Here is a 60,948-nt window from a genome sequence, read left to right as displayed (position 1 = left end):
GCCGCCTACTGGATCCATACAACGCCGCAGCCACACCGAACCAACCGTGAGCACGAACGCCGACCGCTAATAGTAGAACGCTAGTAGTAGACGCTAGTAGCAGTGTGCCCGGGTCGTGTGTATTTATAGTCTGTTTTGTGTTAGTTTTGTTAGTTCTAGGTTCTAGTGTGTGTGTCACGTAGGGTGTATTAAATGTGCATTTCTGTGGGTACACCTGTCGCCTAGTTCATTCTTTCGGTCCGAGTGTTCTCCGGGGAGATCCGTGACATTCTCCACCCAAGCCTGCAATCTGTCCTTTATAATCTGCATCACCACCCTGTACGCCACAGATGTCACTGTTATGGGACGGTAGTTACGTCAGCTTTGCCCCCTTTTCTTTATATATCATATTCATTCTACTTAATCGCCATTCATCGGGGACTTTCCCCTCCACTATCATTTTATTCACTACCTGTATTAATGTTTGCTCGGATTTGGGTCCTGGCTTCTTTAATAACATAATCGGAATAACGTCTGGTCCTGTTGACGTGCCACTAGAAACCTTCTTCTCTGCCCTTTCCCACTCTCTTTGCTCAAGTGAAGCTAATGCAGTAACCGGTCTATCCTCTTTCGATAAATTATGGGCAACATTTCTCTATTTAATTTTTTCTGTCATCCTTGTTCCTCTATGTGTTTTATCGCTTCATTCCCTTCTAGTTGAATACCCTAATCTGTAACAATAAACCTTTCTTCTAACCTAGTCTTATTACTCATTGCATTTAGATGCTTCTAGAATGTTTGAGCTGATTTTCTATCTTCTTTATTTACTTTTGACATCCATTGGGCACCCTTTCTTCCAATTTTCTCATTAATCAAATAGGATGCTTCCCTTCTACACTTTATGAAGGTATCCCATTTTCTGTCTACTTCAACTTCTGGTTCCCCCCTCTGCTTGGAATATCTGTGTTCCCTGGATGCTTCCTGACGTTTCTCTATCGCCCTCTCGACCTCCTCATCCGACCAAGTCTTGGGCTTGCGTCTTTTCTCGTTTAGCTTTACTCATAGCATAGCTAGCTCTTGCTCCAGTAATCAAGTTAATTTGGTATAAGTCTACTCTGTTTCACTATCCTCAAGAATTACTTTCTCAATTTGTTTGGCTGCTGCTTCCAGTTGGTTTTCTGAGTAAAAATTCTCCTCTGATTGTTAGTCTCGCTTCAGTCCTACTTTGGTTTCTCTTCTGAAACTCAACTTGATACGCTTGTGGTCACTACCTAGACTTCTGGAACCATGTTCATCTATGCTCATTACCCCTAAGCTATTATACATCCTCTGTGACATCAATGCATAATCTATCGTCGAGTGCAGACTCTCTGCCTCCCATGTTATGAGCCCTTCACACTTCTCGGTACTGTTGCATAAAACTAAATCATGCCTGTCACACATGTTCTGCAGCATGCTTCCTGTCGAATCTGTATACCCATCCAGGTCTTCTATATGGGCGTTCATGTCGCTTAATATATTTATCTCGCCCTGTCCTCCTAGCTCATCAATGTCACGTGCAATACATTTTAACATTTTCCTGTTTTCCTCTTTGGCGTTAGCTCCTGTCCACAGGTATACCAAGCCAAGGAGTGTTTGCTCCCCTGCCACTTTTCCTTTTAGCCATAAATGTTCCTTGCATCCCAGTTTAACCCTTTGAAAATTCTTACTTTTTTGAATGAATTCTCCAATTCCACCCCCCCCCTTTCTGCTGCCCTCTGTTCTATTGCAATATTCCCATGTGTAGTCTGGGTTACAGGGTGGTTGCTCCATGTCTCTAAGATGCGTTTCCACTAATCCATATACCTTTAATTCCTCCTGCCTTAACTGTTCTTGTATTTCCTCCCATTTCAGTCTATTCCTGCCACCTTGCAAGTTTATGAAACATATATCTGAATTCACTTGGCCCTGGCGCTTGTGTCTATTTTTTCTCCTATGGTTCCATCGTCTCTTTGATCTTGGTTCTTCCTTCTCTGCACTGATTCCTTCAGAGCTATGGGTCCCTCAAAAAAAGCTGTTGCCTGGCGACCTATCCTACTACCCACCCTCTTGCCAGCGGCACCACTTTAGTGAATGCCATCCAGTGCAAAAAAGTGGGGCCTGGCCTCGTACACATCCCTGTTAACTTCCATTACCCCGTAACTTAGTCGTCGACTCATTAAACTAATTACACGGTTAACCTCAACGTTCGTCCTTTCCGTTTCGCTAGCCTGCCTCTGAACCTCTGGGATTGTGCATATGGTCACATGCACAACCTCAGGGGCCTCTCTAAGCCTACACATCCCCACTTCTCACTGCTTCTCGAGATTCTAGCTCCTCCCGCTCAGCACATCGTTGAGACCAGCATGGATAACGACAAGGTGTTCGCCATCCATGCTGCCCCCCACCACCTCCTGGGCTTTGGCCATTGCATCTACCATGCACTTCCCTGACTGGGCCTCCACCTGCACCCGCCTGTCCGCCTTCACTGTCGTCACAACTCCTCCATCAACCCTCGCTACGTTCGAGTCACCGACTATCAGAACCCTCCTCCGCTCTAACCGTTCGCTTCCTGACTTCGAATGTTGCCCTCTGGATCGCACTACCTGTCTCCCCCGCCGCCGTACGCTACTGTCGCGAGTTTTTACGTCTCTCTCTTCATCACTCAAAGCCTGCTGCGCTACAGCACTGTAGGATCGACGAGCCTCGTCCCCCACCTGACACTGCTCCGAACCGGGGTGCCCTGCCAGCCGCGACCTGAGCGCTTCTACCTGCTCTTCTAGCTGGGCCCGCTTTTCCCGCTCCTCCTTCAGCTCGCCCACAACTCGCTCCAACAGGTCGGCATTATCCTCCTCCCTCTTAAGCGACTCGGCGACCTGGCATTCAAGCCACCACGCCATCTTTCTGTGTTTTGACCAATCCGGTCTGACCGAAAACAACTGTTTCTAACGAAGAAATTTCGAACACAAGCCCCGGTTTACCGGTCTGTGACTGAGGCGGCCTCCAGAGGGCTGCTGGACCAGGAGGTCCTACTACAAAACATATCATCATTGCTTTCTTCTTTCAATAAAAATTATTCTCTCTCTCTCTTCTCGCCTCTCTTTTAGTTGTGGTAGTTATTGACTGTAAAACGTTTTATTCGTCGAATAGAGCTTGGTGCTAAGAACGCGTTGAGGGGTCGAGAGTACATAGCCCTCGAAGATTTTCAGCCCCCCCCCCTCACCCAGAACATGGGTTCTGGGTCAGAACTAGCCAGCACGGTCTCCCACCGCTCGAGAGAAGGAGCGGTAACTAGGTAACCCGGGGGTGGCTCATACAGGGTGTGATCGTAGTTGGCTCGTTCGCCGCAGTGTTTACAGTTCAGGTTGTGTTGATCAGGATAAGTGTGCGCGAGGAGTGACGGGGTTGTACCGATACCGTCTCTAGACGATGCCGTAACCTCTTGTTCTTTAGTCAGATTTTTGGTTTGGTGATGGTACGTGGTCATGGAGTCCTTCGTAAAATTTAGGGAGCCAGACCTACCCACTGCCCAGTCGACGAAAATTCGGGATTTATTGTGGGCTGCATCGTTTCCCGGATTTTCCGAATGGGCTGGGACCCATAGCAGTTCAAAATAGCATGATGAGAGCTTGCTGACGTTAAGTATTTTGAGGAAGTGAAATTCGCCCTAATTTTTGATAGCCCTTTTAGAGTACGTAAGAGCGTTGCTCTCTTGGGTAAGCGCTACAGCTAGAGCTATAGCTGGCTCTTCTGCCGTTTCAGAGAATTTGGTTTTGTTGGTTGCTGAGACGAGTGGTCACCGTTCTCGTTTACAACCACACTTTCAAAGGCATTTATATGTTTGCATTCTGGCGCATCTAGATAAATTGCTCCGGTGCGCTGTGCGTATTTATTATGTAAGGCTTTGGCTCGTGCTTGTCTTCTACCCTCGTGATGCATCGGAAGAATGTTTTGTGGGAAGTGGTTTGATTAGTACAGCTGCCCTATGCCCACGGTGCAAGTCTACTTTAAAGTCTTTATTCATAGATTGAAAGTTAATTCCAAGATTGGTTGGAATACTCCTGCTTGTTGTGGGATTGGCTAATATCGCCTTTGGGCCATTAAACGGGCTTCTTTCAGTTCAATGTAGGAGCTGTGTACTCCTAAATTTGTAGTTGTGTTTAGGAGCGTTTTGTTGTTATCGAGCATTATTAGCTAGCTGTTTTTTAAATAACCCGTACATATAGCCCTGTTTTTTTCTGTACATATTTCTTATGGCTTTCAACAAATAATGTTACAAGCTCCGTGGCAACAGCATGCGAAAAAAAAACGATTGTCTATTAGTGTAGTTAAGCCAAATGCGAATTACGTGCTCTAGCAGTTTAGTTTTTTCTTTGGTTCCGGCGTTCAGATGGCTGTAGTTCGGATAGCGATAACGGGTTAATGTCTATATACGCGGAATTGCTCATTCTCTCAATTCATAGATCCCTGTGAGTCTTACCGCTCCTGGCGCAGTGGTGCAGCGGTCAGGCGATGCGCCGTTGCTCTTCTGTTGAAGGTGCTAGCATCAGTCGGACTTGAGTTGCGAACCAGGTTGCTCTTCCTGAGCAGCCTTTCATGATTAATTTAGCTGCTGCCTGACACAGTGGGCAGGTTGCCAGGTTTCGAGGGCAGGCTGCCAACCCCCTGTGGGCAGGTGAGCAGCCTGCCACAAAACAGGCTTCAGACAAACAGACAGGCAAACACACACCGGGTAAATGCGGGGAATTACCACTATAAGTGCTTGCGCACTAAAAATGACGGGCGATCATGCCAACTGCTGTGGCAAAGCTACCTTCTGCTTTATATTGCTCGCCTTCGCGATGTGTTTTTGGATTTTATTTCAAGGTAACTTTTTTGTTCTGCTGATGTGTGGGCTTTTGGTCGGCGGAGGCTTATAGAGAAAGGCGATAAATGGAATCTGTTTAGAGGGTAGTGGTCGGTATGTGGTGGGCTCCTAACAAGGGCTTCTGAAGAGTAGACGTTTCTGCAGGGTGGAGGAGGATGGACCTTGTGGAGAGTGGAGGGAGGTGAATTAATGCTCTTGCTCTAGTTGGTGTTACCTTAAGAGTGTACAAATAGGTGGAGAGTGGAGGTGGGTTGTTGGTGGGCTCCTCTCATGTTCTTCTGCCGGGTGGAGGCTTTTCGAGGATGTAGCTAGGTAGCGCGTGCCGCCCCTGGAGGTGCAGGTTGACAGCGTGAAAGCTTTTGCTCTCGCAGGTAGACGCTGCGGTTTTGCCGATGAGCCTGTTACTGCTCTTGCTTTACAGAGGTCCTGATGGCTTTAGCTGACAAAGCAACTCTATTATCCCAACTGTATTGTATCCCAACTATAGCGACTATGATTATGGGTATTATCCCTAGAGTAGGAATAATTTTTAAATAGCGAAAATCATGAAAAGGCAGCAGTAAAGCGCTTGCCTGTCAGCCTCGCGACTGCGCTCAGGCAGACCCTAATGAATATTTAGTCTCTTGACCGATACGGCCATCGCTATCACCTCGTTAGTCCAAGGAGGGGACGAGAAGCTCAAGAATGTTCCTGTTTCTGCCACACTGATGAAGGGAGCCACGTCCTTTTTTCCCTCTATCCTGGATTAATACAGGCGTTTACAACAGCAAGAACGGCACACGCTGCTGTTTTTCAACCCGCAACACTGATCCTATTTTTTCTACGACTTTTTTGCCGCTACATGTCCCTCAATTGGTTTTATCTGCTAATGTGATTAGAACTCTTGAAATAAACAAACTTTTCCCCGTGCTTCCGCCCCGGCGCTCCCTGGATGTCGAACCAAGAAAGAGGAAGCAGAGGAAGAGGGCCACTCATAAGGTAAGGTGAAGAATATTGTTGTGCTCGGCTCGGCCTGCTTTTTATTTACCTCAGGCCCCCGGATCTTATGTCTTTCACTTAAATGTGGTCGGTAAGCTGTATAGCTCGTGAGACGGACCAGAATAGAGCCTTGAACTGCACGTTGTGCTCATTGCCTCGTTGCCACCGAGCTTAAAGGGAGACTGAGGCGGTTTTCAAATCTGCTAACCTTCTAGGCTTTTGAAGTATACTCATTGTTGATCTTGCTTGTGAAGTTATTTTTTCAGTTGTTGCAAAAGCATCGCCACAATCACAGATTGAATGCGCGCCGTTCAAATCTCCCGCGTCCCGAGAGAGCGCAGGAGAGGAGAAAAGCAGAGAGGAAAACCTCCTCCTTGTCGGCCCGTGTGACGTCATTTTGAGGAGCCGGAAACCCTGCGAGTCACCCGAACGTGCTTTCAGCGCGCGTTGCTCCTCGTGTTGCCTGCGTTGTGGTCGTAATCCCAAAGTGTTTCAGCCAAGTTTTCAGCATCCGACCACGTGCAGCCGATCTAACATGAGGTACTGCTGTGCGTTCGGGTGTACGAGCACCTACGGCCGCGACGATGTCGTCTTCCACACTTTCCCGAAAGATCAAAAGCTCGCAGCGCAGTGGGTCGTTGCTGTGAAGAGGGAGAATTTCAAGCCGACCAAAGCAAGCGTACTCTGCTCGAAGCACTTTCGTGACAGCGACTACGTGCAGAGCTTGTCCCTAATGCGATCGCTAGGGGTTTCTGTCAAAGGGGCACGGCTGAACCATGACGCGGTTCCTTCACTATTTTTGCACAAAAGAAGCATGCCACCACCGCCAAGAAGTGCATTTGCTAAAAGAAGGAAACATGAGGTGAGTGCTTCTACTTCCGATTTTAAATTCATTACTCTGCGGCAATTCTGGTCTCATTTGCGTGTGGAGCTTTGCATGAAGCGTTGACCGCGAGGAGCGCACGCGGAGAGCGATCCCGCGATGGTACGGGCACAGCGCCGCGCGGCTGTACTCGGGTTTCCTTTTCTCGCGCAAGGGGATATGCTATAGAGACCCCTGCGCTAAACGTCACTTACTCGTCAATGAAACACTGCTGATGGTTCCTCGCATGCAGACGGGACGGGAAATTATAATGGTAATGGTCTTGCCCATGCGCACTGGCGCCTCGCTATTCCCCTATTTCCGTAACCGATAGCTTCACACTTTTCAAATCTGTCCAATTCCGATGTGGTTATGCAAATGCGATAAGTCGGCAGGCGTCATAGTATTCTTACAAGGTAAACATACATTTCGATGATCGCCAAACAGCCGAGAACGACTTCACATACGCGGTTTTCTTGCTTTGATAGAAACATTTTCAGTAAAGAGCAATTCAGTAATTCAGTACACTTTTTATCCTTCCAGGTCCTTCCAGAACTGCTTGGAGAAGGATCAAGCGTGGAAAAACTTGATCCAAAATTGGGCAGTCCCTCTGGTAGCCCAACAGGTAATGACGCTACATTCAGTCTGAACATTTAGTTGTGCATGCCTATACTGTGCATCAAATCATGTCTCAGTCTGTGTTGCAGATGTCACAACAGAAGCTGGAGCAGATCTTTGTGCAATGCGACATGAAAACTTCGGCGTGAAAAATTCACTAAGTATCCTCACTCTCACTGGTAATGGTCAATCTTCAGCAAGCAGAGTAATGCAAGGCATTGACGCCTTACACATTATGTGATAACCAGCTCATTATTGCAGATTCAGCACATGATGCAACGCTGGAGGTCAAACTCACAGAGTCTTGTGAGGGAAGACACAAGTCTGTCCAAGCAACGATGCGGCCAGCGACAAAAAGCACAGCTGTACAGGCATGTGTGAAAAGAAGCATGGCATCACACCACTCTCAGACAAAACCACACACTGTATCTATCGGTATGTGCCTCCACAATCAGCGTACATTTTTTATGCATGCATTTGTACAATAATGACGGGGAAGGGGGCAAAGCGCTATAGAGGTTTTCAGTTGTACTAAAATTTCCGCATATTGTATGTTGCGTGCAGTGGTAACAACTGCTAAATGCAGCTGCACATATCACATGATTTTTAGGCATTCAGGTTGGCAGCCCCATGATAAATGTAGCCACTCAAACGACCATGCCAATCCAAAGAGAGGCCATTGAAAATGATGACAGCACAAAAGACGAAGGTGGAGATGAGGACTACGATGATGAGGACTACACTCCATGCGAAGAATTTGAAGAGAAGTATGCGATTTATTAACAGTATGATAAAAACCTGTTTGCCCTACTTTTACTCTGGTGCCATAAACATTCACTCATGTTTTTCATGCAAGGTAGCGTGTTTAGGCTGTCCACTGCGATTGAAAATTTGCCCATTCTCTTCCAGGCACAGATGTGTCGGAAACTCCCCAGATGAACCCGGCAACAAATTTTTTTTGGTGCAGGAGAAGTACCTTTGGAAGCTTTTCCAGCTGTGCACAGAGTGCCTCGCAACTCGTACAGTCAGATTCGAGTGTGAAGGCACACTTCTAGAAGTTTATGGGGAGTGTGCATCTGGCCATTTTGTTTACTGGTGTAATCAGGACGTCGAAAAACAGCAGCCGATGCTCAACCTGCAGCTTTGCGCAGCAGTTCTCTTCTCTGGATGCAACCCAACAGCTGCACTGAGAATGCTGGCTTCAATTGGTGTACCGGTTGTGAGCAACAGGACATTTTTTGCAATCCAGCGTTCATATCTGTGGCCTGCAATTGACAGGGTAAGGAGTCATTGTGAAGAAGTTTCCAGCTTTCTTTGCATGGTCAAGGTCCAATGCGCACTGTTTTGTTTTCAGGTTTGGAAAGAGCAGAAAAGTCTGCTGCAAGAGCTGCAAGGCCAACAGGTGAACCTTGCTGGAGATGGACGGGCTGATTCACCAGGATTTAGTGCTAAATATGGCACGTATACTCTGATGGACGTTGAACGCCACAAAGTCTTGCATTTTGAAGTCGTGCAGGTGCGTTTCCACTTTGCTACAACAACGTTCTGTAAATTTCTATAGCTCACTAATGCCGCCAAATGAACTGTAATGCAACATTTAAATATCATGACTTCTTTCTACAGCACATGCATTATCATTGGCTTAGCCTTGAATCCCCGTGCTGGTAGACGAAGCATCAGCACAGCACTACCATTGTTAGAAATACAAAGATTTATTTTCTTAAAAATAGTTACAGCTGGGAGGAGAGACCTCAATGCATGCAGTCTTTTTTTAATTGGTAGACACGCTACACATCACTCAATATCCTTTGCCATTATCATACCACAGTCCAATGATGCTGGCGGCAGCTGTCGCATGGAGTTAGAAGGCCTGAAACAAGGCCTTGCTTTTCTGGAGAGTGAGAGCATCAAGGTAGCAGTGCTGGTGACCGACCGTCATACACAGATCAAGTGCTTTCTCCGCAACAACAAAGCTGCAATCGCCCATGAGTTCGACGTGTGGCACATGGCAAAAGGTATCTAGCAGCTGCGGCTTTATGGTGGCTGGTAAAGTGTTATTTTCAGCATATTATTGGAATATATTACATTAGTCCTATTTTTTTAATATGCACTTTAGGTATCACCAAGAAACTGCACACAGCTGCAAAACAAAATAACTGCAAGGAACTTGCACCCTGGATTAAGTCTGTGTGCAACCATCTGTATTGGGCGGCAGCATCTAGCGAAGGCAAAGCAGAACTCATTGTGCCCAAATGGCTGTCACTTCTTAACCACATAAGGGACATCCACACACACGACCAGGCATCGTTCCCCACGTGCTTGCACGGTGACATCGGACCCAAGCAGTGGCTCAGAGAAGGTATGTTACATTTTGTAATGAAAATATGTGAAAGGCCCTAGCGAAGCATAATTAGGCACATCTAGGTATGATATATTAAGTAACAAAATTCCAATAAGAGAGGGTTTCAGGTACGAAGACATAATCTCTAGAGTACTATTCACTGCGTGTTTACAGGAGGTATTCACAGACCTCAAATGAGAACTGGCGATAAGAGTTAATGAAATTTGGTGATCACGTTGCCTTGCTAAAGAACTCGGAACTCCAGAAGAGTGGAAAATGGGGCTAGTTGGTGCATGTTTGTCATTTTTCGAAAGCGCTGAAACAACACGGACAAAGAAGGGACAGACAGGGATGAGCACTTGTCCATGTCTGTTCCTTCTTTGTCCGTTTTGTTTTAGCGCTTTCGAAAAATGAACTCGGAACAAACTGCAAAGCATTATCGATGACCTCGACAGGCAAAGCAGAACAGTGGGTCTAAAAACTTTATGCATAGAACTTAAGCAACGTCCAACAGTCTCTGAAGCGAGCAGTGGTTTATGATAGGCAGCGAAGCATTAAAAGTGGGAAGGGAAGAAGTCTAATTAGTGTAGGTAATGACCGCAGATCCAGACCATGTGAGTGAAAGAAACAGGATAGTAAGAATAAGGACCAGTGCATTTAACAATTATGCTGAAAATTGAATGGTAATTTACCAGTATCGCTCAAGAGGAAATTATACAACAGCTGTATCTTACCAGTACTCACTTATGGTGCAGAAACAGAATTAGCAAAAAAGGTTGAACTTAGATTGAGTACAATGTTGCAAGCTGTGAAAGTGAAAAGTGTAACATTATGATATGAAGAGAGCAGAGTGGGTAAGTGAACAAACGAGTTAATGATATCTTAGTAGAAATCAAGAGGAAATGGCAGGCAATGCAATGGAGAGGCTGGACAACCTATGGTTGTTGAGGGTTCCAAGATTTTCCAAGAGGGTTTCTCTGGATTCCAAAATTTCAGCTACCTGTGCAGTGCAGCAGAATTTCAATGAAAAGCTTCATGAGCTAAGCAAATAATGGCTGTTTGTTTCTTCCATACCATTTATTACAGTGCACCTCAAATACCAATGTTTATTAAAACTATCGAAACTTATAAGATGTGCATTACTGAACGCAAGTTTATTTACAGGTGCACTGAAACACTTTTTAACTGGTTGATGCAGAGCATACAGCAAGCTGCACACTTAGAGCTTTACAAAGAGATGATAATGGCCGTTTCTTTTTAGAATCAAAGGCTTTCCAGAAGCTTCAAGACATTGCAAATTCTAAGGCCCTTCTGCAAGACATGCCGCGGCTATCTACTAGATATCAAACCTATGGATTAGAGGCTTTTCATAGCCTTCTAGTGCATTTTGCACCAAAGACCTACCATTATTCGTATTTGGGAATGAGGGCCAGGTAAGCTGTTGTCTTCTATTATCTACTTTTACAGTCAGAAGCCATCGATATCACAAAACAATTGTGTTAAACAAAACAAATGTTAGACATGCATCTGTAGAAAAAGTGAAAGGCATGTAGGCACGTGCCGCAACTATATGAACAGGTGCCCATCTTAAATTACACTTACTGAAATTGTCAATAGCTGCATCATTTCTTATGTCGTATAAACAGAAATTAAGAACACAGTCGACCGAATCAGAAGGGGTTTTACATGCCGACACTTTGTGGAAATTTAGAGTTTCGGCTGTGTTCACCATGCAAGCACTGCATTTTCATTTTCAATCCGCCCGGCAACTGAGGCGATGCTTTGTTCTCATAGCTCTTCAAAAGTAGTACTTTGCTCCTTCAGTATTTTCATCACGCGTGCACATGGTGCTTTCAAGCACTAATTGCTAACATGGTGTTGTGCTCAACTCCCATCAGTGACCTTCTTTTGTCACATGATCTTTACAGTTGGACTGTTTACATATGTTACAAGGTGACGCGTTTTCACACTGTCCTGTGCAACTTTTTCAGGACCCAACTTGCTGTACTTCACTACAACGAGAACAGTGGACGTGGTCAGGCACGCACAAAGGATGGCACACTTCGATGGTGTGTGCGTTACCCAAAGGCAGCAGGTGGTGACCCAACAGCTTGTCCAGTAAAGGAGTCACCCACTCATGGTAAGCTTGCACCACCTAGTTTATTTGGTCACGAAGAAAGTGAATATTGCACATGCTACAAGATGAAATGCTCACACAGGCTACGTCAAACGCCTCCTTGACAAGGTTGTGGCCATGGCTGAGACCATGCAGCCTCAGGAGAGGAAAACTGCTCCAGAATCTCGTCCACCACTCAGCAGCAGTTTTCCAAAGGCCCCAAAAGAGAAGCTGGTCGAGAAAAGAAAGTCAAGGTTCAACAGACAATGATCAGTTTCTTACCATCTGCAGAGAAAATACCGGTAAGTAGTATGGGGTTTACCGCATGTCCCAAATCTGAATGTGGCTTGATAGCCATTGTGACAGGTAAAAATGTACAGCGAAGGATGTGATGACATGCACCGTATACTTTAATTAGAGAAAACTAGTTACCAAAATGTTTGGTTCGTCAAAAAAAGAAAAACAGATATTACTAAACATAAGGCAGAGTAGGAAAAATCATGCAGCCACCAGAAAGTATGTAGACCACTGTGCACTATACGCTGGGGATTGCGTAGATTATGAAGGAAAAAAATGCAACCTTGATAGCTACTTTAACGCCTCTATCCTTTCCTTTATGGCATTTTTTTTCCTTTAGCTTTTTTTACCTATTGCTGTTTTATTGCCATCGTTCATTTTGATTCTGTTGCATATTTTTTGAAAAGGTGGGGGGGTCTGTTTTTGCATTCTTTTCATGTCAGTATGGCTATTAACCTGCTTCTCCCCTACCTGTAGGTGACAGCCTCCATGGCCAGGCAACAGCTGTTTGAAGACCAAGTGTGCCATCTTCCAACCCTCCTCACTCCACTCCCCACCATAACCCCAGTCCATCCTCCTTAGAGTGAAGGGCCTATATAACCCCCGCCAATGATGACCGCACTTGACCTGACAAAGACAAGTCCTCTTGTTGGAACGTTGGTCGCTGGACTGAGGCTCTCCCTTCATTTTATTTTTTTAAGATTGAAATCTCCCATACTTGTTATCTGCCATTACGAAAGAACCAATGCACTACTACCACTTATTTAGCAACCATTGCTGTCTTCTAGAAAATATTACTAGCGACAGACTGTGGTGAACACACCATACGCTATACGACAGTATCTGCGTGATCTTAAAAGCGTTATGCTTCAGCATTTCTCGACAATTTGCAGGCTAGCACGAAAGAAGACTTAATCATTTTGCTTAGTGTGCTTCATGGAATAGTCATTTGGTAAGCAGAAAAAAAAAACTTTTTTTTCTTGCCACCTTTCTGCTCTGCATTTTTACGGTAAACATGTTGCAATTTTTTGGGCCTTATTGATTGGAAGGGCAATGATGGTGAAGAAATGGACAGAAGGCACATTTGTAGCTAGGAGTTCAGTGTGTTGGCCCTCGACTACGGCACTTTCCACCAGACTATATACGTAGCTCAATTTTTCACAAAATTTAGTTGAACGATATTGCATCCATCATTGTATCCAGTGTTGGATGTCTATGTCTAACCATTTAACCATGCATGAACTGCAAACAGACCAACTACCTCAATCCAAAGCCACACTAGGGAGACAGCTAGATGCCAGGGCAGACTACAAAGGAAAGTTTCACCCCAATTACAGATCTTCAGAGGTGATTTTTTGTCCTTGACACAAGTAGGTTTTGCATTGCCAACAGGCTTCCAACATGGTTTTTATTTTTTCTGTGACAGTGTTTAATTTATTTTATAATTCGCAGTAGCAATTCTGACATGACTAGAGTTTTATTGCTTTAGCTTGCCCTTCTAAGCGTTCGATAAGCCAAACAGACCTTCTCTCTTATTTCAGTTCCCTGAACAAGTGTCTACTGTGCATGCATCCATATGCTGCTAGCGTATAATTACTGCACGGAGCCCTCATATTTGCATTTATGCCCAAGATTTTAAAAAATAATTTAACTGACGTAAAATCTTATTTGAAGTGGACTTGCAAACTCACTCAGCTGTAGAAGCTACGATTTGTTTAATCCCTGCAGCTGCATCTTTCAAGTTGGTGTTAGTTCAGCCTAACTGCCTTATTTTTTCTGTCATACTGAAGAGCCTCATATGATCGAGAATTTTAGGGCAGCGTCATCAACTCCCAATAAAGCAATGAAGTTTTGCTAACTCGGACATACTTGCTTAGCACCGGCGGCAATAAATGCCACAATACAGCTATTCAGTGTAGTAAAATGCAACTTGATATTGGTTCAACATGTGCCTAACTGTTTTGTTGCTGCTGGCGTAGTGGATCATCACAAGCAGTCACTGAAATGCTGGATGCCAGGAGGCTGTCGCCTCCTACCTATAGCAGAACAACGCTCGGCCAGCTTGTACATGACTGCTCAATGGCAATGGTCATTGACTGAAGTTACAACCCGTGTAATCCCTGCTGTCTTATCTTGCAGGTTGGTATTGGAACACAATTATCTTGTGTGACCTCGCTGAATGGTAAGAGATGTTCTGCCAATCTTCACAAATTAATGCACCTTATTAACATTTTTAGAGGACCACAAATACTTTTTCCTGGCTTCAAAGCGGAATAAAATTCTGGTTTTTTGCCATGTGGTTTCTTCATGTCAATCACACTAGTGCCAGGTTCCTGCACAGTGATTGCAAGAAAACCTGCCAGAACTCAGCAGACCCAGCTAATTTAAATTAGTCCTCGCTCCAAAAAGCACTTTTTCTTGCTCTCACTTTGCAATAACCTCAAGCACTGAAAACAACACACACCTCTGTAGAAACCTCTCTCTGCAGGAACACATAAAAAAGGTGGTTTTCTCAGACTGTATCCAGGAGACAACTTGGCAGAAAGCGTAGACTGTTTCTCATTTGTTTTCAGATGAGCCAAACAGCAATTACGCTGCATTTCGCTATAACCTGTGAATGAAAAGTGCTAAAATTTCCCCCAGGGTTGATTCAAATTTCTCACTCATTAGTGGAGCATTTGCTGTTTTTTTTTCGAGAATTGTAGTGTTAAACCACAGGCTATCATAAATTTCGCAGTAGCCGCACAGAGCAGGTCTCTCCTAGCGATTTCTGGCACTTGATAATAAATGCAGCAGAAGTACTCATCTTCCATTCTGTGCATGCATACAAACACCTGTTATGAACGAGTAATATTGCAGCCACAGCGAAAATACGGTTATGCACAACTGGGTGCCACCCTACATGCGAAAAAATCCCATACCGGCATCAGACACGTACCGGAAATTTTTTCGCGAATGGTGCCGGCCGGCGCATGCACAACTACGAGAGCACTGTGGACGGCTCCTTTCGAAAGGGAGGCCCCTACCGACGGCAGCGAGTCTTGGCACAGTTCATGTGAGCTAGCGAAGTCACCTTTCCGTTGCATCAAGCTTCGGGTATAACTGCCGCTCTCCAGCGTAACCAAAGCAATATTGCGAAACACATCGCAGCAGACGAACGCACTCAGATCACGCACAATCAATTAATTGTGCAGCAACATAATACTTTCTACTCCATGCAACGCTTTGTACGTTGTGCTATTGCCAGGCGAGAAAAATGTGGTCGCGGGTCTTTTCACACACCACGCCACGGCACGATCAAGAACACATCGTAGGGCAAGCGAAAGCAAACACATTCCGGTTTAGTCGTTTCTGTGGACTATAGGCGCACCGTCACGATCTTCCGAATCTTCCTCGAACTCCGAAAGGTATTGTGCGAAGTGGCTTATCGCGAGAAAGTTATCGGACAGTCGTCAAGCTTCTGCCAATAACGACATGCAACTTCGAAAAATGACGTACTACGTACCAGAGCAAGTTTCCAACGTCGGTAGACGATCCCTTCTGCTCTTCGCTCCCCGCAACAGAGATACTGCGTCGTTTGTGTGCGAAACTGGTACAGTGACAACCCGATGTTCACGTGAGTGTCAAAAGTGTCCTATAATCGCTTTTACAACACCGCGAAGAGCTGCAATCAGCACGCAACGCAGCCTACGCAGCACTGGAGCCGTATCGGCAGCTTCGCTGGTCCTCGAAATGTCGTCACGTCTTCTTGGCCAATCAGAGGCGGCGGCGCGACCCGCGATGTGCCCCGAGGCGCCGGCTGCGTATTTCTGCTAAAAACGACAATTGGGGCTTGTTTTTACCCAATTTTATTTCGATATTCGAGTTTGCAGCATCAAAAACTCTAAGGGGCCACCGCAAGCCCAATTTTTGCAAAAAGTGCTTCAGTCTCCCTTTAATGCTGAAGGCTTTGTATTTATCGCTGTAATGGAACTGTGCTCAAGACACTTTACACTAGAGCTTATGCAGGAAAGCAGTCTTCGTCATATTGATTTTTCACTTCATTATGACCACTGAACAGAATTCACGAGGCGGTGCACGGCGTGACGTTGGGCACGCTTTGCGCGCCGCATTGTGCTCTGATAGTTTTTCGTCGTGGAGGAACATCTGTGCGGCGGCCCTGAATGTGGGCGCAGCTTCACTGCAGAGTTCAGTGGTTTCCGGCAATAGCTGGCATTGAATGGAATTTCAGAGCGCTTATTGACATTATAAAGACACGTGAGGCATATACAGTGTTAAACGGCGGGCACGTACAATGCTATCGTCAATTAGCGGACAGACGAGAACCTGGAGTTGGACTCATGAATTGGAATATAGCTGGCAACATAGAGGAGTCCTATGTTATTAACTAGAGGGTGGCAGTTGTCGTAATTGAGCTCAATAAGAGGTACACGCTTAAGGTGGTAATAGCCAGTGCGCGTACATCCAGCCATGATTTCCACGTCGTCCAAAGCTTCTATGAGGTCGTGGAATAGGCATTGAGCAAAATCTAAAAACAGTACACTGTACCGCGTGGCGAACTTTCCAATACCGGCAAGAAGGAGGCTGCAGACTAGGCAATACGCGTCTATGATGCTCGCTCTAGGAATAGCAGGGAGAGATAATAGTAGATGTCGCAGAGAGAAACAATTTACGTATCATTAATACCATCTTCCCCAAACGGGGGGAGAGGAAGCGAACGTGGAAGAACTTTAATGGTGAAACGAAAAATGAAATATATTTCATACTCTGCACTCTTTTTGGTATCCTGCAGGATGTTGAGGGGCTAGTTAAAGTATAATGTAGTGAACATAGGGTGGTGAGGTCTCGAATGAGCCTCGATTTGAACACGGAACCATGGAAACTAGTAAAGAAGCCCATCAACGACTTAGATAAAAGTAAAATAGGTTAATTTAATATCTTGCTGCAGAACACATTTTCGCTCCAAGCGAAGAGAGCGACCTCAATCTTAAGACGATAAATTATAACCTCAAAAATATTATCGCGGAGTGCGCAACAGAAGGAGCGGGTAGGAAGCTAGGCAGGACAATGGCAAGCTCTGACAGGGTATGAAAGATCCAATTAGGAAACTCCACTGCATGAATGAGATAGTTTAAGCCAAAGACTTCTACACAGATCTACCGCCGATTTCTGCGAGATATTTGGAGTACCTTAGTTTATTAAAGAAGGCAGCGCTGCAAAGGACTCCTCCTGGGCGCAGCCTTGGTGGAATCATCCTTGTTTGAAAACTTCAAAATACTATCGCACCTATTTGTCGATGCTGGCGAACTCGTGTCAGTCAGTCTTTCGTCTGGACAATTTAAGAGGGCTAAACGAGGGACAAGGAGGGAATCTTGTGCGGCGTGTGAAAACGGCTGACGTGAATGCGGACTTGTGGATGGCGTACGCAAACTTTGGAGAGAACTGCAAATCAAAAATATATGGCGATTAGAAGCTTGAAGAATAGATCGATGACAGTACTACAAGCAAAATTTCAGCACAAATTGAGCACAAAAGCTAAGCAAGTTTACCTTAGCAAGTGACTGCAATGTGGCTTGCCCGCAAAGCAAGCTAAAAATGTTCTCACTGTCGCGCAGGTTCGCTGTTAGGCGGCCCTTGCTTTGCAAATTTTGGTGCTTGTAATTTTGTTGACCGTATGCTATTTATAGTGATTCAGTGCTTGAGTGAATAAGTGAGCGAGCCAATGAATGAGTGTTGAGAGAGTGAGTGAGTGAGTGAGTACGTGAGAGTGTGATTGAGTGAATGGGTAGGTGAATGAGCGAGGGAGTGAACGAGTGAAAGAGTAACCGAGCGAGTGCGCAAGCGGGTGATTCAGTGTGTGAGTGAATAAGTGAACGAGTCAGTGAATGAGTGATTCAGACATGGAGTGAGTACGCGAGAGAGTGAGTGAATGTAGCCGTGAATGAGCGAGGGAGTGCAAGAGCAAACAAGTAAAAAATTTACCGAGTGAATTCGCGAGCGAGTGATTAAGTGCATGACTGAATAAGTGAGCGAGCCATTGAATAAGCGATTGAAAATGAGTGACTATGTGAGAGATTGAGTGAGTGGGACGGAGAATGAGCGAGGGGGGAGACAGACAACGAGTGGAACATTAACTTAGGGAGTGCGCGCGCGAGTGATTCGGTGCGTGAGTGAATAAGTGAGAGAGCCAGTGGATGAGTGATTGAGAAAGTGGATGAGTACATGAAGTAGTGAGTGCATGAGTGGGTAGGTGAATGACTGAGAGCAAAAAGGTGAAAAAGTAATTCAGTGAGTGCGCAAGCGTGTGATTCAATGCGTGAGTGAATGAGTGAGCGAGCCAGTGAATGATTGAATGAGAGAAAGAGTGAGTATGTGATAAGTGAGTGATTGAGCTGATGAATAAGCGAGAGAGTGTGAGAGCAAAGGAGTGAAAGATTAACTGAGCGTGTGCGCGAGCGAGCGAGAGATTCAGTGCGTGAGTGAGGGAGCGAGTGATTCAGCGTGTGAGTGAATAAGTGAGCGAGCCAGATAATGAGTGATTGAGAAAGTGAGTACGGCAGGAAATGTCTGAGTGAGTGGGTGAATGACCAATGGAGTGAGAGAGAGACCGAATAAGTGAGTGAGTGAACGAGAGTCAGCGAGTGAGTAAGCGGGCCAGCGAGTGAATGAGTGAGTGAATAAGGAAACGAGTCAGTGAATGTGTGATTAAGAGAGTTAGTACATGCGAAACTGAGTGAGTGGGTGAATGGGCGAGGGAGTGAGAGAGCGAGCGTGTGATTGAGTAAGTTAGTGAGTGAGCGAGGTAGTCAGTCTGTGAGTGAGCAAGCGAATCTGCATTTGCACGAGTGGGTGCGCAAGCAAATGAGTGAGCGAGCGAATAAGAGAATGATGCAGTGAATAAGTGATTAAGAGAGTGACTGCGTGAGTATGTGACAGTATGTGAGTGGCCGGGTGAACGAGTGAGGGAGTGAGTGGCCAATTGAGCGCATAAGTGAGCGAGTTAATTAGAGAGCCAGCGAGTGTGTAAGTTGCCCCGCGAGTGAATGAGACTGAATAAGTGATCGATCCAGTGAATGAGGGATTGAGAGTGACTCCGTGAGTGTTTGAGAGCGACTGTGTGAGTGCGCGGGTGAATTTGCTGAGGAGTGAGTTCCAGAACGAATGCATAAGTGAGTGGGTGAGCGAGTGAGACAGCGAGCCAGTGGGCTAGCGTGTGAATGAGTGAGTGAATTAGTGAACGAGCCGGTGAATGAGTGATTAAGAGAGTGCTTGAGTACATAAGACAGTGAGTTAGTGGGCCGGTGTATAGGGGGGTGAGACTGCAAACGAGTGGAAAAGTAAGTGAGGGAGTGGGCGAGCGAGTGATTCGGTGCGTAAGTGAATAGGTGAGCGAGCCAGTGAATGAATGATTGAGAGAGTGAGTGAGTACGTGAGAGAGTGAGTGCGTGAGTCGGTCGGTGAATGAGCGAGCGAGTGAGTGACCTAACGAGCGAATGAGTGAGCGAGCCAGTCAGCGAGTGATTGAGTGTTCGAACGAGTCATTAAGAGAGTGAGTATATGAGAGACTGCTTGAGCGGGTGAATGAACGATGGAGTGAGAAAGCGAACGAGTGAAAGAGAAAATTAGTGAGTGCGCGATTGAGCGATTCAGTGAGTGAGTGAAGAAGTGAGCGAGCCAGTGAAAGAGTGATGGATATAGTGAGTGAGTGAGCGATTGGGTCTGTGAATGAGCGAGGCAGTGACGAAGTGAGTGACTGAACGTGTGAATGAGTGAGTGATTGAGAGAGCGAGTCAGCGAGTTAGAGAGTGGGCGAGCGAGTGAATGAGTGAGTGAATAAGTAAACGAGCCAGTGAATGAGTGCTTAAAAGAGTACATCAAAGAGTGAGTGACTGTTTGGATGAGCGATGAATGAGTGAGTGAGCAAGTGAATGAGCGAGTGAGCAAGTGATCGAGGTAGTCAGCGACTGAGTGAGTGACAGAGTGAGTGAGTGGGCGAGCAAGGGAGTAACTGAGTGAGTCAATAAGTAACGAGCCAGTGAATGAGTGGTTAAGAGAGTGAGTACATGAGAGAGCGAATGTGCATGTGAATGATTGATGGAGTGAGAGAGCGAGCGAGTGAATGAGTGAGTGAGTGAGCGAGCGAATCAGCGAGTGAGTCAGTGGGCTAGAGTGTGAATCAAAGTCATTAAGTGAACGAGCCTGTGAGAGAGTGATTAAGAGAGTGATATAGTACATAAATGAGTGAGTGAGCGGGCCAGTGTATATGGGGGTGAGACAGCGAACGAGTGGAAAAGTCACTGAGGGACTGCACGATCGACTGATTCGGTGCGTGAGTGAATAGGTGAACGAGCCAGTGAAAAAGTGATTAAAAGTTTACATAAGAGACTGAGTGTGTGGGTGAATGTTTGAGTAGGTGAGACAGGAAGCCAGTGAATGAGTGAGTGATTGAGTGAGAGATCAAGGTAGCCAGCGAGTGAATGAGTGGGCGAGCAAGCGAATCAGTAAGTGAATAAGTAACGAGCCAGTGAATGAGTGAAGAGAGTGAGAAAAGTGCGTGAGTGGGCGTGAGGGCGTGAGTGGGCGAGAAGGTGATTCAGTGCATGAGTGAATAAGTGAGCGAGCTAGTGAATGAGTGATTGAGAGAGCGAGTGAGTTAGTACGGGAGAAAATGTGTGAGTGAGTGGCAGAATTAGCATAGGAGTCAGACAGCGAGCGAGTGAATAAGTGAGTGAGTGAGCGAGAGAGACAGCAAGTGAGTTAGTGGGCTAGCAAGTGAATGAGAGAGTGAATAAGTGAACAAGCCAGTAAGAGAGTGATTGAGTACCTGAGAAAGTGAGTGATAGGGTCGGCGAATGAGCGCGAGCGGTGAGACAGCGAACGAGTTGAAATCAACTGAGTGCGCGAGCGAGTGCTTTAGAGCGTGAATGAATAAGTAATCAAGCCAGTGAATGAATGATTGAGAGAATGAGTGCGTGAGTGGGTCTATGATTGAGCGTGAGAGTGAAAGAGCGAACGAGTGAAAGAGTAACAGAGTGCACGAGCGAGCGGGTCACCGAGTGATTGGTGTGAGCGAGTGATTCAGTGCGTTAGTGAATAAATTAGTGAGCCAGTAGATGAGTGATTGAGAGACTGAGTAAGTACGCGAGAGAGTGAGTGGGTTGGTCGCTGAATGAGGGATGGAGCGAGTGAGTAGCTGATCGAGTGCGCGAGCGAGCGTGCGAGTGACTCTGTGCTTAGTGGCTGAGTCAGTGAAGGAGTGATTGAGCGAATAAGTGAATGAGCCAGTGATGAATTATTAAGAGAGTGAGTGCATGAGAGAGTGAGTGAGCAGGTGAATTAGCGAACAAGTGAAAGAGCGGGCGAGCCAATGAGTAGGTGAGTGAGTGAGCGAGCGAGTCAGCGAGTGAGTGAGTGGGCGAGGGAGCGAATGAGTGAGTGAATAAGTGAACGAGCCACTGAATGAGTGATTAGAAGAGTATATAAGAGAGAGAGTGAGCGAGTGAATGAGTAAGTGAGTGAGCGAGTGAGCGAGTCTGCAAGTGACTGGGCGAGTGAGTGAATGAGTGAGTGAATAAGTAAGCGATCCAGTGAATGAGTGATTGAGAGAATGCCTGAGTACGTGGGAGAGTAAGTGCGGGAGTGGGTCGGTGGATGAGCGAGAGAGTGAGAAGGAATGAGCGAAAGAGTAACTGATTGAGTGCCCGAGCAAGCTAGTCATCGAGTGATTCGGCGAGTGAGTGATTCAGTGCGTTAGAGAATAAGTTAACGAGCCAGCGAATGGGTGATTGAGAGAGTGAGTGAATGGGTCGGTGAACGAGCGAGAGAGCGAGAGCGAACTAATGAAAGGGTAACTGAGTGATTGCGCGAGCGAGTGATTCAGTGCAAGAGTGATTAAGTGAGCGAGCCAGTGAATGAGTGATTGAGAGAGTGAGCGAGTACATAAGAGAATGAGTGCGTCAGTGGGTCGGTGAATGAGTGAGGGAGCGAGAGAGTTAACAAGTAAAAAGTAACTGAGTACGCGAGCGAGCAAGTTGTTCAGTGCGTGTGTGGGCAAGCGAGTGATTCCGTGCGTGCGTGAATAAGTGAGTGAGCAAGTGCATGAGATTGAGACAGTGAGTGAGTGATTACGGGAGAATATGTCTGAGAGAGCTCGTAACTGAGCGAGGGAGTGAGTATCTGAACCAGTGCATAAGTGAGTGAGTGAGTGAGTGAGAGAGAGAGATTGAGACAGCGACTGAGTGGGCGAGCTGGTGGTTTGCAGTGAATAAGTAAACGAGCCTACTGCTTAAGGGAGTGATTACATAAGAGAGTGAGTAAGCGGGTGAATGAGCAACGAAGTGAGAGAACGAGCGAGTTAATGATTGAGTAAGTGAGCCAGCGAGTAAGCGAGTGAGTGAGTGGGCTAGCGAGCAAATGACAGTGAATAAATGAACTAACCAGTGAATCAGTGATTCAGAGATTGAGTACTTACGAAAGTGAGTGAGCGGGTGAATGAGCGAAGAAGTTGGAGAGCGAGCGAGTGAATGAGTGATTTGGCGAACAAACAATTGAGTGAGTGAGTGAGTGAGTGGGGCTAGCGAGTGAATTATTCACTAATTGAGCGAGGCAGTGAATAAGTGCTTGATAGCATGACTAGGTGAGTACGTGAGACTTAGTGGATGGGTGAATGAGCGGGGGAGTGAGTAACCAAACGAGCGAGTGAATAAGTGAGTGTTTGAGAGAATGATTGTCAGTAAAGCAGCTGAATGGGCTAGTTGGTTTTGCATCTTGGTGAAAAAACAGCGCACAAGCAGACACAGACAGAAAGAAGGGACAAGCGCTGAGCGCTTGTCCCTTCTTTCTGTCTGTGTCTGCTTGTGCGCTGTTTTTTCACCAAGATGAGAGAATGACTCAGCGAGTGAGTGAGTGAGTGGGTGAACGAGTGAATGAGTGAGTGAATAAGTCAATGAACCATTGAATAAGTGATTAAGAGAGTGAGTATATGAGAGACTGAGTGAACGGGTGAATGAGCGGGGAAGTTATAAACCGAACCAGTGAAAGAGCAACTCAATGAATGCGCGAGTGAATGATTCAGTGCGTGAGTGAAAAATTGAGAGCCACTCAATGAACCATTGAAAGAATGACCGAGTACGTGAGAGAGTTAGTGCGCGATCGGGTCGGTGAATGAGCTGGAAAACGAGAGAGTGGACGAGTGAAAGAGTAACTGAGTATTGCACGAGCGAGCTAGTCCGTGAGTGATTGGACGAACGAGTGATCCAGTGCGTGAATGGGCGAGCATGTCATTCAGTGCGTTTCTGAATAAGTGAGCGAGCCAGTAGATGAGTGATTGAGAGAGCGAGTGAGTACAGGGGAAAATGTGTGAGTGATTGGGTGAATGAGCGAGGGAGTGAAAGACCGAGTGAATAAGTGAGTGAACGAGAGTCAGCGCGTGAGTAAGTAGGCGAGCACGGGAATGAGTATGTGACCGAGTGAAAAGTGAGCTTGGCAGTGGATAGGTGGTTGGGAGATTGAGTGAGTATATGAGAGCGAGTGTGTGAGTGAGCAGGTGAACGAGTGAGGGAGTGAGTGACCGAACGAGTGAATGAGTTAGTAATGATCGGTGAATGAGTGGGTCGGTGAATGGCCGACCGAGTGAGAGAGGTAATGAGTGAAAGAGTAACTGAGTGAGTGCGCGAGCGAACGAGTGATTTAATGTGTGAGTGGGTGAGCGAGTTATTCAGTTCATGAGTGAATAAGTGAGCTTGACAGTTAATGAGTGATTGAGAGAGTGAGTGAGTATGAGAGAAAATGTGTTAGTGAGCGAGAGAGCGAGCGAGTGAATAAATAAGTGAGTGAGTGGGTGAGCAATCGAATAAGTGACTGAGTGAATAAGTGAACGAGCCAGGAGATGAGTGATTAAGAGAGTGCGTACTTGAGATAGTGAGTGAGCGGGTGAATGAGCTAAATAGTCAGAGAACGATCGAGTGGATGAGCAAGCGAGTGATTGAGCGATTTAGCTAATCAGCTAGTAAGTGGGTGAGCAAGCTTAAGAGTAACTGAGTGAATAAGTAAACGACCCATTGAATGAGTGATAGAGAGAATACATGAATTACCGATTGATCGGGTAAATGAGTGAGGGAGAAAGAGAATGGGTGAATAAATGAGTCAGTGATTGATTGTGTCAGTGGTTGAGCAAGCGAATGACTGTGGAAGAGTAAGTGAGCGGTCATTGAATGAATGATTAATAGTGTGACCTCATGTGTGAGTTAGTGATTAAGCCAGTGAATTAGTCATTAAGAGAGTGAGTACATAATAGTGTGACTGAGTGGGTGAATGAGCGGGGAAGTGAGAGCGAGCGAGTGAATTAGTAAGTGAGTGAGTGACTGAGCGAGCTAGTCTGCGAGTGAGTGGGCGAGCATGCGAACAAGTGGCTGAGTGATTAATTGCAAAATCCGGTGAATGAGCTATTAAAAGAGCGAGTACATGAGAAAGTGAGTGAGCAAGTGAATGAACGAGGGATTGAGCGATCGAGCTACTAAATGACTGAGTGAGTAAGCGAGCGAGTCAGCAATTGAGTGAGAAGGCGATGAAGTGAATGAGTGAGTGAGTGAATAAGTGATCGATGCAGTTATTGAGTTATTGAGAGAATGACTGAGTGTGTGATGCTGAGTGTCAGAGAGCGGGGTAAATGAGCGATGGAGGGAGTGACTCAATGGCTGAATGAGTAAGTGAGTGAGTGAGCGAGAGAAGTCATCGAGTGAGTGAGTGGGCGAGTGAACGAATGAGAGTGAATAAGAGAGTACATAAATAGTGCGTGAGCGGTTGACTCAGCGAGAGAGTTATAAAGCAAGCGAGTGGATGAGTAAATGACAAGTGAGTGTGTAAGTGAGAGAGTCAGCAAGTCACTACATGGGCGAGCGAACGAATGAGTGACTGAATAAGTGAACCAGCCACTGAGTGAGTGATCAAGAGAGTACATGAGAGAGTACTGGAGTGGGTGGATCAGCGAGGGAGTAAGAAAGCCAGCGAGTGAATGATCAAGCGAGTGAACGAGCTAGTCAGCGAGTAATTGGGCGAGCGAATGAAAGAGAGTGAATAAGTGAATGAGTGGTTAAGAAAGTAAGCACATAAGAGAGTGACTGAGCGGATGAATGAGTGAGGGAGTGAGAGATTGAGTGAGTGAATGAGTAAGTGACTGAGTGAGTGCGCGAGCGAGTCAGTGATTGAGTGAGTGGGCGAACAAGAGAATGAGTCAGTGAATAGGTGAACAAGCCAGCGAATGAGTGATTAAGAGAGATACATGAGAGAGTGAGTGAGCGGATGAATGAGCTAGGGAGAGAAAGCGAGCGAGTGAAAGAGCAACTCAGTGAGTGCGCGAGCGAGCGATTCAGTGAGTGAGTGAATAAGTCACCGAGCCTTTGAAAGTAATTGAGAGAGTGGGTGAGTACATTAGAGATTGAGTGCGTGAGTGGGTCGGAGAATGAGCGAGGATGTGAGTGACTGAACTAGTGAGTGAGTGAGTGAGTGAGTGAGCGAGCGAGCGAGCTAGTCAGTGAGTGAGTAGGCGAACAAGCGAATGAGTGAGTGAATAAGTAAGCAAGGCTGCGTATGAATGACTGAGAGAGTGACGGAGTGAGTACGTGAGAGTGAGTGTGTGAGTGACGAGTGAATGCGTGAGCGGGTGAGTGACCGAACAAGTGAATAAGTGAGTGAGTGAACGAGAGAGTCAGTCTGTGAGTAGGCCAGCGAGTGAATGAGTGTGTGAATAAGTGAACGAGTCAATGAATGAGTGATTAAGAGAGTGAGTACATAATATAGTGAGTGAGCGGGTGAATGAGCGAGAAAGTGAGAGAGCGGGAGAGTAAATATGTGAGTAAGTGAGTGAGTTAGGGAGAGAGCTAGTCATCAAGTGACTGAGTGGACAAGCAAGCATGAGAATAAGTGAATAAGATAGCGAGTCAGTGAACGAGTGATTGAGAGAGTGACAGTGACTGAGTATGTGAGAGCCAGCGTGTGAGTGAGCGGGTGAATGAGCGAAAGGGGGACTGACCGAACGAGTGAATAAGTGAGTGAGTGAGTGAGAGAGCGAGTCAACCGAGTGACTCAGTGGGCGAGCAAGCGAATGAGTGAGTGGGCGAATAAGCGAGGCAGCAAATGTGTGTTGACAGAGTGACTGAGTACTTGAGAGTGAGTGTGTGAGTAAGATTGTTAATGAGTGAGAAAGTGAGGGACCAAACGAGTGAATGAGTAAGTGAGTGAGTGCGCTAGTGAGTAAATTAGCGAGTGAGTAACTAAGTGAAACAGGCAGTGAATGAGTTATTGAATGAGTGACTGAGTGAATACGTGAAAGTGATTGTGTGAGTGAGCGGGCGAATGAGCGAGGGAGTGAAAGAGTGAGTGAATGAGTGAGATAGTGAACGAGAGAGTCAGCGAGTAAGTGGACGAGCAAGGGAAAGAGTGACTAAGAGAGTGAGTGAGTGGGTGAATGAGCGATGGTGTGAGAGATCGAGCGAGTGAATGAGTGACTGAGTGAGTGAGCGAGCGTGTCAGCGATTCAGTGAGTGGGCGAGGAAGCGAATGAGTGAGAGAGTGACTCAGTGAGTATGTCAGTTGAGTGAGCGGGTGAATGAGTGAGTGAGTGAGTGAGCGAGCGAATGAATGAGAGTGAATAAGTGAACGAATCAGCGAATGAGTGATTAAGAGAGCGAGTAACCGGGTGAATGTGCGAGGGAGTGAACGAGCGAGCGACAGAATAGGTGAGTGAGTGAACGAGAATCAGCGAGTGAGTGAGTGGGCGAGCAATCGAATGAGTGAGTCAGTGAGTGAACGAGTGTGGCAGTGAATAGTAGATTGAGAGATTGAGTGTGTAGATGAGAGTTAGTTCGCGAGTGAGAAAGTGAATGAGCGAGGGAGTGAGTCATCGAGTCAGTGAATGAGTTAGTAACTGTCGATGAATGAGTGGGTCGGTGAATGAGCGACAGAGTGAGAGAGGTAGCCAGTTAAAGAGCAACTGAGTGAATGCGCGAGCGAGCGACTGATTCAGTGCGCAAGTGGGCGAGAAAGTGAGTCAGTGCATCAGTGAATAAGTGAACGAGCTAGTGAATGAGTGATTGAGAGTGAATGAGTTAGTACGGGAGAAAATGTGTGAGTGAGTGGTAGAATTAGCATAGAAGTGAGAGAGCGAGCGAGGGAATGAGTGAGTGAGTGTGTTAGCGACCGAGTCAGCGAGTGAGTGAGCGGGCGAGCGAGTTAATGAGTGAGTGAATAAGTGAACCAGCCATCCAATGATTGATTAAAAGAGGGTGTACATAAGAGAATGAACGAGCGGGTGAATTAGCGAGGGAGTCAGAGTACGAGCAAGTAAATGAATAATTGAGTGATTGAGCGAGTGAGCTAGTGAGCTAATCAGCTTGTGACTGAGTGGGGAAGCAAGCTAATGACTAAGAGTGAATGAGTGAACGACCCAGTGAATGAGTGTACAGGGGAGCGTGATGCGAGAGTACATGATAGAGTGATGAGAGCGAGAGTATATGAGAGAGTGATGGAGCAGGTGAATGAGCGATGGAGAGAGAGCGAACGAGTGAATGAGTGAGTGAGCGAGACAGTAAGCGAGTAATTGGGCGAACGAATGAATGAGAGTGTATAAGTGAGCGACAAAATGAATAAGTAAATCAGTACATAACAGAGTAGTGAAAGGGTGAATGTGCGGTTCATTGAGAGATCGAGCGAGTAAATGAGTGAGTGAGTGAGTGAGGGAGCGAGTTAGCGACTGAGTCAGTGGGCGAGCAAGCGAATGAGTGAGTGAGTGAATAATTGAGCGATTCAGTGAATGAGTGACTGAGACAGTGACTGAGCGAGTACGTAAGCGTGAGTGTGTGAGTGAAGGGGTGAATGAGCGATGGAGTGAGTAAACGAACTAGTGAATGAAGAATTGAGTGAGCGAGTGAGTCAGCGAGTGAGTGGTCAAGCCAATACTGAGTGAGTGAATAAGTGAATGAGCCTGTAAATGAGTGATCAAGACAGTGCATACATGAGGGAGTGAGTGAGCGGGTTAATGAGCAAGGCAATGAGAGAGCGAGCGAGTGAATGAGTGAGTGAGTGAGCGAGCGAGTTCGTGAGGGATTGAGTGGGCGACCGAGCAAATGAGTAAGTGAATAAATGAACGAGCCAGTGAATTAGTGCCTAAAAAGTATAAAAAAGAGAGTGAGTGGGTTAATGAGTGAGGAAGTGAGGGAGCTAACGAGTGGAATAGTTGCTCAGTGCGCGAACGAACGAGTTATTCAGTGCGTGAGTGGGCGCGCGAGCGATTCAGTGCGTGAGTAAAAAAGTGAGCGAGCCATTAAACGGGTGATTGAGAGAGTGCGTTAGTATGGCAGAAAATATGTTAGTGAGCGGGTCAATGAGCTAGGGAGTCAGCGAACAAGTGAATGAGTAAGTGAGTGAGCGACCGAGTCTGCGAGTGAGTGAGTGGGCGAGGAAGCAAATAAGTGATTGAGTGAATAAGTGAACCAGCCAGTCAATGAGTGATTAAGAGAGTGCATACATGAGAGAGTGAGTGAGCGGGTGAATGAGCTAGGTAGTCAGAGAACGATCGAGTGGATGAGTAAGTTAGTGACTGAGCAAGTGAGCTAATCAGCTAGTGAGTGAGTGGGTGAGCAAGCTTAAGAGTAACTGAGTGAATAAATAAACGAGCCATTGGATGAGAGATAAAGAGAGTGAGTACATTAATGACTGAGTGATCGGGTGAATGCGCGAAGGAGGGATAGAGTGAGCGAGTAAATGAGTCAGTGATTGAGTGAGTGAGCAAGCAAGTCAGCGATAGAGTGAGTGGGCGAGCAATCGAATGAGTGGAAGAGTAAATGAGCGCTCATTGAATGAGTGATTAAGAGTGTTACCGTGTGTGAGTGTGTGAGCTGGAGAATGAGCGAGAGAGTGAGTGACAAAACGAGTGCATAAGTGAGTGAGTGCGCGAGTGAGACAGCGAGTGAGTGAGTGGGCGAGCGAGTGAATGACATTGAATAAGTGAACAAGCCAGTGAATGAGCGATTAAGAGAGTGAGTACATAAGAGAGAGACTGAGCGGGTGAATGAGCAAGAGAGCGAGAGAGAGAATTAGTGAATGAGTATGCGACTGAGTGCGCGAGCGAATAAGTTGAGTGAGTGGGCGAGCAAACGAATGAGTCAGTGAATAAGTGAACAAGCCAGTGAATGAGCGATTAAGAGAGATACATGAGAGAGTGAGTGAGTGGAGGAATGAGCGAGGGAGTGAGAGAGCGAGCGTGTGCAAGAGTAACTCAGTGAGTGCGCGAGCGAGCGATTCAGTGATTGAGTGAATATGTCACCGAGCCTGTGAAGGAGTCATTGAGAATGTGAATGAGTGAGTACGTTAGTGAGTGAGTGGGTAAGTGGGTCGGTGAATGAGCGAGGATGTGAGTGACTGAACTAGTGAATGAGTGAGTGAGTGATCGAGCGAGCGAGCGAGCTTTTTAGTGAGTGAGTGGGCGAACAAGCGAAGGAGTGAGTGAGTAAATAAGTAAGCAAGTCTCTGTATGAATGATTGAGAGAGTGACTGAGTGAGCACGTAAGAGTGAGTGTGTGAGTGAGCGGGTGAATGACCGAGGAAGTGAGTGACCGAACGAGTGGATGAGTGAGTGAACGAGAGTCAGTTTTTGAGTGGGCCAGCGAGAGAATGAGTGAGTGAATAAGTGAACGAACCAGTGAATGAGTGATTAGGAGAGTGAGTACATAATATATTGAGTGAGCGGATGAATGAGTGAGGGGGTGAGAGAGCGAGTGAGTGAATGAGTGAGTGAGTGAGTCAGGGAGCGACGTAGTCAACGAGTGAGTGAGTGGACAAGCAAGCGTGCGAATAAGTGAGTGAATAAGATAGCGTGGCAGTGAACGAGTGATTCAGTGTATGTCTGAGTGAGTACGTGAGAGCCAGTGTTTCAGTGAGCGGGTGAATGAGCGAGACAGGGAGTGACCGAACGAGTGAATAAGTGAGTGAGTGAGAGAGCGAGTCAGTCGAGTGATTGTGTGGGCGAGCAAGCGATTGTGTGAGTGGGCGAAGAAGCGAGGCAGTGAATGAGTTATTTACAGTGACCGACCGAGTACATGAGAGAGTGTGTGAGCGAGTGATGGAGTGAGGAATTGAACTAGCGCACTAGTGAATAACTGAGCGAGTGAGCGAGGGATGGAGAGAGCAACTGAACTAGCGTACTAGTGAATGAGTGAGCGAGTGATTGAGAAAGTGAGTGAACGAGCGAGTGAATGTGCGTTTCATTGAAAGGGTGAGTGAGTAAGTGAGTGATTGAGTGAGTGAGTGAGCGAGCGAGCGAATGAGTGAGTAAATATTGAGTGAGTTAGCGAGCGAGTGAGCCAGCCAGCTAATATTTTTTGTGAGTTTGCGGTATGGTGCGGCATATGCAACAGCGTTCCCGCGCGCGCAATCTTGGACCGCCACAGCTGAGATGGTAATTCGTATGCTATTCCGCGGAACAATGACATAATTCTACCCAGTAACACGTAGAGTGTACAGCGTCGGTTCCGGTATTACCTTGGCCAACTCATGCTGCAAAAGCTACTCTAGTTTCTCACTTTTATAATCTTAATATTTCTTTTCGCGACATTCTTCCTCGTTTCAGAGCAAGTTGTCCTAATCATAAATCCGGCGAAAGCCCGTTCTACCTTCCTTATATTATCCAACTGAACGCGGCATCCAGATTCTATTCTGAAAGGTGACAAATTTTTTTATGATGCCAGGAACAGCAGATTAGCATGCTGCTTCACTTGTATACTTTTGGTGTAAGCGTATCCAGTGGCCTTGGTACAATCTGAATTGCTTGAAGACTTCAGACAAGCGACGTCCTTAAGTTACTGTACCGTGCTTCTCACGATCGGCGCACAACTTTCTGTCGCAGCTGCGTTCATGGACAGGGGTATTCCGGCTCGCAGCTCTGCTGTCTTCCTCAACGCACCTCGGTAAGTGTGTTCAGTCTTTAATATTTTTCCGTGTACTGCCGCTTCCACTTTCTGTCAAAAGAAGCAGGTAGAAGAAAAAGCAGTCGATTTCGAGCGCATAGGACTGGAATATTATGGCTAACTAGCCAAATTTATTGACAATTTGTTAATTCAAACATGACAAAAAAAACCTTCTGAAAGCTAGAAGCTTGAATACGTGGCTGTGCTGCCTGTGCTTTTATAGACCACAGTGCTTTTCAATTTAAACTTCAGGTTAACATCCACTTGCATCAATGCCCTTTGGGTAATTAGTACATATTCAGATAAACAAACAAACAAACAAATGTTCATGGGCATCACTGGGCACGTATTGCGAAGGCAAGACAACTAATGGTCGTTAACAGTAACGGAGTGGATTCAATTTCGCATCGTCGCCTCAGCAGACGGGATACACGGAGAACTCTTATGACGACACAGAACGGAGTGACGTGAAACGTGACGTAAACGGAGACTCCGTGATTTCTGACAGCTAGCGGTGCGGTCTAGCAGCTGCCGAAATGAAAGCTACCGCCGCCGCACGTTGAAAGCATCTATCGGGGGTCGCCACCGTCGCTTCGTTTACGTTTGCACCGGCGTCTTGCCAGCGTTACGATGGATTCGTTCCCGAACCCGACGACGTGGTTCTCGCAAAAACTCTGGCCTGCATTTCGGCGATCTCAGCCCCACAGAGCGTGCGATGCTTTTGAGGGAGCACGGTTAGGTTAGGCGCCGGCAGGTGGTTTCCCCCTTCCTCGGAGAGCAGCCGTTGAAAACTAAATATCATAACCCCAGTGCGGGGAGTCGCAAGGGGCCAGGGCAAGGTCGCCGCCTTGCGCCCATCGGAGGCTGGCCGGGGCTTTGGGGCCGACGGATTGTGATTCTTTGAACGGCGTGGTTGCACTGCGCAGCAGGCGGCGTTGAGGTCTCCCACGGTTGCAAGGGCCAAGTTATTTATTTATTTTTTTTCACAAAAAACAAATAGGTGCTCGAGGGCGGTCGCGTTTAAAGTCGGCGGCTTGAAACCAAAGCCGGCGCACGACGCTTCAACGGCTTCCGCTAGATCCAACGGGTTCACTGTATCTGGCTCTCTCGCCAACTTGCATGTACCTTCAAATATGTACTGTGAATGGATTAAAATAACCGAGCTCGAAAAGAACAGCTCCGCCCAACTGCCGCAGCTATTGAATATAACGCGCACATAGCTGCGGAGCCAAATCAGCCTGGCCGGGCCGGCGGCGGCTGGCGCACTCGGCGCGAAATAGATACATGCTCCAATCTACCCGCCAGTGCGGTCAGAGTGCGCCGAAGCCGCCGAACGCATCGGCGGTCAAGTGCAGTTGGAGTATAAGAGGGTCTCTCTTTGACCGACGTGACTTCGCCGTGCAGCGCGCGCGCGCGCCTCGCCGCAGCATAAACGTGCCTTAACAGAGCCTGCGCTTAACCGCTAACCAACGTACTCAGCGGCGGCATCCACGGGAGCCACTGAAAGTCCCCGCCCACTCACTGAATAAAAGAAAAGAGGTCTGGTGCCGAGGTTCGGAATCGAACAAGGGCCTTCGGCGTTTGAGGCGGAAACGCAAGTTACAGCCGTCAATAAAGGCGCATCTAGTGAATGCACTCTTCTGACGCAGAAATCTCCGCGCTTTCGCTAGGCATATACTGGCCTAAGAGAGCTAGGCCATCAGCAATTTTTCTGAACTGCCTTGTACCTTGTCTCCCGTCCCTAATACACGATCTCCGTTAAGTAGTTTGAAGTTGACTGGAACAGCCGGGAATGTTTCGCCGGGCAAGCGTGCGAATACACATTTGCTGCCTTGTACGATCACCGACCATCGTGCCATCATGGCTTTTCATCGACCGTGGCGATCATCTGACAAGCCTTAACAGGCTCCTTCAAAGGTTAACTAGCACTTGAAGTGGCACTTGGAGTTCCTCTGCTGTTCGGCGCTTGTAAATCGAGGCGCGTCAAAAACAAAACCACGGGGCACGCAAAGCTCATAGACGCGAAGCGCCATAACCAATCGAAACTTTCCTGGCCGCCTGTGGCGCCGCCAAGCATCCGTTTTCTTTGCTTCCAACATTCAGGTTGTCTTTTGCCTTCCTTCCTTGTGTGATAAAAGTGCACTATTGGTTTTTCAACAAAACTTACTTCAATATTGATCTGCGCAACCTATCTTTGTCAGCCTCAGAGATTCGCGAAACCAAGTAGGATGGAAATTTCCTCCAAGGTGGCGTCTCTTGTCCTATGGCGTCACCACGCTTGTACTTGCGAGATTGGCCTGTGGTGGCGATACCTGTATTTTGGTTCTTGCTATTTTCTACCTTACAAGAGTTTTGTTTTCAGTAAGAGCGGCGTTTTTGTGATCAGGAGCTGGTATTCTATCGATACAAGCCAACTTCAATTTCTCCTCAGTGTCCCTTTAAGGAACACTTGGAAACTGCATATCCTCCGACACCAATCGAAGCAATGTAGGGACCAGCCCCCGCAAGGCTATGGTCGTCTTGGTTGTCTTCGTCACTCCGCAAGTGGAGCACCAAATGTCCGGCTGCTTCGCGTAAGAACTGTGTCGCATTGACAGTTGGTACGCCAGAGGGAAGGCGGCTCAAAACACCATCCCAAGTGCTCCTTGTCACTGTGTTTCACTGCTTCCCTCCATGACCACGGCAGCCACCAGAGGGCCCAGGCTTTCGAGCCGACCCGATTCCCATCGCGAAAATTGGTCGTAGGAGCCCTGTTAAGCAGAGCTCCCTCAGCAGGGGCGCGGCCAGCTAACTATTCGAAGTCTGAGATGTTGTTTAATCTAGAGACCGACAAATCCGTAGCGATGTGCTATACTTGTTCCTAAGATCCTAAAAGATGTTCTATACGATAGCATGAAACCTCGTTGAACCAAAAATCTGGCGACCACCGTCTTCACACTCGCCAGGTGGCCATACTTACCACACGTGCGAACTGTTCTCCTCACCCTTTTCTCCCCTCACATGCTCCACTTGTAGGCGTGATGAAGTATATGTCCCACTAACTATACCTCAGCTCATTTGAGAACTAAAACTTTCGAAGAAAAAATTAGTATAAAGAGCAATCAGAATCGGAAAAAAATCTGGAGTGGAATGGAATCAAGAGTGCAATAGAATTGTTCTTGGAAAAGATTGCCGAGGGAACGAAAAGAATTGATATCGCATTTCCTGCGCATAAATCTAACTGATCGCCCCTATATTTCACACTGTTTGATATAAAAATATTCCGATATATATTGGTGGAATTGGTGTTCTATCCATATACCGAGTGTTTAAGCGCACACTTTCAAAAAAAATTTTAAATAGGCTTTCTGTGCTAAACATGTGGCTTTTGCGGCATAGATTACCAGTCTTGGCGGATGCCAGAAAACCGGTGAATCGTCTTAAGTAGTAAGCTGGTTAACTAAATTTTAATAATGAACGCTTTAACTCGTAGACTTAGGCACGTAGTTGCACTTAGAGATTTGTAGACGGTCGTTAGTAATAGCCATATCAGTTTCTAGAACTTCGAAAATGCGGTTGCCCTTGTGCTGTTACTCGACAAAATTTGGCTTTTTCGACTACTTACGTTCACTGGAGAGGTTGCTTTTCCTGCATTCTTTCGAAAGCGCATGTTTTCGAAAGCGCATTAGCGAGAAACTGTTTTCGGCTACCAATTCAGTTTTTTTTCATACAAGATCTAAGCAGCCGGTCTCACAGGCTGCGCCATCTACCGGGTGGCGAGGCAAACGACGTCTTGGCTTGGTGGATGCGCGAAGCGCACTCTCTTTGAAGATGAGGTTCGTCTGCCTGTCGGAATGAATGTCACAAGTAGTATCACTGCTTCTGCTACAATGTTGGTGCCACATTTTCACTGCGGTATTTAGCAGCAGCAGCAGTGATGTTCCGTGTGGCATTACTTCCGGCGGGCAGACGAACCCCATCTTCAAAGATAGCATGCTTCTGGCATCCACCGAGCCGAGGCGTCGTTTTCCTCACCATCCGGTAGATGGCGCAGCCTCTGAGATCGGCTGCTTAGATCTTGTCTGCGAAAAACTGAATGCGTAGCCGAAAACAGTTCTCGCTAATTCCACCAAATACAGGCAAGTACCGATGTTCATTTCAACCTCAAACAACTTAGGCAATGATATTCTACCTTGTGAGCGGCGTTTGCTCGCGATTAGGCGAGATAGGCCAGTATTTTGCGCACAGGAATGTTTTAAAATCCGGCAGATAAAAACGTAGTTCCTGAACGCGCGCGCGCTTGTGTGTGTGTGTGTGTGTGTGTGTGTGTGTGTGTGTGTGTGTGTGTGTGTGTGTGTGTGTGTGTGTGTGTGTGTGTGTGTGTGTGTGTGTGTGTGTGTGTGTGTGTGTGTGTGTGTGTGTGTGTGTGTGTGTGTGTGTGTGTGTGTGTGTGTGTGTGTGTGTGTGTGTGTGTGTGTGTGTGTGTGTGTGTGTGTGTGTGTGTGTGTGTGTGTGTGTGTGTGTGTGTGTGTGTGTGTGTGTGTGTGTGTGTGTGTGTGTGTGTGTGTGTGTGTGTGTGTGTGTGTGTGTGTGTGCGCGTGTGTGCGTGCGTGTGTGTGTGTGTGTGTGTGTGTGTGTGTGTGTGTGTGTGTGTGTGTGTGTGTGTGTGTGTGTGTGTGTGTGTGTGTGTGTGTGTGTGTGTGTGTGTGTGTGTGTGTGTGTGTGTGTGTGTGTGTGTGTGTGTGTGTGTTTGCGCGCGCGCGCGCGCTTATCATCTGTTGCCTACAATGTGTTAACTGAGGTGAAAGCTACGAAAATCACATTAACTGTAGACCAGAATCAACAAAGGACCATGGTGGCTTTCGTAAGGCTTACACAATATACCACATTCCACAAGCTATCAAGTGATAGCGAAATAAGCAGAATTTAAACAATCACTCTACAGGGTCTTTCACGTAACTTGAGCCAAGGATTTTAAAAAAGCGGTAAACCTCAGCCCCCTGAAACACCGATACGTTGTTTGCAATCATGTGGTGCTCCTGAAGATATTTTTGATATTCCGCTTAATTAGTTAATAAACTGAGATGAATTATGCCAATTTTCAAATATTTATTTCAGTGCCTTACAATAGGTTGTAGAGCAGGTTTAGAAACAACCGATCAAAGATGTGAACGGCCTCCGCTCTTTTCCAAGGGCTGACGCACTGTCAAGACGCTGCTATGAGCGGCGGCCGTTCACTTCACCACGATCAGCCATCACGTTCAGTTTGCTCGAAACGCCGTAGAAGATACGATGCCACAATAAACTAGACCGGTTGTTTCTAAACCTGCTGTACATCCTAACGTAACGCTCTTCGCACTGAAATGAATAATTGAAAATTTTCATAATTCATCTGAGCTAATTGAGCAGCACATAAAAAATATTCTGTGGAGCGCCACATGATGGCAAACAATGTATCGTTGGTTTCCGCTGCCTGCTGTTTACCGCTTTTTTTTTAATCCCTGGTTCAAGTTACGTGAAGCATATATATAGGCTTCATACATTGTGACCATTTTACTCATTCAAAACCTCAGCATTCGTGCAGGCATTACGGAACCACGCTCTAAAAGATACATGTGTAAAACTACTCGAAAATATCTATAGCAGCTGCACAGCACCATAGCGAAGGAAAAAACATTGAGGAACGTGTAAGGCAGTGAGACACGACCTCTCCAGTAATATTCGCAGCGCGTTTACAGGAGCTATATTGAGAGACCCGGATTGGGAACAGTTGGGAATGGGAGTTAACGGAGAGGACATCAGTGATCTGCAAATTACTTATGACCTTCCCTTGCTAAGTTACTCAGTGGGTGAATTGCAAAGCATGGCTTAGACAGGGAATCAAGAACGCTAGGTCCAAAAAGTAATGCGCCAAAAACTAGAGTTGCACGAGAGACTTGGAAGAGAACACTTTGCAATAGGCACAGGTAGCATTGCAAGTGGTAAATGGATACATTTATTTACAGCTGGTTGCCACTGAATTTGCGGACCACGACAAAAAATAACTCGAAGAAAAATATTAACGTGGCATGCAATTTACTGGTATTCTGAGATAATTAATAACAGTTTACTAGTATCTATCAGGACAAAATCATTTCCTTACCGATACTTAGCTATTAGGCTAATACTTTAAGGCCGATAAAAGGGGTTGAACTTGAATTCAGGACAACCCAGTGAGCTATAGAAACGAAGATGATAGATGTAACGTATGGGGACAAAAAGAGGGCAGAGTGGGTCAGAGAACAAACGCAGGTAAATCAAATCCTAGTCGACATCAACAAGAACAACGAATGAGTTTGGGCAGGGCTTGTAATGCGAATTCAAGATAACCCATGGTTCTTAAGGCTAATGTGCTGAATTCCAAGAGAAAGCAAGCGTAGCAGGGGGCAGCAGAAGGTTATGTAAGTGTATGAGGCGAGGAAATATCCAGAGACCAGCTGGCACTGGACTGGGTCAACTGGAGAGATATGGAAGAGGCATCTCTCCTGTATTGGGCGTAGACAGGCTGATGTTGACTGTGCACAATATACGGAGCCAGCGGCCTCCAACAGCGCACGTTCATCTTCCTTGCATGCTCCTCGGCCGTTTCCAGGCGCAGCCTCGCCGATGTCGGGGCCATTCCGATACGACAGCCTGGCTACGAACCGTACAAGAAGTCGGCCGTGCATAACCTCGCCTTTTACTGCTCGGCACTCTTCCTGACGCTTATAGCACTCTTCGTGGGCTCTATATACCTGTACACTTCTAGTCCAGGGCGTGAGTATCCTCACATCTACCTTAGATTGACTCCGTTCGCGACCTGCGATTTTCGCTGCCACCATTCAGAGTTTGAGTGGTCATATGGTCAGCTCGTTTTCCGACGTCTTTGCCATCAAGTCAGTTTTGTTACACGTAAAGCAAGTAGCGGCTGCAAGGTACATAAGCAGGAGGTGGTCCCAAAGTCGGGCACGACGGGGGAGATCTGAGGAAACAATTCGTGACAAAAATGTGTTCGCGTAGCATTCGGAAAAAAAGTACCTTATAGGGGCTCTGAAAGGCGCTCTCAATAATGTGTCTGTATGCCTAGGATACTAAAGAAGGCTATTCACAAATATCCTTCAGCAAGAGTTTTTTAATGAGTTCTGTGGAAGCTGAGTTGTCTCTACATAAAATTTGAATTTCCGCGTTTTCGCGCCTTTCTCTCTCCTCTCCTTACTTTTGCTCACTGAAATGTCGGCGCTCCTCCGCCTGCCCGACCCAGTCGGCCACTCTGGCGCCTGCCGACACGCGCGGGAGTTTCCCGGGGGCGGAGTTTTCTGCCACGGACATGGTAGTTGCGTAACGTCAGAAAGAGTTGTCAAGGCGAACCAATGATTCTCCTCCGCTGCTGACGTAACGAGCGCCCCATGACGAGTTACACGCGGATTCGGGTGAAAGCCCGGCATCACTGCTCGCCCCGAGGCGTACAGGTGCGAATTTTTAATAACATATTGTGAACGGTCGGCTCTCTTTTGAGGTCTTGTACGCGGCACATGAACGCTCGGGGGCCTGTACTCTACAAAATGCAAGCGTATTATAGCCAAACTCAAAAACTATTTTCAGGTAACCTTTAAGGAACGTACGGTGTGATGAAAAAACGGCGTAAAGAATTGAAGCTATTTCATTTAATGCAGAACATTTGAAAAGATCCTGTGGTAAAAATAAACATCATGTATTCTGCTAAATTTTTTGTTCTTTATTACTAAATTAAACAATAAAAAGTTTGCGAACGATGTTAACAGGGACTTAAGAAACTGACAGAGAACGGATTTCAAGGAATAAATGTTTCAATCCTTTTTAATAGTCACTGGCGGCTAATTTCAAAGAATGATAGGAGAGACATTCATCTGTTTTTGCCGCAATTAGCATTAGGTGCATGCGATAAAAAGTGTTTATTGTGTCATTTCGATATGGTACTTCGTTACTCAAGATAAGATTGTTTGTGTTCCTCATATTCCGTCGTTCTTCAAGGCCGCAATATGCAGTAAAATGCAGGCCGCAAAACGCAGCAATGTGCGGCTTGCCTCAATTCGCTTACTGCTGACTTTAGAATGCTAGCGATTACAGCATGAAAGATAGCAATGGCACCATGAACATGCAGCAGATAAATCTGACTGCATTTTTTAAAAACAGAACACTGCCACAGGTTTCCACAAACTTGCTTAGAAATTTCAGAATAATAAGACAGGCGCAAGAAAAAACTGTCATGTTTTAACACTGAGGAGAGGGCTGTCATTGTTTAGTTTTTTTTACCTTCAGAGCAACATGCATATCTAAAGCACAGTGTTCCGAAATGAACTCCGACGAGCTTAAACGTGGGTTCTCGACTACTTTGCCAAGCTTTCTTTAATAATATATTTGTCACAGATCTACCCGGAGAACACTCGGACCTAAAGAATGGACTAGGCGACAGGGGCACCCACAAAGACGCACATTTAATACACCCTACGTGACACAAACACTAGCACACTAACTAACAAGACTAACACAAAACACAAAGGCGATCAGTACACACGACCCGGGAACACGGCTATTAGCGTCTACTAGAAGCGTTCTATGATTAACGGTCAGCGTTCGTGCTCACGGTTGGTTCGGACCAAATGCTGCATTGCATGGGTCCAGTAGCCGGCGTCGAGGTGGCGTTCCACGTGCTCGGCGTCGCTGCCGGCGTCGTCGCTGCGTCGTACAAGCTCCCGGTCCAAGCGCCCGTGGAGATGATGCCGGTGATGTTGGCCTTGGGGGCATCACCCTGATGGGTGGCAACAGCGCTGGAGGCACCCCTGGCCGTAGCAGGAGGTACCATCCTCCGTTGACTCCCTCAATGAGTTCAGGAACGGCAGGAAATCTACGGTGTGACGCCGTTGAACTCAAGCTCACCAGAGCAGTAGCCGGCGTTGCTCTCTTCCAGCCGAAGCGTTCCTGACCCGCCGGAGCCTCCGCTTCTCTGTTCCTCCCCCCGTTCCTCAATCTCCCTCGCGCTTTTGTAATAACCTTGGCGTTAGTCCACGTAATCCTTGTCGTCGTCCTCTTCTTCTCTTCTCCACCAATCATCTCTTCCCACCTCACCAAATACTTCTTCATCTTCTTTATTCTTCGGTTAATACACGTCATCCTTATCGCCACCCTCATCTTCTTCAAACCTCTTTCGTTCATACATTTATTCCAGCCTCCTTATTATATGTGACAAAGGCCTCCTCTCTCAAGAGATTTTCCATGAAAAACTAACTGCTCACACAACCCTCATCTGTAAGCCTTCCAGCCAACTGTCTTCTGTGGCGAGTCTGGACCCAGCACAAAACAAACCGCAGATGTCCAGCACACACCAAAAGCACACCCCTAACGCAGCACACCAAACTGCATTTTCGGAACATTAACACACCACTGCCGGTGCCCGTACGGTGTCCTTAATAAACAAGTTAATGTCCACAACACACTCCCTTGTGTAAGCACATAACAACAAAATCAAAAAATGATACATCCCAGAGATAGCTAGAGCTGTTTAGTTGGCTCTATCTGTGGAGAGATCTAATTTGCAACATATGACCTCCGTTTTGCCGGGCACATTCGAAGACACATCCCCCTTGATTTGGAGTAGAGCTGTGATCGTCTGTCTTCATTCAAATTGGAGTTCATTAGTGCCTTATCCGATCCTACAGTTTTCTTCCCACTGCACGTGGGCACCTCGACAACATCATCTGTTTTCTCTGCCACTACCGAGCTTGCTACCTTGGGGGCGTACCCCCGTACGATAACTCGTAGTACTATTTCAACATGTTTGCATGGAAAACCATCTTGGTGTTAATTATCAATAACTCATAATCCATGTCATTTTTCTTCTCCGTCACAAGGTAAGGGCCCTTCCATTGCATCAGTAACTTATTACGATCCATGAGTAGCAGGATGAGAACCCTGACGCCCGGATTTAGATTTCTGTGAGTGGCTTTCTTGTCATAGTATCCCTTATAGCGTTAGCGCGCCCATTCCAGGCCTTCATGGGCAAGCCTGCATATTTCCTCCAACTTGTCCCTCAACTCAAGAACGTATGTGTATGTTGTCTTGAGATCTGACGCAATCCCTTTATTGGCCACAGCTCCTTGAGTATTGTAGGTGGACCTCTAACGGTTCTCCCATACAACATCTCAAAGGGCGAGATACCAAGACTCATTTGCGGCACTTCGCGGTAAGCGAACAAAAGCGCTGGGAGGTATCTATCGCAATCAGTAGGTCTCTCCGGGCACATTTTCCTGGTCATATTTTTGAGGATGCCGTTGAACCGCTCTACAAGCCATTACACATGTAATGGTATGGCGTTGTTAGTAACTGCCTTACTGACAAAAGGCGGTTAACCTCCATCATTAGTTTCAACGTGAAGTTCGAGCCCCGTCACTCAAAATTACCCTCAGGAACCCATAACGAGAGAACATCTCCACAAGACCTTCAGCCACTTGGATACTGCCAATAGTCTTCAATAGAATAGCGTCAGGATAACGAGTGGCCACGTCAACCATATTAAGCACATATCTATTGCCTTTCACGGATACTGGAGAGATTGGCCCCACAATGTCAATAGCCACTCTTTGAAACGTTAGGTCAATGGCTGGCATCTTGCCCAGAGGTATGGGACCAACTCTTCCATTCGTAGCTGTTCACTGGCACACGTAACATGAGCGAACAAAGCGTTTAACGTCACTCTAGACATCTGGCCAGAAAAACTCGGCGATCCTAGACACCGCTTTTTGAACACCCTGGTGCCCCGCGATAGTGGCGCCATGTCCTAAGCGTAACACTGTCTTTCTCATATCTTTCGGTAACACCAGCTGTTGGACCCGCCTTCTTGAGCTAAATATGCATTCCCTGTGCAGCATACCGTTTACCAATTGATATTCGAATGACGTACGACTCCTCTTTCTTTTCACTTTTTCCCCGACTCTTTCGAAGCAGGCTTTCAAGCTCGGGTCTTCTCTCTGCCTAATTGCAATTCCGCCTATGTTACGCTCAGACACATCGTAACGGGAGTAGAGAGCGGATGCTGCGTTGCTCGGGCTGTCACTTGAGCTCTTGTCTGCACTGCCGACGAGAAACTGCCTCATCACCAGTCTGAGGTGTCGCGGGCTCTTCCTCCTTTGGTGTTCTTCAACGTCGAGCATCCTCCACTCGGGATCGGAGTCTGAAACTTATTGCACCCGTAATGTTTCCCACGATGAGATGGTAGATAGGTTGCTCTGCGCATTTTGCCACTAGATGTGCCGTATAAATTGGCGTGGACACTAGTATCCTGGCTTCAGGTAGGTACCTTACTGTGCTATCTACAAGAGTGACGGCCGACGCTTCTCCTGTAAGATCCTCGTCCTTTACCAGGCTCCTCCGAACTAAAACTGTGTTGTCACCGCTGTCTCTCAGCACCAATATAGGACGGTCCCCTATTTGCCCAACCACCACCGGCATTGCTGCTTTCAACTTGAGTGTTACACTCACCGCCTCATTTTCCAGCGGTGTTTTTTCTCCTTTTAGCTGTGGAACTTCAGGTGGTGTGACAAGTTCTGCCTGAGAATCGACAACGCATACAGCTCGGTCCTGCGTTCTATATGGGCACTCATTCAGAGTATGACCACTCCTCTTACAACCTTTATACACAACCCGTGTTTTTTGGCAACGCTTCTAGTCCGACCGTCAACTTCACGGTGATCCACCTTTCCACAGAAGAAACACCTTACTGGCGCCTTAGATGCACCGCCACAGGCTCTTATTTTTGTCGCACCTGTCTTTAGGACGTTTTGTATTTCCTCCTTTGCCTTACTCATATTTATCAGCCCTTGAGCCTCGAGGAATTGGTCTGCAGTGTCGGCAAACGCTTCCAATGAACACAACTTTATTTCGTTCAGGAATAGCGCCAGCTTTGGGCTCCAACATGCTAAAAACTGCTCTGTCACCAGCTTGTCACGCACCCCTTCAAAACTCTTTTCTGTGTTTGACATATCAAGCCTCCTGCCGAAATAGTTAGTCAGCCTACAGGAAAACCGCTTAGCGGTTTCAGAATCCTCAGGATTCGCAGTGCGAAATCTCTCGCGAAAACCCTCTTCCGTAAGCCTGAATCTTTGGCGGAGTGCCTTCTTGACTTTCTCGTAGTCCATGGATTCAGCAGCAGGCATCCTTCCAAATACATTCAGCGCCTCCCCGACTAAACACATTCTCGATGTCGTGGCCCATTCACTACGCTCCCAGCCTTGCCCCAAACTATCCGCTCTATTCGTTGCAGATATGCGTCCAGTTCATCTCTTTTGTCATCGAAAGGAGCCATCATCTTTCTTGCACTAACTCTGGCCGTTTTATTAGATTCTGTACCCGCTAAGGAACGCTTATCATTGTCCGTGATCTCCTCATATCCTACCGCGACATGCGCCTGTTTCCACACGAGCAACTCCTTCTCCCGTTCTATCCTTATTTTCTCCTGTTCTTCTGCCTCGCGAGCCGTTCTAGCTTCCCGCTCTTCTGCCTCGCGAGCTCTTTTATCTGCTTCGCGAGCTCTCTTATCCTCCCGCTCTTCTGCTTCGCGAGCGACTGCGCGTGCTTGCGCCCTTTCCTCTCTCGTCCTTTCTGAATCTTCTTTCTCCTCGTCACAGAGACGCATCGCCTCTTCATTGCTTAACCCTAGCTTGAGAGCCAGTTCTAACGTTTTTGCCAAATCCATACTATCTGCCGTCGAGAGATCAGAAAAATCCGAGACAAAGCAAAAAGAAAAAAAGAAATGAATCTTGGCACAGGCTCCCCACTAAACTTTGTCACAGATCTCTGAACACTCCAACCGAAAAAATCGACTAGGCGACAGGTATACTCACACAGACGCACATTTAATACACCCTACGTGACACGAACACTAGCGCACAAAACTAACAAAGCTGACACAAAACACAAAGACGCGCGACCCGGGAACACTGCTACTAGCGTCTCCTACTAACATTCTACTGTTAGTGGTCGGTGTTCGTGCTCGCGGTAGGTTCGGTGCTGATGCAGCATTGCATAGGTCCAGTAGCCAGTGTCGAGGTGGCGTTCGACGTGCTAGGGCTGGCATCGCTGGTGGCGTCGTTGCTGCGTTGTTTCAAGATCCCGGTCCAAGCGCCCGTGGAGGTGATGCCGGTGTTGTTGGCGTTGGGGGCACCATCCGGATGGGTGGCAACAGCGCTGGAGACACCCCTGGCCGTATAAGGCGGTAGCGTCTTCCGTTGACTCCCCGGAACGGGTTCAGGAACGGCAGGAAATCTACGATGCGATGCCGTAGACCTAGAGCTGACTGGAGCAGTAGCCGGCGTTGCTCTGTTCCAACCGAAGCGTTCCTGACCCGCCGGAGCCTCCACTTCTCTGTTCTTCCCCCGTTCCTCGCTCTCCCTCGCGCTTTTATAACCTTGGCGTTAGTCCACGTCATCCTTGTCGTCGTCCTCAGCTTCTCTGCTGCACTAATCATCTCTTTCCACCTCACCGAATATTTATTCTTCATCTTCTTTATTCTTCGGTTAATCCACGTCATCCTTATCGCCATCGTCGTTGCCTTCTTCAAACCACTTTCGTTCATAGTTTTGTTTCAGACTCCGTATTATATGCGACAATATTTCTCTATTACTTTTTTTGCATCCAAATTCAACCCTCTGTCTGCGTCAGCTTCTTCATACGCACACCTAACTCTCCTTATATAACTGCAGGATACAACGAAGTAACACGCAAAGGACTGCAATACTCTTTCTTGGGCTATATATTGTGACTGAAGCCAGGAAACAACTATCCGGGCATCAAATTCCCCAGGCGAAGTGTGTCCTAAAAAAATGCATGTCAAAAAGGAACTTTGTGTTACACCGTAATGTCCATGTTCGTGCTGAACGTAAGCATTGCGCTGGAAACAAGGAGTTTCAACTCTATCTGTAGCCTTGAGTCAATTTACAGGAAACCTGTGACGCTTATAAAGCTCTAATTCATGCTCTAATCATTTTCTTAGCGGTTTAAAAACACATACACTACTTTTGTGTTGTCTTGATTTAGTGTCCAAAGCCCGTAAGAAAATGATTCCTGCAAACAATTAAGAAACTAGACACCTTAATGTTTTATTGCAAATCAAGGTTCCGTTTTTAAATTCTTTAACATTATATGCCACCAACGTCTGAAACGTTCGCGCTTTGGAACCTTAAGAATATGGCAAGCGAGCCCTGTAGCTCTGGGCGATGCTCCCTAATAACGAAACGATGCTTTCGTGTATCAAATTGCTTTTATAGATAACGCGCAGTGCATACCTGTAGTGGTCTTGGCTATAACAAAATTGTTACGATTAGAACCGACAGCCCTGGCAAAGACAGCCGTCATTGCGAATATACCATTCCGCCAAGTGTCTTAATCAGATATTCATAAACCTTCAAGGTGTTTATGAAGCTTTTTTCCTGCATTGCAGGTGCACAAAAAATTGTAGGTAAGTTCTTGGTGTCCAAACGTTTCAGCTTCAACATATCTCTTTTAATGCGATGGCATTTAAGCTGTCGAGTTCAAACGCTGGCGGTCTCTTTCAGCAAATTTAGTGACCGGTCGAGACGTTCGTGTTGTCATCAAGGTCACGTGACATCGAGGAAGCAATCATCCGTTAGCGCCAATTATCAAAATCAATCACCACCGGAGGAGCTGGAAGGTTGCGGCATTATCGACTTCGCTGCCGGAGAAGGCAAGCGTAGCAAGGGGCGTCAGTGTGTCAAGAGGGTGGAGTAGGCAAATAAAAAACACTTTGTGACAGCTAGTAGGTTCCGAACATGCAGCGGCGCAAACAGATCCGCCTCGTTGGCCTGTGGATTCGACCACTACGCCACCGCCGCGGCCGAACATGTCACGTGCTTAATTGCCATTCTCGCGCTCTGCTTTCGATGTCGTGGTTTTCATTAATTTCCACCCGTGCGCTATGGAAGCAGAACAAACACACTGCAATCGCATTAGCCCTTTAAAAGGACTTAACAGCCCCATAATTTTTGTGTGTGAGTAGACTCGCTATTTTTTATATTTCCAACAAACATGATGAAATATTTCCAACAAACAAATAGGAACAAAAAAAAAGAAAAGGAAGACTGGATCGGCTGATCAACATTTCTACAAGAGAATATGCGTTCGTCAGGGCAAGTGCGGTCGTTCTTTCTGAGAAGTAGGAACCGGGGTACGACCGAAGACAGAACAGGCATAAAGTGTTGCCCCTTTGTGCGCAGTACCGTCACAGAGTTCACTTAACGATATATACACAGAAGGTACCAAATCTGAGACTTCTAAGAGTAAGCATTCTGCTTCATGGAGAAATCATAACTGAAACAAGACAAAATAATGCGCACAATGACAGACTAGAACACGTTCAAGAGAAAAAAAAAAGTTGACTACGGGAACAGTAAACGAGAAGGTGCTGGTAACGGACGATTCAATGCGGTCCATTCTAAATTTGACGTTTCTGTAAAAACTGTTTTTCATCGAGCACTTAGCAAATTTAATAAATATTTTTTAGCTAAAAAAACAATTTTCTTAGTATCGCAGTCTAAGCGGTAGTGTCATCAAAAAGCAGAAAAGAATGTTCTTCATCGAGCAGGTTGAATAAATTCTAAATTAGCTTAATAATTGTTGCAGGTTCGCTATTGACTGATTTAAAAATGTAATTTAGCATTTGTTTATTTATTTATTCGTACTGCTGTCCCGTGGAGAGATTTTAGCAAATTGGGAATACATGAGAAAAACAACAAGCGATAGATTTCAAAGGAGGTGGGATAAATGAAAACAACGGAACGTTTCGACAGTGCAATCAAGCAAAAAATAGCACAATAGTACTTGTCACGACAAAAACAAATTGAAAACCTTCAGATGAAATTCAAACAATTTCAAGGATGCTGAAGAATTTCATTCTTTGCAAGTAAATTCCAGCCAGTCACGATTCTTGCGAAAAATGAGTATTTAAAGTGGGGGTGTGAACTTTATTACATACAGGGGAGTTTAGGACGCACAGGTCCTTGGGCCCCCGCACGGCCCCACTGCACTCAAACGTTCATGTCCCTGAGGCTCATGACGCTCGCAGCCCGGCCAGTGGCGATGGCTTGCTTGGCCGGGTCCTCAGAGCGCAGTAGAGTCTCCTAAGCCTCCCAAGTGGTAAGGTGCTCCAGACCCCGCGGGGGAGGATCCGCCGGACAGAGGAAAAGGATATGATCGAGAGTGGCTTTGGGGTGATGGCAGAGGGTGCAGGAGGCACTTATGTGGACTTGGTGATAGCGCGAGAGTATATAAGGGGAGGGTGAGGTGCGTGTTTGGAGCCTCCTCCAAAGTGTCTGATGATAATTGTCGAGGGACGGATGGGGTGGGGGGTACAGCCGACGCTCGGCTTTGCAGATCTGCGTCAGTTCACTGAAGGAATGCATGCGCTCCCGTGAGAACCTCCGATCGGAGGCTGCCGGCGCCTGGTTGAGAGAACCTCGGGCTAAAGCGTTGGCAGCCTCGTTTCCGGGATTCCCGGAGTGCGCAGGCACCCATATGAACTCCATGTGGCGGGGCGGGTGTGCGGCGAGGGTGTTCAATATGCGAAATGCAGGGAGGTGAACTCTCCCGCGGGCGAAATTTAGTGTAACAGATTTAGAGTCCGATAGTATATACCGGGCCTCCGTGCGCGTGATGGCTAGGGCAATAGCGGCCTCTTCAGCCTCCTCCGAAGTGGCAGTGGGGGATATGTGAAGGGTAGCAATCGGTTGTGGGGAGGGGCTCGTGATAGCTACAACCGCGTCCTCGCCTGTGCATGCGGCATCCACCAACACGGCATCCGGTTCGATGCCATAGTTTTTGTGGAGCGCCCGTGCGCGAGCTCTGCGGCAGGGTTCGTGGTAGGTGGGCTGCGTGTTTTTAGGGAGAGGTTTAATAAGTAGTTTAGGCTCAACGTCTACCTAGAGGGAAAACCCATACCAGAGAAAACACTCATAAGAATCTTGGGCATGTAGATACAATCAAACCAACGGTGTACACATGCACTTGCTCTACTCAAAGCTTCCACCCTACAAGTTGCCCGCATGATCACGCGCGTCTCCCATAAACGCTCGGGCATGCGAGAAGACACGCTAAAGCTGGTCAGGAGCCTGGTGATCAGCCGAGTCACCTACAGTTTTCCATACTACAACCCAATCAAAAGCGAAATCCAACAGATTGATGCAATTATACGCAAAGCTTACAAAACAGCACTCCATCTACCGCAATGCACATCCACAGAGAAGCTTTTAGCACTAGGACTTCATAACAACTTTGAAGAACTAAGAGAGGCACAACACATCGCCCAGTTGCAGAGACTACAGCAGACTCCGTCTGGCAGGGAGCTTCTGCGGAAGTTGGGATGCAACGAACAAATACAAGAAATCCAGCGAACCGAGACTATCCCGGACGGCATACGAGACACAATTAGTGTGACCCCCATCCCCAAGAACATGGACCCCAACCTACACGAAGAACGCAGAAAGGCGAGAGCCGAGTACATCCAAAAATCACTAGCCCGCCAGACAGCAACGGTGTATGTGGACGCAGCCACATACCCCAGAAGGACGGGACAAAACAACCCCAACGCGGTAGCGGCTGTGATAAACTCGGACATGCGGGAAATCATCAGCGCGTCGCTATGGGACTGCACGGTAGTCGAGGCTGAAGAAGTGGCCGTCGCTCTAGCGGCAGCGGAAGGCTACCGGACTAAGCGATCCTTAACAATACTAACCGACTCTCAAACGGCATGCCGAAGCTTCATGTTAGGCAGATTAGGTCACAAAGCGCTCCGCATACTCCGCTCTGGGGACCGACCCAAACAAAGCACAGAAGAAGAACCAATAAAACATACGATGGTATGGACGCCGGGACACGCGGGAGTGGAAGGCAACCAAGCGGTCGACAGGGTAGCTCGAGGGTACACTTTCTACCGAGCTCCCTCCACAAGCGACCTCGAGGAAGCCGAACCTGTCCCTAGAGATTACTCGGCTATCTTAAACCACTACAAGGGCTGCAGGAAACGGTACCCCCAACCCCATAAATCTCTCTCCAGGGAAGACGCCGTCTCCTGGACAGACGGGCTCATACCCGAATCTAAATATACGCAACAAAATACAACCCACACAATACACAGACAAATGCCCATGGTGCCATGAAACACCCACGCTCTATCACATAACATGGGCCTGCCAGAAAATAGAGGTGGCACCAAAAATACCAAACCCGAGTGCGGAGCAATGGGAAGGAATGCTCTCCAGCGACCGTCAGGACGTCCAAGTTGGGCTAATCCGGCGAGCACAGCTGGCAGCGGCATCCAGCGGAGCCCTGGACTAGGGGCAGACGACCATTGCTAAGACGGACGACACACCTGACTCCGCCAAATTGCTCACCTACTCTCTAGAGCTGAATAAACGTTTTCCTTCCTTCCTTCGCGGTGAATGTGTGGGGGACCGGGAGCTGTGTTGGATCCGTGGCTGGTATCCTGATGCCTAGGGTGTGTAGGATGCGTCTGGCGGTGGTGGTTCTTGCGAGACGTGTGTATTGTCTCTCGGTGGGTCTCGATAAGCTCACCTACCGTGTTGCGTAGGCCTAGCTGGAGGAGTTTTTCGGTTGAGGTGTTTAAGTGTAGGTGTAGTGCTGTCTTAAATGCTGCTCGGATCATGGCATCCAGGGGGTGGTGATTTCTGTAGCCTGGAGTTTCAGGTAGGGGAGCGTGAAGAGAAAGCGGCTGCGGACGAAGGCATGAATGAGACGACATAGGTCATGCTCCTTCGTGCCCCGGTGGTGTCTAGAAACTCGGTGGATTAGGTGGGATATCGACACAGCCGTCTGCTTGAGTTTGTGGATGGTGAGAGTGTTCACTACGCTAGTCAACACAAAGCTTCACTACGCTAGTCAACACCACGCTTCGCGCGAGCCGGCGTATGTCGAAGCACGAGTGACGTCACGCACGGCGCAGGTGGCCGCCGCCGACTTCGTCGCCTGACCTTTCGTTTCTCTCTCGCTCGCTCCCTAGTCACTACTGCGCATGCGCCACTAGTAGCACCGAGCCACTAGTGTTCCGCCGCTGCGCAGCGCCGCGCCTTTGCTCGAAAAGCAAATTTTCAGTTTTCTCTTTCTTCTTTCCCTCTCTCCTTTACCCCTTCCTTTACGGCGCGGTTCGGGTGTCAACCGAGATGTGTGATACTGTTACCGTGCCATTTCTTTTCCTCAACAACCAAACAAAACAAGTGAGCCGACGGCGTTCATAGAGTTTATTGGCGTTGACAACTTTGCAAAGGCCGTTGCAAAGGCCGTGGGTCACTGGAGACCTCAATAACGCTTTCGCTTTGTATATCCTGGATTAGCTGAGCTAGTCCTCATTAATGTTTTCCCGTTGTTCTGGATGGGGAGGCCCAGTACCCGGAGAGTGTGTACCTTCAAGGTGTACCGGTTTTCCAGTATCACGGTTATGGGAGCTGTGGGGCAGTTCCGGGTTGTGGGTGGAGTATGAACCGCAGCCGTCCACGAGTGCTAGTGTAGAGCAGCGTCTATGTTTGTCAGCGGGCAAGGCGATAGCGTTCCGTGGAATCCCTGGCAGCGCCACAACACGCTGTCGCGATCTACTATAAAAAGGGGAAGCTTAAGCGTCCTCTAATTTTACAGCAAAGCTGTATAGCTCTCCCGTGCAAGGAAATTTTCGTGGCGTCGTAAGCAAAAAAACGCTGCGCTAAACAAAAACACGCTCGAAAATGCACTGACTTTGCGAGAAAGAAACCAGAATATTAGTGAAGAAAGAAACCGTAATATTAGTGAAGTCTAGTGAGCGCTTTAGTATGTAGAATTTTAAATATTTCTGCATATCAGGTGTTGCGTAAGTTTCCAACTTAATTTCTATATGCAGCGGGAACACCATCCGACGCGTTCCGGTTAACATTAGGTTTTCAGCTTCTGCGAAAGGTTAACGTTAACTTCATTCGAAGCCCTCGTGTGAAGTGCAGACCGCATATTGTACGATAACCGCGTCGGCATAACTGGCTAAAAATAATAAAAAGTGAAAAAAATTGCAGGACGCTTAACCTTCGTCTTTCAGAGCGGGACGCGACCGCGTGTTGCAGCGTTGGCAAGGGGTCCACGGAAGGCCGTCGTCCGTTCGACGCGACGCCTAGCCCGTTGGACAACTTAAGGAAAGGAAACAGCGCCTGACGCACATATCTTGATGGACACCCGAACTGCGCCGTTAGGGCAGGAAAAGGAAACCATAAGTACTTCCGAGGAAAGGAGATGATTCCTGCGTTACATATATCGGTGGACACCCAAACCGCGCCGTAAGGGAGGAAATATTTCTGACGTGCTGTGCCTACAATTACAACTACGCGTTCCGGTAAACATTAGGTTTTCATCTTCTTCTAAAGGGTAACGTTAACTTCATTCGAAGCCCTCGTGTGAAGTGCAAACCGCATAATGTATGTTAGCGGCGCCTGCAAACAATGCGAAGCACGTTCCTTCTTCCCATGTGTGTTTCTCAGTGAAGATTATGGCTGCGTTTTCGTGTCGTCGTAAACAAAAAACGCCAGGCTAAAAATTGAATGCAAACAGCATATCTCTTTTGAAATCAGCCATACAGCATACAGCTCACGTACATTTCACTTGTCTCCGGTTTCACGTGTGTGAAATTTCAAGTGAAGTCGCAATGTGTAATTGGGTTCGTTTTACAGCTCCGCAGTCCAACCACCATCACAGCGTGGATTGGAGCCACAATTTTTTATTCTGTTCGAACCAAGAAGCTCCGTAGCGCGTTTTGCGCGTACTCGCCTCGTAATCTGAGAGACCTTGGTTCGATACCTCGTATCTCCACAAGGTTTGTTTACTTGGAGATTCTCGTGTTTCGTGTTACCATGCCAACCCCAACGGCCAACACGCCGACAACGGCTTATCTGCGACACGAGCTCCTTAACGCCATAGCGTTAAAAACACGGCGAAGGGCGGAGCACACACAAAGACGAGCGCCATCCTAAGTTGTGGTGTGTGTGCTGTAATAATTTAGTGTCCTCTCGATACAAGACGCCCGATTCGCCACACTAGTCGCGTTACGTCCTTACGTTTACGTCCTTATGCGAGAGCTACAAATCTTTCCTGAATTACTGAGCGGCCCAATGCTATCAGAAAAATGATCACTAATGTTTTCTCAATTATTACTTGCGCCTAGTTTTTTTTCTCGTCCACATACTTGAATTACTCTTGGAAGCGCACAGTAGTGTATACAGTGGAGATCTTGTCTTCTTGTCTACCATTTCTTCTGATATGTTTTCACTCAACGTTCATTTGCAGGATTATAGTCGTTTTACAGACCAAGAGTTAGCATTTTTAAAAGTACTAGTACGCTATTCACCGGTTAACATATGCGGCATAACGGTTCATGTTTACCAAAAGTCATATTTTGTTACCTATTAGGACTCTCTACTGAAGTTTGTTATAGTGTGCGTTCTACCGTATAACCTGATTAATTGGAACAAATAAGAACATGGCGCCAGCATGATTAGACTTCACAATTAGTGGACATCGCAGGATAATCCAGGATGTGAGAGCGTTTGGCAAGGTTACGTGAAGCGACGGAAAGGTGATAACAGCAATACCTGCTAATATTAAAGCAGGAAAACCGAAAAAAGCAATGAAAACAAACAAATAGAACATACAATTTCTCACAGTAAGAACTATTTTCGGGCTCTCTCAGGAAAGAGCAGGTATGCCATTTTAACTAAGAAAGACAACCGAAGGACAGGGATAGTGAGTAAAAACCCCACTCATATTCTTCTAAACCGGAATTGAGCTAAGTGCGGAATACTTAGGCAGGACAATGGTAAACTCTTCCTGGAAACAAAAGACCTGATTAGAAATGAAAGGTGAGTAATCAACTCAGAATATAGTAAAGGCACATACAGTTTGGCTACCTGGTCTCCAGTTGCCCGTAAACTGTAGCAAGTCATCATGAACACTTTATATACCCAAAAAATCTGGACTAAAGCACAGTTAAGCGGGAAACCTTTTATGAACGCAGCTCTTTCATATAATGCAAGATTTCACTACAACAATCAATATATCATCTGATCACCCGACAGCAGTCTTGAATTTTTTCCCACTAACGTTTTTGCAACTGTCAAAAGCGTTCCTCATTGGTTTTCTATTGGAGCCTTAGGTGTTCGTGGCGATCGACAGAAACACTTTAGAAGAAGGAGTTTGCTACATATCACAAGAATGGACCATTGCCTTCAATAATTCCGCAAAAGTACTTAAACTTTTCCATTTTTCAAAATTTTTGGCCGAAATTGTTAGAAATGAAGCTCTTGCTGGCCAACTGCTTAAAAGTGTTATTATTTGAGCGAAAAGGGGTTATTGTTGCATTATGACTACCTTGTGGCGTGCCCGGATGAAAAAAAATATCTTTGCGAAGTCCAGATTGTAATTTCTGTTAATTACTTGATACAAATTTAAGACGCGGCACACGACTTATTTTAACTTACGAAACTAAACGTGCTCTTGTGAGTGATGCAATTACAGATGCTTTCCTCTCTTTCGCTCTCCCTTTCGAGCTTATCGATATCGGTTTGTGTCTACAGGTCCGAAATGATGGCAGCATAATCTAGTATTGGAAATGCGATGGGCTTGCATGCAAGAGGACGAACACTAGGAGTGGAACGTTTAAGGACCTTCCGAAGAAAAACAATTTCGTATTAACAATAGCTACCACATAATCTACATGTTTATTCCATTTAAGATTGTACGTAATTCAAAGTCCTAATTCTTATATTGGGACACCTCCTTTATTATGTTTTGGTTGGCGTAGTACTGGAGTTCTAAAGCTATTTTTTTGCGAGTTAGTTTCATATACACAGTTTTTTTCAAAATTTAGAGGCATATTCCAAGTGTCGCACGAAGCGATGACATTACCGAATTCATTATTTAATGCTATTTGATCGGTAACACTTTAAACTTCAGAATAAAGAACACAGTCATCAGCATACTATTTAATCTTAACATGAATGTCTTGCACGATATCGTTATCGGTTGCTCGATATCGGTTGCCCGGTGAGGTTAGTTTCAATGGACCGTACAGGTCGATACCAACGACTTCGAAGGGTGAGAAAGGACAGGGAAGAGGTTGTAGAAGGCCAGCAGGAGGAGACGTGGAGCGTTTGCGGCGTTGGCAAGGGATGCAAGATGCAATATATTTGGCGACAGAGGAGGAGAGACCAGGCCAAAAGAAACGGCGCTTTATAAGGTCATATGTTTTCTGGAATCCTAAGTGGCCGGCCACGGGGTCGTCATGAAGCGCCTGCAAAACCTCACGGCGAAGAGAATGGGGAATGACAGGCACCCAGGCGTGACCCAGGGGGCTATGATTGTGCCAAAGAAGGGTGCCGTCAGCCAGCTTGAAACAGTTGAGTTGGCGTCGGAGGCGGGCATTTGGAGGCCGCATAGCACCAATCAGGCGTTCAATGAGAGTCCGGCAGTAAGGGTTGGCCCGCTGCGCTGAAGCGAGATCGCCGAGAGCGGGAACGGGCACCAGATCAATGGCTGCGGCCGTCGAGGCGTGGGTAGCGATGGGATTAGTAGTTGGGAGCTATGAAGCAACAGGAGGAGAGAACAGAGGTTCTGCGGAGGCGAGGGGGCAACGAGCGAGCGCATCGGCGTCTTTGTGTTTTTTTCCCGATTTGTAGGTGACTGTGAAATCATACTCCTGGAGGCGGAGAATCCAGCGGCCGAGGCGCCCAGACAAGTTCTTCTGTGACGACAGCCAGCACAACGCATGACGGTCAGTTACAATGGTGAACTGGCGACCGTACAAATAGGGGCGAAATTTCTGAACGGCCCAGACAGCTGCAAGACACTCTTGTTCAGTGATCGTGTATTTCTGCTCCGCTGCAGTCAGGGTACGACTTGCGTAAGCAATCACGCGCTCAGTCGAAGATTGCTGGCGCTGCAGAAGAACGGCACCAATGCCGTGTCCACTGGCGTAAGTGTGCAAAATCGTTGAAGCGCTGTCATCAAAATGAGCCAGTATCGGATCAGATGTGAGAGCCTGCTTTAGAGAAGTAAAGGCGGCCTCGCAGGCCTCAGACCAAACAAAGGGCCTGCTGAGTCCAAGAAGCTGATGCAAAGGTGCGGCGATGGATGCGAAACCTCGGATGAAACGACGAAAGTATGAAGCGAGTCCTAGAAAACTGCGCAGGTTTTTAATCCGTGTGGGGCGGGGAAAATGCAGGACTGCAGCAACTTTATCAGGATGTGGTTTTATGCCTCTGCGACTAACGACGTGTCCGAGAACTTTGATAGAAGCGGAAGCAAAGCAACACTTCTTTGTGTTTAACTGAAGGCCGGCCGCGGAAAGAGCACTTAGAACTTCATCGAGGCGGGTGAGGTGCTCAGAAAAAGTCGAGGAGAAAATTAAGATGTCGTCCAGGTAGCAGAGGCAAGTTTTCCATTTCAGCCCGCGGAGTACGGTGTCAATCATGCGTTCGAACGTGGCCGGAGCATTGCACAAGCCGAACGGCATAACGTTAAATTCATATAAGCCATCTGGCGTGGCGAAAGCTGTCTTCTCTTTGTCCTCTTCATGCATGGGGATTTGCCAGTAGCCGGATCGGAGGTCAAGACTAGAGAAAAAATGAGCACCTTGGAGACAGTCGAGGGCGTCGTCAATCCGAGGAAGTGGATAAACATCCTTTCGAGTGATCTTATTGAGGGCGCGATAGTGACACAAAAGCGTACGGAACCATCCTTCTTTTGTACCAGTACGACTGGTGAGGACCAAGGACTTGAAGAAGGTCGTATGATGCGGCGCTTGAGCATGTCGGCGACATTATCTTGAATAATTATTAGTTCACTAGAAGACACACGATACGGGCGGCGAATGATGCGCGAACCGTCAGTGTGGGTGCGATGCGTAGCCGCCATTGTTTGGCCCAAAATTTTCGACTGGGTATCGAAAGAACCGGCATGTTTGTTCGAGAGGGCAAGCAATTCTGCTTTTTGAGCAGGCGTGAGATCGTCGCTGATAGTAGCGGAAATAGCTTCCGGAGAAGAAGGATGGGACGAAATGCCGAAGCTGGGTGGTGGCGAGGAAAGAACGGTGACAGGTTGAATGGTAGACACAGAAGCCACGTTAGTACCAGCGCGCAGAAGAATGAGCTCCGACGTAGTATTGAGCGCCGTCAGAAGGGCAGTCCCATTGACGAAGCGAAGAAGGGGTGCGACGAGGAGAATGCCCCTGGAGAGAAGACGGGGCACGGCTGTGGCGAAAACGTCCCCAGCATGTACGCGAGCAGAAGCAACTGAGATGACATCTTCGGAGCCGGGATAAAGCACATGGTCCGCGGTGTTGATCAAGTGATGAGATGGAATTGCAGGAGAGTCAGAAGGGTCGGAGTCAGCAACTTCCAGAGTAGGAGGGCAACATGTAATGACAGCTTGCGCGGAGTGGAGGAAATCCCAGCCGAGGATGAGAGGGTGAGCACAGGATGGAAGTACAGCGAACTCGATGTGGTGCAGGATGCCGTTGATAAGGACGCGTGCTGTACACAGACCGGAAGGATGCATGGATTCTTCATTAGCAGCACGGAGAGAAGGACCACAGTAAGGACTGCGCACTTTACGAAGATGGGAACACAAAGCAGAACTGATGACGGAAACAGCGGCGCCGGTGTCAATCAATGCGTCTACAATACTGCCTTCAACATTAACAACTAACAAGTTCGACGGCAGCGTAGGAGGAATTGAAGGGTGGGCGAGTGGTGCAGCTTTACCTCCGGAAACTGCACAATTTAGTTTTCCGTATTGCGACCAGGTGCCTGAGAGGCTGGACGTAGAGGCGATGAAGAGCGCCGGAACGGTGACGGGGAGCGGCGGCGCGACGAGCGGACAATCGGCGAGCGGTCGGGAGAGGTCGATGGAGAGAAGAAGCGGGGAGGATCGTTGGGGTGAAACGGTGGCCGGTAAGGAAACGATCAGTATGTGTCGTCGTGATGAGGACTATTGGAGGCAAAAGTAGGGCGGTAACCACATGATGAGTAGGTTTCGGCGTTGCGAACGGTACCAAACTGGTTACGCTCGTCGCGCTGACGCCGACGACAAACGCGGGCAACATGTCCACGAATTCCGCCGTAGTAGCAGATAGGGCGAGGCGAAGGCGGCCGCCAAACCACTAGGTACATTGCGGGCCGCTGGGATAAGGAGGCGACAGTCGGCTGTACGGGCGGCGAATGTGAGGCATAGACGGGAGGAGCAGGAGACGCAGCGACCTGGGCATACGTGGGCGCACAAAGAGGCACAGATGGTTCGGACGCCGCGGGACGAGTAACGGAAGCGAGCTCGTCCTTGAATAGATCACGCAATGGCGAGGTTGGAGGCCGGCGCAGATGGGAATCCAGCGGCGGTAAGGTGGAGCCGTGCAGCTCCTCGCGGATGATGGAGCAGATGAGAGAGCGCAAGTCCACATCAGTTGAAAGGCGGGGGTCCCAGGCGTCTTGCAAGCGGAGAGATTGGAGGTCGTCAAGACGGTGACATGTGGTGCGGATATCGTTGACTGAGGTAGGGTTCTGGCCAGCCAGCGTGGTAAAAGCAAAGGAGCCGATGCCTTTAGGAGTGTGACGGACCCGATCGTACTCGGACATGGCGCAGGATGGCGCCCCTGAGACGCAGATTGGCAAGTCTAATCTTGAGTTAGTTGAGTTGAGTGGTTGTAAACTACCGCTGGGATTAGCCTTGCAGTTGCTGCCGGCAATTGCTCCACCGTAGCGACACTTAAATAGAAATCACAGAAACACTGACTGTAAAAACCCAAATAGACACTCCTGAGGTCACCATGTGGAGGCCAATCCGTGTCCTGCACGTAAATTAGAAGGCGAGAAGCATCCCTTCTACTCGACTGGCTCCCGCGCGGGAAAACAATGTCCTGAAGAGAACTGTGAGGAACTCCTGCCTTCTTGAGGGATCCGAATAACACAGCCTGTTCCGCGTTGTACAAAGTACAGCACAAGAGGTAATGTTCTATGTCACCACACATACCACACGTTGAACACAATGGTGACAACGCTAGGCCAGTCTTATACATCCACGCCGGCGTACGAGAAGAATCCGTGCGAACGCGGTGCAGCAAAGTGGCTTGGTACCTTTTGAGACCCTTGGTCACAGATGGCTGATGAGGAGAGCTCCACAAAGAACTGAAGTGGCACAACACCACATCTCTAAACATTTGCGTGACTTCATGAGGGACTCCATGTACTGGAATCCCGGAGAGAGCTGTATGGGCGGGGTTGTCTGCTATCTCGTTGCCTAAGACACCTATGTGCGAGGGCACCCATTTTAAATGTATAGAGAAGTCTTTGCTATGTAGATTCTGCACCAAACGTAGGTATCTAAGACTCAAGGCATCAGTGGGGAACCCGTACTCTAACCTTTGAAGGGCAGGTTTTGGATCCGTAATTATGACAGTAGGTTGAGGCGTACAACACCGTAGCTTCTTTAGAGCTGCCTCAATGGCAACGCTTTCGGCCATTGTGGAGGACACGACTTTAGTAAAACGAACAGACCAATCATACTTCAAAGACGGAATATGAGAAGCAGCTGCACTAGATCCTCTGACCTTGTCCACAGAGCCGTCTGTAAAAATTTGAAGATGACTGGCATATTCGGTCTCAAGATGTTCCAGTACGAGCGAACGCATTGCCGCTAAAGGAGAATTCCGCTTAGCGCGAACGTGGGGAATTGTCAAGGAACAATCGAGGCTCGGAAAGGACCAAGGTGGCTTCAACGTCTTAGGTCGATCTCGAAGGTCGAGACCCAGAGAACGAAGAGTATTTAAAGCCAAGTACGCCCGGGACTCAGATCTCTTTCGAAGGCGCTGTAGAAGCGCTCTCCCGGCAACAGTCTCTCTGAGGCGGCCAATTTGCAGCAAAAGTCTTTTTGAAGCGGCTAGCCGAAGAGGTTTCGATTGAGACTCATACAGTACTGCATTGTTTGGAGCAGCCTGCGGAACGCCGAGAGCCCTCCTTAGTCCCATTCTGTGCAAACCCTCAAGGCGTTCCAGCTGCGATACCGAGGGGGAAAGTAAAGGGAGCTGGTACATTATGCGACTTGTCACCAGGGCATCGTGAAGCCTGATCATTGAAGCAGGATGGTTTCCCCATTGCTCACTAGCAACTCTACGAAGCACATTGAGACGCGAAGATAGTGAAGCCACAATCGAGTCCACATCTCGTCGCCACTGTAGACGTGAGTCAATAGTGACGCCCAAAAAACGTATGTGGTTAACCTGACGAAGGCAAGACTGATCAAGGTCTATGCTCAGCCGCGCATACCGTCGTCCCCTACCTGGAAACAGGACGAAGCCAGATTTTTCCACCGAGAGAGTCAACCCAACACCTTGAAGGTAACTTTTAACTGAAAGCACGGCCTGTCGCGCTAATAGAGCTAAGCGTTTGTGTTGATATCCGGTTAACCAAAGACAAATGTCGTCTGCATATATCGACATATGGACATCCCTACCATGTGTTTGCACTTTTGCGGGAAGACCAGCCATGACAACATTAAAGAGCGTTGGGGACAGGACACTACACTGAGGTACCCCTCGCGATACCGCCCTTTCGGAGCTCATTGAACTGCCTAACCGCACTCGAAATTTACTATCACTGAGAAATGAGTGAATGAATCGCAGAAGATAGCCCTGAACGCCTATGACCTGCAGACTATTCAGTATTGAGCTCTGGAGGACGCTATCATAAGCCTTTGATACGTCTAGGAAAATAGCTAGTGTTGAAAGTCCAAAAGCACTCTGATGTTCAATGTGGCTTATCAAGTCCAGGACGCTATCTTGCGCGCTAAAACCTGTGCGGAATCCAGTCATGCATGTTGGTAGTGCCCTTCTATCCTCAAGCCACCAAGACAAACGCTTACTTGCCATCTTCTCCATGAGCTTAGCCCCACACGACGTCAGCGATACAGGACGATACGAGGCCGCGTCTGTCATCTCTTTGCTGGCCTTCAGCAGTGGGACTACACAAGCCACCTTCCATGAAGGGGGAACGTCACCAGACTCCCATACTTGATTGAGATATGTTATGAGCATCTTCCGGTGTTCCAGAGGCAGGTTCTGTAACATTTGATTGGTAATGCCGTCAGGACCTGGTGCACAGCGACGCCGCAGGCTGCGGAGCGCTGTCTGTAGTTCTCGAAGTGTGAACGGGGCGTCCATAACAGACGGAGACGTAGCAGGCAGAGCGCAGGGATGAATGCCTGGTCTGGAATTTGCAAATGCATCCTCAAATTCCTCTGCCAAGCACACGAGATGTTTCTGCGTGCGCAATGCAAGCGCCTCGAAAGGTTTACTCGGACGAGAGCCACCAGCAAGACTGCCAACGACACGCCAAATTCTCGTTATCGGTGAGAAAACAGTTAAACTAGCGCAAAAGGATGCCCACTGGGACCTACAGAGCTTGTTCGCATGACGTCTAATGGCAGCCTGTTGAAAGTTGTCTTCAAGGCTCTGTCGTCCTTCTTCCGCAACAGTTGTCGCTCCGCCCTTCTGCGCGCTGCGCAGAGGTTCCTGAGTTTTAAATCCGGAGTCGGAAATTGATCAGGTAGCTTGAGCGCCGTAATAGCAGCCATCTTAGCATAAATAATTTTGTCTGTCTATTCACCGGAAACACAGGCTAAGTGCTCCCTGTATTTGTCCCAATTAACAACATGGCAAATTTTAGTACCACGCAGATGGAAGTCGGCAGTAAACACAAATATCGGGTAGTGATCACTTCCCATTCGGTCAGCTCTAGTTGATCACTGCACACGGACGTCAGGTGAATGTAAGGTTAGGTCTATAGATCTGAGTGAGGTTGGAGG

At 47.4% G+C, this 60,948-nt stretch overlaps 1 protein-coding gene, 1 long non-coding RNA gene and 1 pseudogene across 2 annotated transcripts; 2 read left to right on the top strand and 1 right to left on the bottom strand.

Annotated features, from left to right (window-relative positions):
• The first annotated feature begins 5,805 nt into the window (after window positions 1-5,805).
• On the top strand, window positions 5,806-45,799 carry LOC144119385 (uncharacterized). The gene is made up of 5 exons (XR_013312345.1): window positions 5,806-5,842; window positions 30,975-31,035; window positions 37,646-37,809; window positions 45,503-45,520; window positions 45,618-45,799. It is a non-coding gene; the product is annotated as an uncharacterized LOC144119385 (long non-coding RNA).
• LOC144120307 (uncharacterized) lies at window positions 8,647-12,588 on the top strand. The gene is made up of 6 exons (XM_077652693.1): window positions 8,647-8,838; window positions 9,151-9,337; window positions 9,439-9,681; window positions 10,925-11,096; window positions 11,655-11,803; window positions 12,554-12,588. Exons 1-6 carry the CDS (start codon window positions 8,794-8,796, stop codon window positions 12,586-12,588), a joined length of 831 nt encoding a protein of 276 aa, XP_077508819.1. The 5' UTR covers window positions 8,647-8,793.
• On the bottom strand, window positions 17,768-21,147 carry LOC144120306 (uncharacterized; annotated as a pseudogene).
• Window positions 45,800-60,948: the final 15,149 nt, after the last annotated feature.

This window comes from Amblyomma americanum, chromosome 2, assembly GCF_052857255.1.
Source record: "Amblyomma americanum isolate KBUSLIRL-KWMA chromosome 2, ASM5285725v1, whole genome shotgun sequence".
In the NCBI taxonomy this organism is placed as follows: domain Eukaryota; kingdom Metazoa; phylum Arthropoda; class Arachnida; order Ixodida; family Ixodidae; genus Amblyomma; species Amblyomma americanum.
Note: the sequence above shows the minus strand (reverse complement) of the source record. Positions and strands in the feature narration are given on the sequence as shown.

Bases quoted from the DNA above. Each gene is read 5' to 3' on its own strand.
- LOC144120307 (XM_077652693.1), top strand. From the start codon at position 8,794: ATGGACGTTGAACGCCACAAAGTCTTGCATTTTGAAGTCGTGCAG. The intron at 8,839-9,150 runs GTGCGTTTCCAC...ATCATACCACAG, and splicing joins TGCATTTTGAAGTCGTGCAG to TCCAATGATGCTGGCGGCAG. The intron at 9,338-9,438 runs GTATCTAGCAGC...TATGCACTTTAG, and splicing joins CGTGTGGCACATGGCAAAAG to GTATCACCAAGAAACTGCAC.